The sequence below is a fragment of the Motacilla alba genome, chromosome 4 (genome assembly GCF_015832195.1).
Source record: "Motacilla alba alba isolate MOTALB_02 chromosome 4, Motacilla_alba_V1.0_pri, whole genome shotgun sequence".
NCBI lineage: Eukaryota > Metazoa > Chordata > Aves > Passeriformes > Motacillidae > Motacilla > Motacilla alba.
In genome coordinates, this window is record NC_052019.1 from 14126571 (window position 1) to 14198659 (window position 72089).

The 72089-nt window shown below is 39.1% G+C and overlaps 1 protein-coding gene across 1 annotated transcript; it reads right to left on the reverse strand.

Moving 5' to 3' along the window:
- Positions 1 to 2018: 2018 nt before the first annotated feature.
- BOD1L1 (biorientation of chromosomes in cell division 1 like 1) lies at positions 2019 to 38921 on the reverse strand. Its single transcript, XM_038135313.1, has 25 exons — positions 38694 to 38921; positions 38163 to 38287; positions 36731 to 36921; positions 34954 to 35547; positions 34338 to 34484; positions 32832 to 33001; positions 31822 to 31945; positions 31325 to 31469; positions 30591 to 30666; positions 23578 to 29701; positions 21440 to 21501; positions 19948 to 20017; positions 17409 to 17452; positions 16418 to 16505; positions 15253 to 15332; positions 14602 to 14686; positions 13553 to 13626; positions 12210 to 12285; positions 12095 to 12129; positions 10237 to 10282; positions 7372 to 7406; positions 7182 to 7266; positions 6582 to 6735; positions 4762 to 4905; positions 2019 to 3612 (listed from the first exon to the last, which is right to left on the reverse strand). The coding sequence occupies exons 1-25, from the start codon at positions 38886 to 38888 to the stop codon at positions 3504 to 3506; spliced, it is 9078 nt and encodes a 3025-aa protein (XP_037991241.1). The 5' UTR covers positions 38889 to 38921; the 3' UTR covers positions 2019 to 3503.
- Positions 38922 to 72089: the final 33168 nt, after the last annotated feature.

The window sequence follows — 72089 nt, forward strand, 5'->3', positions numbered from 1 at the left end:
GATGGAACTGGAAGAACAAACAGCCGCTAAAACATAAAAGCCAGCCAAGTGGTTTAGAAATTGATTGGGATTGAATTTGAGCCATGTTATTGCACCAAATGGCCCTGAGCAAATCTCTCCACAGAACACTTCAGGACATTCTGTTTCATCACAGTACACACAATGCATACAGGATAGGATTTTTCTCCTGACCTCTCTAAATTTGCATGGGCTAGGAAAGTGTCACTGCTTTATACATATGTCAAGATTCAAGCTCGAGTACAAACCGCACTTCTGAAGAGGGTGTGTGTGACTGCAGCAAAAGATAGTCTTCCTCCCTCCCCCCCTCTCCCACTTTGCAGCTGTCTTTGATAGGCCATATATATGATTTAGTCCCAAGATGAAAACCAGGTGAGAATTGCAGGAGGAACTGTCACATAAGGAGATAAAATTCTAAAGTTGCTCCAGAGGTACTTGTATTATAATTGTGGATTCTACAAAGTCAAAGAGTGTAAACACTTCTAGCTCTTCCTGCTCATATATAAACCCTTTAAAACTGCTTGTCCTACATTGGCAATACTTAGAGCCTGTATCAGCAATAAATCCAGTCATAATCATCCACATAACCAGCGTCAGACTTCTTGTGCCTGACTCTTCTCTCTACTACTCGGCCTTACTGTGACTCCTGCTGCATGCACCAAGGAAAAGAGATTCTTCTTCCCCTCCCTGTCCTGTGCTCAGAAGGGCTCTGGGAGACAGAAGGTACAAAAAATTGGAAGTTGTGAACATTCAATCATAGAACCACAAAGGTTGGAAGAGATCTCCAAGACCATTGAGCCCAACCCTTGATCAAATGCCGCCATGTGAACTCAACCATAGCACGGTGCCATGTCCAGTCACTCCTGAACAGCTCCAGGGACCTGACTCCACACCTCCCTGGGCACCCTGTTCCAAGGCTTAACTACCCTTTCAGTGAAGAAACTCTTCCTTATGGCAACCTGAACCTCTCAAGTTTTGCTTAACTACAGCAGACCAGTACTGTTCCTGTAAAGTGCAACAGTAGTTTAGATGACACTTAGAAAAAACTAAGCAAAAAAATATTGGGAAAAAATTCCCAAGAGGGATTGACAGTGATGTGGCCTAGTATAAATGTCTATTTTGTTGACAAGAAAGAAGGTGGCAGCAAGTGAAATACTCATTAGCTGAAAGTCTATGGAATTGGCAGTTTTTACCCTCTCTTTAAGGGGTTGTCCTGCAGAAAGATAATTCCTTTAATGTTTTCATATTACAGAATAACTTAATCATTGATCAAAGATACATTCCATACACGAGATGTTCCCAGATGTTATTCCTAATGTTATCCATCACTAGGGGAAAGGACAGTAGGCCACCTCTTAGGAGCTTAGCTTTGAGAGACTGCCACTGCTCTTCAGAGCTCTGTATTTCCACTGAGATATCAGACATGAGCCAGTTTAAAGGATCTGACACAAGTCAGAGCTTTGTCAATCACTATAATCCCTCAGCAGAGCTCTGCCTGTGAAAGAGGCAAATATGAACTGTCCTGGAGCAGGACAGGTACAACCAGCAGAGAGAATAAGTGACAATAATGTACAGTGCAGTGGTGAGGCTTCCTTAGGAACCTCCTGAGCAACCTCACTACGGAATTCAGGTGTAAGGAAACAAGTGGAACAGGTGCAGGGAAGGACTCCAAATCCCACCTAAAGTCTGGAAAGCACCCATGGAAAAACAAGCAGTTCAGCCTGTTTAGTCTTACAGAACAAAGGCTGACACAAAATATATAACTTTGGTCCATGCACACTGCAGGGGGCAAAGGGAAAAAAATTGAAAAAAGGAAAGATTCAACTTATCCTACAACTGTGCATAAACATCAGTATTAGTAACATACAGGAATATATCAATCAGTATGCTAGCAAGGTATGTATTACTATGGCAGCAGAGTTAAGGCAGAAAGTAAAAGGAATTAATTTTCAGAGCTAAGATATTTTCTTCTTTCAGATTAATTTACTTAAAAAAGTATTATGTGAGCACTTTTATAGAGTCCTAAGGCAGGCAAACAGACTTTCCCTACTGTTTACATATCTAAAATATAAGCACCTGTGAACATTTTTTAAAGACACTAACCAGGTAAAGTTTATGGAGACATGACTCCAACCAGACACATTTGTAAAGACAAGTTCCCCAGTAAAACAATTAAAGGAAAATAAAATATGGCAACTCAGATTTTTGGCAAACATTTTATATTTTTTATACAAAAATCTCAGTAAGAAACCTAGCAGAATATCTGACCGAAACATCTGCCTTACAACAAGTTCAAAAAAAAAAAAAAAACCTCACAAAAAAAAGAGAAATAAAGAAAAAAAAAGTAAAATTCCAACCCCCAAAATATATTTTTAATTATAAACCAGAATATCAACAAAACACTTAAAATAATCTCAGATTGTTTGGCAATTCATCACATCATAACAAGAGACACATTTGATCATAAGAAAAGTTTAACTTTATATACAACTTCACTTGAACATTTGCTCTTACCAGAGTTAATATACATTAAAAAAAGATTCTGGCAATAATACCAGCTTCTATTTTTAATACCTGTGTATAAAATGTAACATAAAATGCTGAAGCTCTATAGTTAGAAGAAGTGACATTTGATTTCAATGGGTCCCTCTTTGTTGAAAAAGAGAAATACTGAAAGAACACATGTTTAGTTGCAAAATAAAACTTTCATTTCAGGGTGGTATTGGTTGACTGTGAATAAATCTAACCTAGTACTATTTATTTCTTGAAGTTGGTAGTAAATTTCCAAGTGAAAATATAATCTAGTAAGATTACATTTTAAATGCTGTACTTTGCCACAAATGTGAACAGAAAGGAGCCAAGTCCCTTTCACTATGCTAAACTACTTTAATGCATGCGAGAAAAATATTTTACCAACTGTCTGAGCATATTTTAGAGAACTTCAGATTTTAGACAGCTCCAGGGGAGCGGAGGGGAAGTTTCCTACTGACATCTGCATAGAATGTAAAATATATAATTAAAAAACCCTAAGATATATACTAAAGTTTACAGACCAATGCTTTCCATATAATAAATAAAATGTCCATCATTGATCAGATTCATACACAGAGTAAAATACAACCTATTTTTACAAGTTTATGTACAAAGTATTAGTAGGCACATGGGTGCCTTATGGGCTGGAAGCATCTGCATTAGCATGTCACATTGGGAAACTCCAACTTTCCAAGTCAGTGATAAAATATATAACTACTTTGTTTTTCATTCAGATACAAAGTAAACTTATTTTTCATCTGAAATAAATGTACATAATATTCTGTATAAACAATAGTTTATAAAGCTGTTTAAAATGTAACTTAAAAGTACTGCATTGTTTAACTTAGAGCTCTGAAACAAGCACGTGCAAATCCCTTTGCTTTAAAAAAAATAGAAGCACAGATGTTTGTTTTCCTCTTGACTCTTCCAAGAACAGTACTGGCTGGTAAAGATTATCGTTTTGCTTTCTTCAATGGCATCTCCTCTGCTTTCTGCTGGCCTTTTCTCCGTACCACTGTTGGGCTGTCCTCCCTTTTACGCTTGGCAGACTGCACCTTTAACCTGAAAAGCATATTAATAATTATTTCCACAATGAAGAGTGGTCAGGCACAATTCTACTCAGAGGGCTGAACTAAATTGTCCATCTCTGATGAACTGTCCATCTCTGATATATTATATAAAAGCTTTCTACTAAAACTCACTTCTTAATAAGATATGGGGTACTAATTCTGTATGTTGTAAGGTGCTCCACATGTACAATTTGGGGCTAGAATTCTACTTCTTCCTTCTCTGTCTCTGAAAAGATTTATGGATTTAAAACAGAACATAATGGACTTCATTACCCTGTCCCCTGTCTCACAAAGAATAGCAGCAACAGTGTCTCATGAGAGCCCAGCAGACACAAGAGGGAGTAAAGGGCAGACACCACATACCCTTACCCTGTGCATTCACACACCCTTCCATATGCTCACCATATTTCAGCTGCAACTAACTGTAAATGGGCTTAAACTCTTGGCCATTCTTAACCACACAAAATAATGGAGCTGAGGTGTACTGTGACAGCCATCAGTGCACAATGCACAAGTTCTCCACGTTCAGCCTGAAGACACGTTTCAGAAAGGATGACAGCTACACAAGTTTGGCATACAACACACTTTACAGGTAAACTACACGATGCAGAGCAACTGTGCATCACGTTTGTTACTTATTCCCTTGGGATTCCGCATTATGATCTCAGCTTTACAAATTACAAAGTATACCAGGAAAGGAGGGAAAGGGAAATATATTCAAAACTTGGTATCAGGTCTCTCAGAGTTTTTCCTATTTTTATCAGCTGATCTTAGATCTTTGAAGCATTAGAATCATGTCATCATATTTAGTTTTAACCTGAACTACCAATGCTCTTACCCCCCACCCAGGAAAGAATCACAGCTGAAGTTAAAATACTACATAAACAGCATTTTCAGATTCTCCCAAGAGGTTTCCAAGGATATAAGAAAAAAATCTAGTCTTCCAAATGTCAAATAAAGGAAGAAAAAGAAAAAAATGTAAACAAAAGAAAATCCTTTAAAAGCTTTTATAATTCACATGAGAACAGAACAAAACTAGTCTGCTGTTCAGATTTTGAAGCGGTATGTTACATATAAGGAAAGGATCACTGTAGTGGCTTCCAGAACAAATCCTCAAAGTAGATTCAACTTTAATACTTACTGTGTCAATGGAGGAGATTTATTAATTTTTGTATCACTTGGAGATCTTTTTTTAGCTGCTAGTTTCTGTCGTTTTCTAGGAGAAACTGAACTTGGACTGCTGCCTTTAGAGGTTGCACGTGTGGTTGGCTTGCTGGACTGTTTTCTGTAATACAAAAGAATGATGAATTTATATATAACAAAATACTTTTACCAAGTAAATTTCTTCTTGCATTCCAAGTGCAGATAATCAAGACTGCACAGTATTTGCAACAAATAAATCAAAGTTTCCAAAAGAAACAGTGAAAAAACTATATTTGCCTGCTTCAAGACCCACTGCGAAGCCAAGCTTGGTATTTTTATATCAAATGTAGAATCAAAAGATTGCTTTACTGACAATATTTGTTATTTACAAAGAAAACCAAAGCCAAACCAATAAATTCCCAATCTTGCAATAATTTTTGTACCTAAGTGTCTATGTTTAAAAGAACGTCCTATAGTGTGAATTCACTCATGTAAGCTTTGGTATCCACAGGTTCAGAAACCTGAAAAACTGGTTATTGGTGATTAATTTCCTAGTTTAGAAAAGAGGTGATTTAAGTCAGAGAAATCCAGCAATGCTGAATATGAAGAAGCATCCTCTTCCACAGACTTATTCCCAGATGCTATTTATAAAATACAGACTGCACACAGCACCTTAAGGTAGAAATGCTTTGTTGCAATCAGAGCCAGAAAGGTAGCACTGGAAATCTGAGACACAACCCCAAATTTATAAAAAAAAGTAGATGTTTCCACAAGCAAGCAGAATAAACCCACAAAAACCTAAACCTTTATTACAATTTTAGAGTTAACAATTGTGTGAGACTAAAGGAAGTCCCTAGGCCTTTACCAAAATAAAACTGTTGTTTACTAAGTGGTAGTGGTAAACCTTCAGAGTTTTTATGTAAATGAAGAATCACATAATTACTTTCAGATTCAGTTCTGAAATTATCAGTTCAAGAGCACTGTGGCAACTGTGCTTCAAGTACTGCCCAAAGGCTAATATGTTTTATATGCAATATAACATAATATCCTTAAGAGGGAAGTAGATATCGAAAGTAGATATTGAAAGTAATCCCACCACCAACATAAAAATGCCTGTACTCCAATTCTCTTCTGAAAGACAGCAACGCACATCAAAACTTCCCAAAGCTGCTGTGTTTCATTGTTTCCACAAAAAGATCAAGAGGATGAGCTCTGCTAGAATTCAGTATGCCTGCAAAAAGGCAGATGAAGAACAGCTTCCTGTAAACAGAACTCTTGCTACCCACACCTGTCTTTCACAGCAAGATTGCTTTCCAAGCTTGCAGATCACCATACTAGAAATAAAATTCTCCAGTACTGCAGATTCACATATTCAACTTGGACAGTGTACTTAAAGAAACAGACAGGGATAATTTTATTTTCACCTTGTTCCAACACCAAATACCAAATGGTGAATTGTACAATCAACTCCCATGTCCCATTTTACCCATCAGAACTAAGTGGCCTTAGACTTAAATTCTGAGCCACCACTAGGACGAAGAGTGCCAATAGGATAAATTCTTACCTTGTTACATATTCAAATATGCCTTTTGTGACCCTAACAATTTCCCTTAACCTTACCTATTGTCTCTTCATTCCTTAGGGAGTGGTACTAGAATTAGAAGGAAAATTATTTGGGAAGCTCTTAACAATTTAAAACAAACAAACAAACAGAAAAAGGCAAAAAGAGGAAGTCACAAGCTCTTCCCTGCAACAAACCCTGCAACAACCAAAAACAAGGTAGAAAAAAGCTTGTTATTGGAGTGTCCACACAGTTACCTTTGAGCCTCTAATCTTGTGGCTGATCTAGTTGTGGCCCCAGAATGTGTGTCCTCATCTTCCTCACCATCCTCTTCCTCACCTTCCTCTTGCTCTTTTAGCTCATCTTCAGAAGATGTCAATTTCCGACGTTTCTTCTCTGGCTCCATTGTTTCTGTCCATTTAAAATTTCACACATATGCTATAATTTTCCAAAAGGCCTCCAAAAGGATATGAACACTTAATTTAGAAAAGGTATTCTAGTCACAAGTCCCATTTTCAGTAAGTAGTTTTCCATTTCCTTCATATTTCAACATTTTTAATTCACACTTGTTTGACTTAATCTTGCTAACACATTCACCACAGTTTACTTACACAGCTCATAGCCAGAATTCATAGAAAATTCATGAGGCTTTATAAAAGCATCTGGGATGTAGCAATTCTGACATGAGATTACAGCAATTTACACATATTTACATAATATTTACACTAGCTGTAATTCAATGATTTTTCCTCAAGAAAGGAAAATTGAATAAAGCTTATCTTGTTGCTATTAGTAAACAAAGGCACAGCAGTATTTTCTTATTCTGTTAGGAGCAGCACAGCTTCTCATGCTTTTACCCGTTTCCTCTGATTGAACCAGAGAACGCCTGGGCTTTCTTCCCCTTTTACGCACAACCATTTCTGCTTTCTCAGCTTCATCTTCCTGAAAAAACAAAATGGAACCATGTAAGTCAAGAACTATTTACTTAACACAAAAGACAGACATTTTTCATTACATACTGCTTGTAAATTTACAAATCACACTTACATTTGTCGTTTCTTTCTTATTAGATATGTCTGTACCTAAAAAGAAAGGAAAGAACAAAAACTTGATCCTGAACTTCAAATCTTTTACCAATTAATTTAAAAGGGAATTCTTTCATACTCTCTCAACTTTGTGTAAACATCACAGTTGCCCTAAAAACATTTCAAGTCTCTTTCTAATTTAGAAAATAGCTTTCTTGTACTTTGTTACATACAGAGACTGGGACAATTATTAAATTTTTAAGTACTAAGGCTTTATAAGACTGACTATATTTATTGCTTTGTTGCATATGCTGTTTTGTTTTAATGGAAAAGCAGAAGATACTTACCCCCTTTAACTACTGTCAACCAATCAGAGAATCACAGAAAAATTTGGCTTAGAAGGGGCCTCTAGAGGTCACCTAGTCTAATCTCCTGTCCCAAGCATGGCTAAATGAATTGATCTGATTTTGCACAAGATCTTGTTCAGTCCAGTTTTGAAAGTCTCCAAGAACACTGTTCCTTCAGGTGATCTGTTCTAGTACTTAACTGCATTCGTACCAAGATGAAGCTCAAAAAGACACTATTTAAAAACTTTCTAGTATGCGAATTACATGACTTCCTCTGATGAAATACTTCTTACTTCCAACTCAGTAAGTTTTACAGGCTAGCCTATACATGTTAAAACAGATTTTTAACCCTACATCCCATGTCTCAGCTTGGCTTCTCTCCATGGTTACTACTTCTACCCTAACTCTGTGATGAGAGAGATTATTTCACAAAGCTTTTGAACTCTGTCAAATGGAATTATCTCCAACACTGCAAGGATAAAAACCCTTAGCAACAGAAAAGAGAAACCTAAATAAAAGCAAAGTTTTATATATTTTTCCCCTGCCATAAAATTGCTGTCTAATTTCTGAAAGCTAAATAACAGAGGACACAAAGTGTAAACTCCTCACCAATTAGACGGAGAAAACAAACAAAAGAATGACAATGCAAAGGATCTAAAATAGATCTCAAAGAGCAGAAACATATTCTAAAATTCACAAGCTTTTTGGCACTCCTTCGTAAGGTTATGGGGAAAAACTTTTATACACATGCAAATGAAGTAAAACAGAAATATAATCAAGTCTTCCAAAAAAAAGTGAAATAAAACAAAAGACTGTCCACTGCATTAAGCTCTACACAAAACATAAGCACCTACATAATACAATCAGCATGTATTGGTTCTATTGAGTTCAAAAGAGATACTTCATAATTCTGGTTCACTTTGGCAAATCTGTAGCAAAGGGGTTTTTGACTGAAGAATAATCCCATCTAGGTCCATGACATGCCTTTAACAGCTAACCCTCTGTAAGATACAAAAATGTAGCATTTTGCCTAAAGATAAGTATAAAAATAGTAAAAATTGTACTTATTTTAGAGCAGCAACTGTTGATTAGTGCTAAGTAATTAGTTTCAAGTTCAGTGTTAGTGTTATGGGAGGATGATACCTTCAGAAAACCTGTGTCTCTTAATTGCATGTGCTGTAGTGACCAAAAATAAAACTCTGCATCCCACTCCATATGTGGGTCTGTTCCTACTGCAAATCCTTATGCAGAACACCAGAAAGTACCAGAGTAAGTGAACTGCACAGAGGGATTCAACTTGACTTCCTTTTCATCACCAGGGGTTCTCAACTCCTTTATGCCCATGAATGCTGATACAGGAGGAAAAAATTAACAGTACATTCCCCTTTATATACTCCTCTGAACATTGCTGTGATAGCAACAGCCTTTTACCCAGAAAACAGAAATGTTACACAACACACTCAAACTTTAAGTACACAGTCAGGTGTTTGTGCTTTTGAATAAAAAGCAAAGCAGAACACACTTTTATTTCATTCTCACATTTTTGTCTGTTGTCTTTGCAGTTCACAGAAGTCAAGTACCACACAACAAGCTAACCCTCCAGAGACAATTCTGAAGCATATGGATTAAAGCTGACATTTTAACAAATGTGGAGAAAATAGGAAACAGCCCATATGTTCAGTGCAGCCAGATTAGTATATCTGTAGAAACCTAAGCTTTTGGAAACTCCAGAAGATTTGTTTTGAAGATTTGGTTTCTCAAATTTTCTGCCTGTTTGCATTTGTTTACAAACAAAAAAAATTAACCTACTTTTCAGTTCACCTGCTTCCTAAAATGGCTTTTTAAAGTTTCTTTATGAATGGCCATAATTAAAAAGACACATTTAAACAACCAGTGCAGTTCAGACTCTATACACAAGAAAGATTAGAAAAGAGAAACAGAAAAGTATTTCACTTGATTATATTTTAGTTTGAAGCACTTGAATGACATTTTTGAGTCAAGCTAAGCAACCATGTTCCAAAGATCTTACAGCAGTGGTGAAAAGGGAAAGAAATATCCCCTCAAGATACCGCTAAGATCTTTAGATACAAATCCACAGATAAAACAATTATGTGACTAAAATTTGAAATGCAATGTAGTAAGTGTGATTGGTAGTTGCTGTATGAAAGAAAACATGCAGAAATGGAAAATAATCACTAAGAGCCAGTCTGATGGGGCACCTACCTTCCTCTGAAGCTCTGCCATGCACTTAGCCTACTCAATTGTTTGGTACATTCTGCAATGCATTATTCAGCACTGAGCAATGCTGCTTCATCTTATAAATTAAGTTCTTATCAAGCTGCTCTTTTTTGGAACAGAAAACTACGTAGCAATTAGGGACAAGTCTTCATCTCTTTCGTCAGATGCTTTCGTTCATGAATAACACTGACTGCCAGAGATGATGGCAGGATGAAGAAGGACCCACATGATTTTTGTGAAAACCCTCTTCCATTTCTTCCATCTTTTCGTTTTACATATTGAGGCAAGTATAATTTGCTTACCTGTTTGAGGTGTTTTCCCTCTATTTGCAAAGGTAGAAGACTGCAGCTGAAATTAAAAAAAAGTGTTTTTTTAAATTTAAATAAAATGAGGAAAATTCAGCATTGCATCACATTATCACAGAAACTTGCTCACATTCAATGTAGAATGAATCTGTAAATCTAGAAAACAGGAACACTAACAAGCACACAAAGTTTGTACTGTAGTTTAGGAGTAGGATGCATTTTTCCATTTTGAAAAATAACTGAAACAAATCAGCCCATAAACAAATCACAGCACTTTCAGTAACCTGACACTAAAGTCATTGCAATAAAAGACACAAAAGATAAAAGCAGTTTCAGTCACATTTCCAATAATTTAATTATCAACAAAGAAGTTAGTACATTCACTTTAGAAAAAGTCACTAGAAATTGTTTATTTACTCAGAATGCAGAAAAAGCTATATATAATTACACAATGTCCTATGATGACTGCCCAAAAACTTCAGTGCTTTCACCACTGAATGACCACACCAGGATGCCTATAGTTCCTCTAAAGTAGCAATGTGTTCCCAAAGCAGCCCTGGGGAAACTGCCATGCCCTCCTGTTTCAGGTGGAGGGCAGGTATCACTCCTCCCTGAGCCAGCCTGCAGCTCACACCAACCCCTCACTCACCACTAGGAAGTACAAGACCTTTAAACACTTGAACCAGAACAAGATGATTCTGTTCCAGTACTGAGGGGCCATGGTACATCTATTTCTGAGGGTGATTTAAAAAATGCCCCAAAAACCAACCAAACAAAAACCAGCCCACAACACCAAAACTGAAAAATCAAATACCAAAATCCACACCAGTTCAAATTACATTTAATTAAATTAATATTGAAAAAAAAATCCATCAGGAAAGACTAGGAATCCTGAAACAGAATTCCAGCCAACCTGTAAGAAGGGACAGGACTCAAAGGGCTCCCTGAAATATGAGGACAGAAGAAGCAGAGACAATAATTCCTTTTATCCATAAACTAGGTAAATTCCCAAGATTTCCAACAGCCATGCCACCTGGTGCGTCACCAGGCAAGCAGGAAGAAAACCAGTGTTTCAACACAACTTCATTTTTAAAATCCACCCTTTTCTATGCAATAATGTTGATTCTGAAAGAGAGGCATTCCCTAGACAGAAGCCTTTAACCAGAATAAATCCAACTGGCTGTGCTCCACAAACATGCCTGACCCATCACTGCCCTGTGCTGCAATCCAACTGGATTGCAGAAACAATACCAACAGACCACCTTCTTAGCTGTGAATATCCTTCACAGGGGTTAGGAAATAAAACTACCCCTGAGCTTTAGAAGACAGACGTGTTTCATGAGCTCCTAGGTTCTCACCAGTATGTCTCTATCGCTTGCATGAGGTGTAATACAACTGCTTTACATAATATTTTATTTTACAGCTATGAAAAGATCCTATGTGCTATTATTATGATCTATTCAGTAGAGGGGGAAAAAACCTCTCATTTTTGAAATAAAGTCACCCTTGCTCTTCAGGCCAAAATTACTCACAGCACGAACTAAAAGTCACATATGCACACCACCAAAAATTCACCCTGCACACAGGTATATATTGCTAGCTAGGATAACACTTGTATTAAGTGAACTAAGTGTGAAGCTGATAGGTAATTTGCTATGTTCTGACTTAACACTATATTTTGCTTAAAATGTTCAGCTATATTAAGAGATACTATCAATAAGTTTTGTTTGCTTAGACTGAACTCAAATATCAAGTTTTCCACAAGATGTTTCTGAAATGCTGTTAACTCTTAAACAGATAAATGGCTCTTGAAATACTGTGTTTAAATGCACCCAAACAAAATAAAGGCACTTACATTCCCAGTGCTCATATCAGCTTTTGACTCCCCACCTGAGGGAAGAAATATGAGTTCAGAACTTGAATGTCACTATTATCCTTGTTTTCCCACACAGGTATTATGAGCTACTTACCACCAGGTTGTACTGCTTCAAGAGGGTATTTACGAGGCCGTCCCCTTTTACGTTTCACTACTACAGGCTGATTTTCCTATTAAAAATAAAGGACAAAAATATTTTACTCACTGTCACTGACCACTGGCACCTGAGCAATACAATACAAAGACTGCTAACTGAATTCATAATGTGACAGTGGCAGTAGTAGTACTTTTCAGTTAAAAAATAGATAAGGAAAGTTTAATTGCAAGAGACACTGCCTGCTACGAAATCAACTAATATAGGTGAAAAGAAACAAGACAACTCTTAGTTATACAAAATTCTCAGTGGTTTGACTCAGGCACAAAGCATGTCTGAGAATGGAGTGCCTTCTGCTCCCCTAGCCACAAAATCTCTATCACTTGGTCTCACAAATGCTGCTGGCTTACCCCCTACAAGAACTCCAGAATTTACATCCCATGAGCCCCTTTTCCTAGTGCCATATAGCACAGGCTACATGCTGTATGTTGAGCAAGTGCTTTAAACAGTTCATATTCTAATTACCCCAATACACAGATTACTGATATTCTTTATACAAACAGGACCTTTAGCAAAAAAGGGCCCCTTCCTTTGAAGTTTTAAGCTTTGAAAGAGAACTTTTAAGTAAAAAAGTCAGATGCTCAGATTGCAAAATCCCCAATAAGACTCTCTTATATTCAAGGAAAGCTTAAATGCCTCATTCAGCATTTACTGAAGTTTAGCAGTATCTCCCCCAGAATGGTTCTTAGAGACTCAAGCCTTGAGTGAACAAATATAAAAATGTATTCCTTAAATTTCCTTCTACTTCCACATTTAAGGCAAAAACCCCCAAACGATGAAAGCCAACACCTTTCTGAGATCAGTGTCTATTTCTAGAGGCCAGCATAAATTTTAATCTCGAGGGATCAGACATTTGTTTATAACCCATACTGTAGAATATCTCAAATACATGCCTAGGAGATAACAAAGACTTTAAAAAATGTTGACAGACAATATTTTTTAAAAGCAAGTTGTATTTGTTAATGACTAAACTGTCAACATCAATTACATAGTTTTCAGAAAACATGATTTCTATACAATGTAATTCTATATAATTGCTTTCTAGACATTTTGTAAGCACCATTAAGCCTAGGAAGGGACTTAGTCCTACTTCCATAATGAGATATTAATGTCTTATGGTCTGCGAGTTTGTACTTTGTGACAGAGTTACATAAATCCTTAGTACTTTTAGAAGACAATTTTAATAGGGCTGTCAACAAAATACAAGGTAGTTATGTACCACAAAGACAGAGTACTGTGAACCTGCACTATCTCAGTGAGTTAACATGAGTAAGACCACTCACCTCTGGAGAATTTTCATTTGATTCTGGACTGTGCTTTTTCTTTTCAGACATGTCCTGTTCAAAGTTAAATTCATCTTCACACATACAAAAGAAAAGAAAACAAACAAATTGTATACCTTTGTTTTATTAGGCAAAAGAAATAATAAAAGCCACAACCTCCACACTGAAAACGTTATTTCATTCTTTAGCCCAAAATTCCTAAAAACACCCATCAGAAATCAACACTGTTTGCCTTGTAGCAACAATGTATTGGTCTGCCAAAATGCTCCCACTAACACCAGAGGAGTTAGGGAGGGTCTTCTATTTTAAGGTAAGAACAAAAGCTCACACTTGTGACACACTATAAAATGGCAGGACAAATACAAGCCTCTATTCCATTTTCTCACATGTTCCATAAAACAGGCAGCTGAGGATACAAGCACATTGCAGAACAGATTTAGACTTGTCAACTTGCTCGCATGAAAAACAAAACTATTAATAGGTCAAACTAAAATCAGGCAACATTCTCAGACTGTTCCCACAAAGGCAGACTGAAGTAACATCAAAGCCACATTAATTATGTGGACACGCCATCTTTTATTATTTATTTTAGTGCAATTAAATAAATTACAACAGTGCAACTTGCACTCTTTTCTGGTTGTTTACAGAAAGAAACAAAACTAATTTGATGGTTATGTCATGGATTTTTATGGAGGACACCCCTTGCTTGCAGTCAGAGGTAGATGTTCTTATCACACAATGCTGATTGTTCTATTTTCCCCACCTACCTGTTTATTTCCCATTAGCTTTTCTACCCAAGATACAAACTGAAGCAATAATGGAGCGAATGGGTGGTAACAGCTAAAACATCAAAACTTTTCTCATTGTTAAAGAAACTGAGATTAATGCATTATTTGGTAGCAGTAACAGAGCAGAAATCAACCAGAGAGTATATGCAAGTGTATTTGCTGGGATCAAGCTCCCACTTTCTCTCAAAAATCATTCAAATGAAAAGAAATGAACATTCAATATGGGTTCAGAAAATGTGCCATAATGGGCAGTTTAATTACCTTTTTCTTCCGCAGTACTTCTAGGAGGTGTTTGTGTTACATCAATTTCTTTGGACACTTCTGCTGCATCACCTGAAATAACTTCCTGCATTATTTTGAAACAAGAGAGGAAAGATGCTTTACTACACATTAAAAATCATTGCCAGTTACACTAAAAGAACACCCCACCCTGATACTGCAGTAGTTATTTTACTCATCAAGGTTTTGTACTGTCTCTTAAAAACTTTAAAACTCTTAAAAACTCCTAAAAAGAACATCTATCTTGTCCTAATTCCTGTTTTGATTTAGCAGAACCCAGGTAAAGTGCAATATACCCTCCCGAAGAGCTCAGATCTGTATGCCCATGTAGACACTGAACTGACTGGAGAGCTGGCATCCAACAATATTCCATCAGATCCCAAGCTCCCAACTGTTGTGCAACTCAGTCCTCTCAGTCTTCCACACCTCAAAGAGTCAACACAGACCCCTGACTTTTTTTTTAACTGTCATCCCCACTGAAAAGTACCATCTGCTAGTCAGTTCTTCTGTACTCAAGACAATGCAAAAGTAGCCTAATTACACAAACAACTCTTAAAATAAACTGCTAAAGAAATTATGATTAAAATTTTCATCTTATTTACAACTGCAGAACATACAAGTTCTTGAAAATACCTTGACGTTACCAGGTTTCCTTTTGGAACACTGACTTTGTTCATCATCTTTTAGCACATCCTGAGCAATCTGCTGGTTGTCTGCAAAAGCAAGTGACAATTGAAGTGTTAAAAAAGTGCCTTTTGCATCTGTCATATTTTCATGTCACTTTTATACCAGCTCACTGGTATAAAACCAGAATCTCTTTATACTGAGATTCAAAAGTCTGAAAAGCAGCCTCTTACTACCAAAAAGATGAACAGAAAGTTATTCTAACCACTCTTTGAAAAGGGAAGACCACACAGTAACAGAAAAGAATTACATGTTTCTTGTATGTTACAAGTGTGGTTTATTTTGTTAGCTTGTTTGTTTTTAAAGATAAGCTCAAAATTGAAATTTGCTAAGTAACACATCAAGAAATAGAACACCAACCTCAATTTCAACTCATCCAGAGACAGGGAAAGCAATTAACGCCATGTGGGACACTAATGAATGCATGACTTTTGATCACTCACTTGATCAGATCACAATTCTTAGAAGAAGAATAAAAGTTCTTATGAAAAAATGCTATTATTAATGATACTAAATTTTTCTAAATTGTTCTGATGCTGAAAAGACATAAAAAGTTGAATCCAGAGCTCAAAGAGATGTTACACTGTCAGTCTTGTAATTACTATATCAACAAAATGCCAAACTTATTTTAATGCTAACTGCATCTAAATTTAATTTAGAAATGTTTATGCCCTTCAACAGACTATATTCCTTTTCACTTTTTGCTCCAGACAAATAAAAGGCTACACTAAAATTTATTTTTTTCTACCTAAGAAAATGAAGCATGCATCCCCACAAAGTTTAGATTTTCCTGATGATCAGCTTCCTAATATTTTATTTTTGAAGGATAACATTAGTAATTATTTTACAAAGTAAACAAAAAATGTTTCCTCACCTATGATTTAAAAAACAACTATAATGCTCTTTGCAGTAATTAAATTTGTTGCAATATTTTTACCAAATATATTAACTGAAATATCAGAAACTGTTTCAGGAATATAAATTGCTTTGGAGTTTGGAATTTCCCCAATTCTATTCTTTTCTCAAAAATACCATTTTATGGCCTGGACACAGTAGAACATGGTTTTGCCACAGAAAAGCTTTGCACAAATTCCTGTACTTCTGTATCACTTACATTTTTTTTCATCGATTGTTTCTGGAGATTTACATTGAATTCCTCTAGATCTATGTTCTTCAGTTATCTGGGTAGCCAAGTTTTCCACCTAGACACAAAACACAAAGAAAGACAACTTATTTTTTTCCATGAAGTTTATAAACACAGAAGGGAGAAACTTCTCCCTACTTGCTACTTCCAAGCACAACATACATTAAAATGGAAAGCAGCCATTACAAAGGAATTTATTCCTAGAACTCAAGTAACACTCCTACGATAGTACAGTACGATCAAAAAAACTTCAAAACTGCCGTATTTTCCGAATTTTTGACTGATATTTTCACTTTAGAAAGTCTCAGAATTAAGCACCCTACTACATGTTTTAAAAGTACTTTATCACAGTAAATCACACAGGATATTTCTGGATTTAAAGAGCATTCTCCTACATGCAGGAACAACAGAATTATCTCATCAGCATCAGAAATGTGGCCAACCAGCATTTCAATACAGTAAAAATTTACTGCCCCAGTTTAATTAACCATAAACACAATTTCAGCCTGCTACCTGTATTAAATGCCTTTTTTTTTTTGCTCCTAAAGATACACTTTACATTTGCAAGTTTTCCAGTTATCCCTCTTATAAATTCTTGTGAAAGACAGCAGACTGCATTAAAATAGGTTTCTAATTGTGATCAAAACCTCCAAAAATAATCCCCCCCCCCTTTTTTTTTCCCACTAATCTCATGGAGATCAGTCAAACTTCTCTTTTCTGCCAGTTAACAGTCTTGAAATAGTTATAGACTATGGAATAACAATGCAAGATTTATTTACTGGTAGATTTGAAAGAATAATTAGACATCAACCTACACAGCTGCACAGTCTCAATAAACATAGTCTCTGCATATACAAAAATAATATTTTCCTTTAGAGAATATTTAATGTAAATAGAAGTAAATTCAAGTATGAGAAAAGCAGCACAGATTTAAAGAATAAATTAAAAAACCAGTACTTACATGAGAAGTTTCTCTTTCTAAAGGAATATTCCTCTGCAGCATATCTATTAAAAATAATTTTAACACAATTTTAACTTAAGCAAACGCAAAAGTATCACAGTATCCTCTACTTCACCTCCCTGAAAGGATTCCAAAGAACCTGAAACTACATAAAACTTACTTTCAATGTCAGAAGTAAGAGACATCCAATCTTCTCTTTAACAATATACCCACAAAACAAAACAATAATATGAATTCCTCAGCACAGGATAACTGAGATTCACTTTATGGCTGAAATACAGGCAATGAAGGGAACCGTCACCTTTCAAATTTATGGCAACGTTGACATTTCAAATATAGTTGTAGCATTTGAATCAGAATTTCATCCATCACAATCTTAGATTCTGGATCATGGGATGAAGTGGAATGTGATTAAGCTACATTATACTTCCAGAGAACTAAAGTTTGCATAATTGTACTTCTGAGACCTGTAGCTGATAGAATGCACATAAGGAAATTGTCCAGTTGCTAAACTCCACTATACTCTGATGAAGTACAGCCTCAGCCTTCCATATCACAAAAATAGGGAGAATAATTATGAGAGTTGATGAGCGGTCGGGAGTTTTGAAAGAATTCTGTAACTTTCAATACACAAAGAGAATTATAAAGAAGCTGCTCTATCAAGTGTTCTTAAAATCTGATTCATAAAAGTATCAAATTAATACCTTTATCAAAAAAAGCTGCTAAAACATTCCAAGCAACTTTCCCTTCAGCTAGAGCAAAAACATAAACCTAAAATCAAATAAACCCACTTTTTCTTCGGCATAGAGTTTAATGTATTTTGTAGCTTGTTTCTTGTATCTCCATGTTTTAGCAACGATTCTTCCACAGCTATACTGCTGAACTGAGCATCTTTCAATTTTTAAAGCAGTGTCAAATTAAGAGCTAGTTCCTACCCACTCAAACAGCAATGATTTGTTTACATTCCAAAGAATCTTGGACTACTAAACTACTGTGTCTGCTGTTCATACTCATGACAGGACACACATTTGTCTTTTAAACAACTTCCTTTTACGTATGTTGAGCTGTATGTATATATGCATGCATATATACATATAAGAGATTATTGTGGGGGAGAAAAAAACTCTCTACCAAGATCTACAAAGCATCGGTCTTCAGTATGTCATATCCAACATGATTTACACAACAAATGGACTTTTGTTAAACATTTTACAAGAAACAAGATTATCTCAGCTAGTGCAATCTGCACATTTAAAATTTTAAGTACTGTCTGTCTGGGTGACCGAGTGATGGGAAGTGGTAGAGTTTTAAAGGCACTTCAAAGAAACCTCACAGTACAAAATAACCTGTTCAGATTTTACATCTGCTGTTCTGAAGTCTACATTCTTCTGACCAGTTCTCAGGGTTTACATTTGCTTTCTTGTGAGCAGAGCATGTCTCTTATCACTCAGCTGCATATATACCACTCTATAACCAGGTATATGAATCTGACCTACCCTGAGAATAAAAAAAGAATTCCGAAGTTTTATACCAATGCTCACACCTTACTGCTGTTTTTGTTTTCTATTTGATATGTCTAAAAATTTAGAAGTGAGCTTAACAGTATGTCCCTTCATAGCATGTAGGCCTTCAGCTGCAACTTTCTGTTAGAGGAAATGCCTCTTTAACCTCCCTGGACAATATAAGCAGCAGTAACTGGTACCTCTTGGGATTCATTTTAGTTTTGCTTGCTATTCCAATAATTGAGGATTAGCTCTCATCTGGTAGTGCTGTAAACATCTTTGTAACACATCTGGAGCACAAAATCCATCAAAATAGGCACAAAGCAGTCGTTTGTTTCAGCTTTAACAGGAAAGTCAAACAATCACAATGCATAATTTGGGTTTGGGAAGAATGGATTCCTTTTCAGTTTTGGTCCTACTGAAGATTAGTTTCAGTATGTGGAAATCACTGAGCACAGATCCAAGTTGACTAATTGAGGTTTCTAACATAGACGATTACCTACTTATACCTGCTCTTCAAATTTGAGTGAATGGCCACAACTATGTTAATCTTCTGGAGAGTAAGAAGAAAAAAAAAACAACAGAAATTTTCTGTAAAGTCTCTGTGACTTGTCCTATAGTACTTACTATTTTCATATCCTCACACAGCCTGTCACAGCACTCTAAAACCAGGATGTTCTAAACCTATAGGGAACAAAGCCATTCCTTGGGAAAGTTTCTCTATCTTTCCTGGACAAATGTTTTTCTTTATTTATTGATTTTAAGTAGAATATTAGCAGTCGACTTTTTTTTTTTTTTTAAATCTCAAATTTTAAAATCCTTTCCTACTTTCATCATATCATCTTGGAAGAAAAGTCTGACCCTCCTTTCCCACAAACCAAATTCAAGGCCCCCTGAACTCCTAGACAAGAGTTAAAGATTTATGAAGGCTTTCTTCAATTCCTTTATATGCCATATATAACAAATCTGCAATCCTCCCATCATAAGTATTAGTCCCTTCAGCATGAAACCAAACTGTTATCAAGCATAAAAATCACCTTTTTGCAATTCTTTAGTCTGAAGATCCACACATTCTTCTTCACTTCTTGCACTTTCAGGCTGTTGTGACTAAGCATAAAATCAAAATAAACAAATATTGCAGATATTCAGAACAAGTATGTCTCACTCCACTCCGGCATGTCATGATGAACATTGTCTTATCACGAGCTATAAAAGTCTTCAAAAGCTTTCTTATTACTATTAAGACATCAGTACATATATTAAGAAGGAACAGTCAGAGCTAAGTTCAACAGTACAGTATTGAGATTTGACCTTAGAGTTAACAATAGTACCAGAGATTAGCTTAAAAAAGCAGATCTCGGGAATTCAAGGTGCAACACCTACTCTGAGTTGCAAATAAAAGCAACAGCCTAGAAAGCCTGTTCATCTGTACGAGGAAAAAAAGGATCTGCTATGCATAACAAGGTACAATGATCTCCCTTCAACCTGTGTTTCAGGCAGATTTTTTAATGTTTGCTTTTTTTAAAGAAAAAAAAAAAGGAAGTTGGAGATCAGCTCAAACTTAACATAGCACAAATAATGGTATATGGAGTTAAGTGTATTAAGTCTGATCTGAACACTGTAAACTCAGCTACACTTCTACATTATGGCTATACTGACTCTAGAACCATGTTATGCTGGTAAACAGTGCAGCTGTTTGCAGGTGGAATTATCAATAATTCCCACCAGACTGAAGCTGACTTCCACTCTCCTGAAGTCCACCCTTTCACAGATGCTTGAATCTCTGAAGCATGTTCTCCCTCAAAAACTTATTCTCAGAGCCTGGCAGGCTCCGAGTGCCCTCCTGCATCTGAATGCCCTCCCGCATCTGAAAGAGGAATTAAACCATGTGAAACCCTGCCTACGATGGAACACAGCCCAGACACACAGAGCCAGGTTTGGTCTTACACAAGCTATAGGTGACCATGAGCCCAAACACCCCGGATTACCCAGGGTGCCCCACTCTTCTGTGACAGCAGATAAGGGGCTGTAGTTATCAGAACACAGCAGCAGCAAGTGCCGCTCACACACACGCATGTGTGACTCTGAAGACTGGCCAGGAAGTGCTGCAACACAATGAACAGCAGTGTAGGTTTGTTTACTGGTTCAAAGGAATAAACCAACATTTGCCAGCTCCAAGAGCTGGGGTGTGGGTGACTATTTTGCAGGCACTATCAAGCAACATGCACACAGTATAACCTATTTTAAAAAAAACAAGCTTCAATGTCTCAATCACGGAAGGAGTATGGCTGAAGGAGGGAATTATTCCTAACACAGAATAACATGGACAGCCCATAATTTAAAAGCCAGTTGCACAGAAAACTACAGCTGAATAATCTGAAAAATTACTCTTTCGTAAGTTCTCAAGTTTAAATTTTTAAATCTCCATTTTTGCTGCACAAAAATCAAAAGGTCCAGGAAGAAACCCTAGCAAGATGTATGAATAAGCAAGAAACAGTGCACTAAAAATGTTCAAAATAATATAAATACCTTGTCAGTTCTCAAGGTACTTTCTAGTTCTTCTGTCAACTTTGGTAAGGCTGCATTATTGCCTAATAAAATACAAATATGTTAAAATTATCAGAATACATTATGCATTTATCTCATTCTACAGTAGAATGATTATTTCCGAGTACTACCTCATGAATATGGCACATAAATTTAAACCCTTCCCTTGGATAACAGAAACAATAGCCAGTCTGTTTACAGCAAACCATCTCCATAAAACCCACACCTGGCATCTGCAAGAACACAAGTACTGCTATGTTGTCCTTAAATACAAAAGGGTTGGAAAATATGGGGTATTAGTATGTACCACAGCTTACTTATGAATTCTGACTTTGGCTTTTTTTTTCTTGCTTATTTATGAATTCTAACTTTGTTTTTTACTTCTTGTTTTTCCTTCAAAAAGAAATCAGCAACAGATTTCTTAGATCAAATTCCAAACAGCAATCTACCTCTGTATTAATAAATGCAGAGCTAAGAGCTAATACTAAGGACATATTTTGCTTTAAGTGACAATTAGGTCTAAATCTGTCAGCTCTAGAACCATTACCACTGAAAATGCTCAATTTCTAAAGAGACTGAAAACTCAGTAGCTCCTGTTGGCATCAACAGAGTTTCAGAAAATCAAAAACTCCCTTCCCATTTCATACCCCAGGGGAACAACTGCATGCTTATAACATCTTAAAAACAGTCACATGAGTTTTACAGCTCTTTTGGAAACCTATTTCAGAACCCTGTTTAGACAGCTTTTCCTAAACAAAAAGAAATAGTTACAACATGATAATTCACCAACGATGCATGCAAAGTGATTAAATTATGGTTGCAGTCCACAGAATACAAACCATTATCATTTATAAAAGCTACATCAATGGACAACAAGGAGTGAGGCAAGCACCAAGAGAGGAATACTTTACTGTGCAGTATTTTACACTTTCATGGCTCATTTGCCTCTTGTATAAACAGCAAATAACATTTTTCAAGCTTACTAAACCAGCATCTTTCCTAGAAAAATTCCTAAAATCCCAAAATCTGCAGAGACCGCTCTCTTAACCCAAATGTCAATAAAACTGGAGAATAAAGCCAGCTTTTAATAAACTGGACCTAAATACACATTATATATATAGATTTTGTAAAATTATAGCAAAGACAGACATGAGAAGGAAAAGATTTAAAAAATAGTACTTGACCAGCATCATTCCACTTCCTGTGGCATAAACAGATTTTTCTACAGTTTAATTTCTCCAAAATTTATAATGAAGCCACAACCTTGACTTCACTGCAGCATCTACACAATTCATTAATGTTCAAAAAAACTGGTACTTCAGCTACTTGGGAGGGTTAAAGAGATGCAAGGTTAAAAATAGTAGGATGTTCATTACACTGTGTTTTAGGAACCAGTAACCATGCAGATTCACTTTAAATGTTAGCATAGAAAAATAGATCTGGATATAGAGTATGATATCCTTAATGCCATATCCTATCATTTTCTATTTCAAATAGACATCTATTGCTCACTTAAAATACTTATTTAGGATAACTGGCTGATTCCTTTGTAACACAAAGAAGAACCATTACAAGTGTATTCCTAAGACAAAATTAAATGCAATATAGTGAATCTGAACATGCCCACAACCCAGAGAAAATCTACAGTTATGATTAAGAACGGCCAATCTCAACCTTCAAAATTATTATGAAGTTACCTTTCTTAAATGATGAACATATGTCAAAATGAAATGCATCCTCTTTTTTCCAAAAAAACTTTTTGAATTTCGTAACACATTAATACAAAAACCCATGTGTACTTCCACAATAACAAATAACTCCTTGCAAATAACTGTATATATTGGCTGACAACTTTAAGTCAATGTATTTTAGTAATTTCTTGCACTCTAATATTTGTTTTCCAGCACAACTCAGGTAATTGTGCTCAGTTGGTCTTGTTTGCCCAGAATCATGTACTTATTTATTTGTCACCAATTCTTAAGTGTATTAACAGCCATTCTGCAACTAACGAAGAAGTGAGGTATATTTGAACAGTACAAGTTATTCCTAACTATTATGGTAAAATGCATCTGTTCATGACAACTTATGAACTGAAGAATTAAAAAAAAAAAAATCCTCACCTGAATTAAAGGTTGCATTACTTTTCTGAAAAGTAACTTCAGTGCCAGTATCACCTGTTTTGACCAAGCTGGTTTTGTCATCACTGTCATATAGCTTTTCTACATGCAACGAAGTGAGGTCCCTTTTCTTCCCTAGTTCTGCTTCTGTTGTTACTTCACCATGGTTGGTGTTTACAGTCACTTCATTTGCAGAAGCTAAGGAAAGAGCCTGTGTCTTAGGCAGGGAAGTCCTTATTTCAGGTAAGTCACTTTCTACAAGTACATTTGAATTTAATTTATATTTTACATTCTTTACAGCTTCACTCTCTTTTGCTGCTTCTGAAATTGTACTGGAGAGTTCCGATGTAACGTCCTCATGCAAAACATCTTCTGCTTGCTCTTCGTCCTCCCCTGCCTCTGGGGAAGGACTCTCAGCAGCCTCCGTACTAATCTCCACGCAAAGGGCCTCATCGACACTCATGATGTTCACTGCATTTTCATCTGTTTCTGTGATTTCACTGTCTACTGTGGCCTGAGATGCTGCTGATTCTGTCCTCACCCCACTCTCATGTGTCTCGCTCTCTCTACCAATAACAAGCAAAGAATTCTCGCTTTTTTCTGGACCTGTGGTTGAAAGGATGCATTCAATCTGGTTAGCAGTATTAAAAATTTCTTCACTTTTGTCTTTCACTTCTGTGCTCTCAGCAGGAAGCTGACTTTCTTCTATGACTGTGAAGGTGAAGAGACTATCACATTCTTCCATTGTGCTCAGAGTGATCAGTGCCCCCTCCTCCTTATCTTCTATATTTGAAGCAGTGTGTTGATCTTCATTGTCAGTTGCAACTCTCAGCACAGGAGCTCCACATTCGCCTACAAAAATCACAGAACCTTTGCTTTTGCCATCTGCATTGAAAGCGGTTAGTCCAAACTGTTCATCTGCAGTTGCAGTGGTCTCCACCACCCTACATTCCTCTGATGCATTTGGAGATAGAACGGCACCTTCATCTCCTGCTACGATGAGCTGACTTTCAGCTTGTGGTGCTGCACTGATCAAGACTATCTCACACTCTTCTGTCATGCTTGTAGTGATCATAGCAGTTTCGTATCTTCCTTCTGTTTCTGAAGCAGTGAGTTTGTTTTCATCTTGCACAGCTACACTAGACATAGGAGCTTCAAAACATTCTGCTGTACTTGTAGAGATCATTAATGTTTCATTCTTTGACTCTGTGTCTGAGATATGTTGAATCACCTCTTCTGTGACTTCACCTGACATTAGGATTACTTGTTCTTCCACAACACTTGTGGAAATCATAGCACACTCATCCTTTTCTTCCTTCCCACTAGCAGTTGGGTGACTTCCATCATCACCATTATCATCTCCTCCCGTGCTGGATTCACTAGGCATGGGAACCTCATAAACCTCCATATCAACAGAAACCATAGTATTCTCATTTATTTCTTCTGTTTTCACAGAGGGGAGCTGACCATCATATTCAATAGCTGCACTTGACATAGGAGCCTCAAATTCCTCCACAATACTGGTGGAAATCATAGCGCACTCATCTTTCTCCTGCTTACTGCTGGAAGTATTCACACACTCTTTAAACTCTGTAGCTGTGCTGGACATAGGCACTGTGTCTTCAGCATCTATTAAGATGACAGAGTTTTCCCCGCTTTCATTTACTCTTGCAACAGCAAGTGGACCTTCTTCAGCATCTGTGGCTGAATGTAAAGGAGCATCTTCCACTGTGCTGGTAGAGATGACATCACCTTTTACCTTTACTTCTCTGTCAGCAGGAGTAAGAGAAGTCTCATCCTTCTTTGGAACTGCACTACTTACAGAGGCATCAAGTCCTCTGCTGTCAAAGAAAGTCATGGCATTCTCATGTTTGTCTTCAGCAGCAAACTGTGCCTTATCTTGCACAGCCATAGCACTAGTCATGGGACCCTCACATTCCCCAGCATCTGAGGGAAGCAGGGTACCTTCATGCTTTCCTGTCTGTGCAGCTAAGGCACCCTCATCTGCAGCACTTACACTGATCACGCTGCTTTCAACAATGCCTTTATCACTTCTGCAGTCTGTGCCACAATTAGCTTCTTTCTCTGCACTTGTCATGCTGTCAACAGTAAGCTTATCTGTGCCAGCCACTCCTGACTCAGCCTCCATTTGTTCAGCAACTATGCAGATAATGGAACTTTCACCTTCTTCTGCACCTATACAAATTAGTGCACTTTCACTTTCCACTGCTGTACAAGTAGAAGCATGCTCATTTTCTTCATTTCCTCTTCCTGTACTGGTCACAATGTCCTCACCTTCTTCATCCTCTTCTTTTGAGCCTGTACTAGTCACAAAACCTTCATCATCACACAGACCGACACTGACTGTAGTGATACTGGCTTCTTCCTTTGCCCTTGTACTGTCCATTAGACTTTCACATTTTTCAGTTTCCAAACAAACTACAAATCCCTCGTTGCTGTCTTCTAGCCCTGGGCAGACTGCTGAAATTTCTGCATCATCTTCTGGGGTTATGCCTGTGCTGGTCACTGCACTTTCACCATTTACAGTATCCTCAGATTTGTCACCACTAGTTCCAGCTGTGGCACTGTTGTCTGTGACCACTGCAACACATGCACCAGTTATAGTGTTTTCTCCTTGGGTATCTGTACCAGTCACAGAGCAGATGAAGAAGTTATGACCTCTTTCTTCTGCACCTGTGCAAGTCACAGTACCTTCATGGTCTTTTACTTGGCCAGCTGTCACATTGCCCCTAAATTCACCTGAATTATCACCACTGCTTGACCCTTCACCTGTTTCTGTCCCTGCACTAGTTACAGCTCCATCGCTCTCCATTTCACCTAAGCAGGACACAGAACTTTCAAATTTGCCTGTATCTACACAAGCTGAGGTCTTTTGCTTTGCTTCGGAGCCTGCACTAGTCACAGCATCATCTTTTTCTTCCGTCCCAGCACTATTTACACTGTCTTCAATTTCTACTCCACTTGGCTTCACTGAATCCTTACCCCCTTCTTCTGCATCAACCATGGTACAGTCACCATTTTCTTCTCCTTCTGTACTTGTTAGGAAGCTTTCACTTTCTGCTAATCCTTCAGTGACAACACTGCCACCACCTTCTTCTGCTGCTGCAACAGTACAGTCACCAATATCTGCTTCTGTGACAAAACTGCAGCCCTCACTGCGTTTTACCCATATGCCTGTTGTGAAACCTTCATCAGCTTCTATGCTTGTGCAGATTACCGTCACCTCACTTTCTTCAGAGCAAGTGGTTGTAGCATCACTGTCCTTTTCAGAATGTGATGCACCCTCAGCTCCTTCTCCTCCTGTACTAGTTGCCATTGCCGTGCTCTCAGTGATCTTTTCTGTGCTAGTTCCTATCACACTGGCAGGAGTTTTCTGTAGGCTGCTACACAACAAACTAAGTTTACTACTTCCTGCACTGGAACCTACAGCATTGCTTTCATTTTTGTCTTCCATGCCAACCACATTAGTCCCTTCTTGCCCATCAGCTGTAACAGAGCCTTTGAAACTTTCCTCAGGAACTCCTTCAGGCACTAAAACAGAGGAAGACTGGATCATATCGTCAGTGTTATGCACCTTGTTCTTTTCCATACTATTCATCTTTGTGCTTCTTTCTCCCTTTGTGGAAGGGTCTGTGTTCAAGCACTCTCTTCCTTTTCTTCTTGGGGCAAGTTCTTTTGTTGTTACATCTCCATGATTTTTAGTTATGCAAGACATCAAGCTCTCCTCTTTTCTTTTTAACTTCCTATTTTGAGAGCCTTCTGACTTTGCTGCTTCATTGTAATCTTCTCGCCTACATAACCCAGCTGTACTGTCTTCCACTGCCTGTTCATCAGGCTGGGACACCTCATTAACTTTTTCTGCACTTTTTGCCACGATGGTGTTGTCACCATCATCTTTCATGACAGAACTCAGCACTGCATGATCTTGCTCCATGTATACAACCTGTGCTGTATCATTCTTCAAAAGGAAAGCATGTTTCAATAAGGAAGTCCCATCTGAATTGTGACATTCTTTAGACATGGTACCTGAAGAATCTGTAGAATCTGACATATCCATATCCATGGACTTTGCATCAGCAGCATCTTCTCTTGAAGAATTAATTGCTAAAGGAACATCATCTGAATTAGAATTTATCACAGTTTTTAAATTCTTTGGTCTTCTGCTATCTTTTGAAGCCTGATCCTTACTGGATGCATTCTTTAAGGTTCTACCACTTGTTTCATATACAATACTTGTTTTATAAGCCCCTTGTTTACTGGAACCTTGAGTCATGGAAGCTTTTTTGGACAAAGGGTCTAAGGCACCAACTTGTTTATTAGAAGTATCTTCTTGTTCAACAGTTTTTTCAGCTGCAGGCAGAAACTGTGATTCACAAGCTTCAGGATCTGCCAAGCTGTGTTTTAACTCCTTATTTGAAATAGAACGAGATCCTTTTTGTTTTACTGCACACTTGGCATCTGTGGCTTGGAGAGAGTTGTGAATGTTTTTTCCATCAACATTAGATGCTTCCTGTGCTTTTGTTTTTTTCAAATCAAGTTCATTCAGCTCTTCCTCATGACCAGCATGCAAGTCATCATTATTCATAGTTGCTTTTTGAGGAGCTGGAACCTGGCTGCTTTCAGTTGTGCTAGCTGATTGCTTTCCCTCCTTAAGTAAATCTTGGTTTGATATACTGCCTTTCCTATTTTCACAGGATACCTTCTTGCTTTGTTTTTTATCCACTGCCATTGTGACATTAGATAATCTTTCATGCCCACTATCCATTTCTTTAGTATCTTTAGCTTCCAATTTGATGCTCTCCTCCTTCTTCTTTATTTCCTTGTTGCTGTGCTTTAAGTTCCTGCTTTTATGACCTTCAGCAGAGAACCTTCTTTCTAGTTTGGAATTACTTAAATCTTTATCACCTCTGTATTTCTCTTTTACAGCCCCTTTTTCTCCAGAATGTAACTTAACTCTGTGACTAAAGTCTTTTTGTGATCCCTGAGTTGACTGTGGGCCACTTGCAAGCTGAAACTCAGCACCACTCTCCTCCAAACCTTTATCTTCATTCCTGGATTTGTGCTGTTTATCTGAATCATTGTCTTCTATGCTCTTATCTTTGTCTAGCTTCTGTCCAGGGTCTTGTTTTGTTAATGCCTGTAATTCTGTTTCAGATGCTTTGAACTGTTTACTATGACTCTTTGACTTGGACTTTAACAAAATCTTGTCTTCTGCAAGGCTCTTAGATCTTCGTCTATCTTTATGAACACCATCTTCAAGTTTTACATTACTATCAGAGTTAGTTGATTCTATTTCATGTTTATCTTCCGAGTAGCTTTCGCTCCTTCTGTGTGATGCTGAACCAGGTTGCTTTGAGGCACTTAGGGAATCCTTCTGTGGCTTAGAATCACTCAAGGACCTTTTGGTCTTGCATTCTGCTCTTGGTTTGTCTGTTGAGAGATGTCTGTCTTTTTTGTTTTCCTTCCGCAGCAATTCTTCAGCTTTTAAGGTTGATTCAGAAGGGTTTTTTCCATCTTTCCCTGACACTGATACTTTCCGTTCACTTCGGTGTTTACTTTTTCTTTCACATTTGTCATCTGAGGAAACCTTTATTTGTTGATTATGTTTCTGGCCACCATCCTCTCCTTTCAAACTTCGCTCAAATGAATGAAGTTCAACATCTTCACCTGACTTGTGAATACCATCTCCTTTATATTTGTGCTTTAAAGGAAGTTTATCTTCTAAAGTAGTTCTTTCCTTTTCATTTTTATCTCTGTAAGACTTGGATTCTTTTTTGGCAGAATTTCTCATATGTTGAATTTCTGTGTCAGTATCTTTTTTGGGGTGTTTTTCATTCTTAGATATGGATTTTTGCTTCTGTGGTTCTTCAGTATTGACTTCTGCTTTATCCAGATGTTTTTTTGGATCCTTTGTTTCGCTGTCCTGCTGAGCTCCTTCAGCCTGAAGAGAAGTGGAGGTTTTTCTTTTATGTTCTTTTTCTGCTTTAGAATCACTTTTGCTTTCCTCAGCTGAATGTCCCCATTCTGAAAGCCTTCTAAGTTGTTTACATATTTCATTTTTTCCATGATTGTGCTTCAATTCTTTGGAAGAATTTTTTTCACAGGTCTACAAAAAAGATTTTTTAATATATATAAGTACACATGACACAGTTCCCTCACTTATGTGCCCAAACAGAACTGGCGAGAATAAATTCTTGAAAAAAACCTTAATACGCTAGGGAATCCACTTAACATCATAATAAAAATGAATCTAAAATACAGTCAGCCAGGAAATGAAAACTGCCATTTTCATTTCAGCTATCTGCTATAGTGGAAAAATCTAAAGCAGAAGAAGTTATCCTTAAGCTGTCTGAACTTTATTATTTTTTCTTTGTAAGGTAGTTTTTCTAAAATGACTTAAAAAGGTTTTTGAATAGACAATCACAATTTCAAGTACTCTGTAAGCTACCTTAAATAGGTATTATGCTGTTTGGTAAAACAAAACTGTAACTAAAAATCTGAAACTAAACAACACACTAAAGCCTAAAAAATATACATCTAGACTTCTACTTGAACTTCCACTCCCACCTTTTTTAATTTAAACAATGTTATTTATAAAATTCTCACCATAAAAATTTTCTTTCATTTTGTGGTGGAGCAGAGTCAGTTTTCCTTTAACTTTCCAGTGAAAAGTTAAAACAGATCAAGCTCAAGTCTTTGCACGTAAAAGACACTGCTCTTTTTAAAAAGCCAGCATGATTCACAGATTCGGGCTTAAACTGCACCTACAACATGCATCAGCAGCACTGAATACACAGACCACATTTTAGTGGCTACTGGAATTCAGAAAACATTACTACAGTGATGTCAGATCACTACTACAACTGAAGAAACAGGCAGGGAAAAACTTAGGAGCGAGAACAAATGCAATTATATGCAGTTTGGTGTGGACATATGAAAGAGTACTATCAGAATTAAAAGGAAAATTGTAAGATTTATACTTAAGAGACACCTACCTCATTTGTCTTTTGCATTTCTTTAGAATCTTCTTCAGATGGCTCATTTTTCTTTCTGCAGCTATCTTCAGCATGCCTGAAACAGGTATTTGGACAATTAAACAAAGAACAATTGGTACCAGCCTAACACTACTTGGCAAATTTTCTGCATTCAAAGCTGAATGCAAGAGAGAAATGCCCACTAAAAATACAGAAATAGAGCATGATCACCGAACTTCTGACTAACCAATAGACCCAGGCTTTTTTCTCTTGTAAAATCATATCTATCAGCTTCAAAAACACCCTGAATACCAGTGCTTTTAAGCGGTATTAGTATGACATTAGTACTGTTGTTGTCCCTGTAAGATGGGTAAAAGTTCTCCTTGCCCCATATCTACCTATGTAGACACTTATGTACAAAGGTACATATCTACATGAAACATCTATCTAAAGATGAAGCCAACTTGACTTGCCTATTAGATGCACAAACACGTAAAGGCTCTCCATTCTCATGCCTTTACTACCATTTTGTGAAAAGCCACAAAGACTGCTACTGCAGTCTGGGCTGCAATATATTTAATCAGCTGTAATTTTTCTGCCAAAATTTCATGCTTATTAGTAACAATATTATGCAAATATTTTAAGAAAAACTGTTTAAATGGATAAGGCTAAGTACAAAGTTGAAAAGAACCTTTCCAATCTGCAAAAATTATTATTCAAAACATTAAGTCCTTTTGAGCAAATACATAGAATACCTTGAATCTCTTTTTCTTTTTCTGCTCAGGGCCACTTTTTTTTCCAAAAATTTCTGTTCTTTAAGCACATCCTTAATACTGGTACCAGTTGTTTTTGACTCTAGACTTTTTGATGAAGGTTCTTCTAATTGCAAGCCACTTTTTCCTAAAATAATACATAAATGGTGAAATACATACACATCATTATATTAGTGTTTCAGCTATAAACATGACAGAAAGCAGTACAGAGAGTACTAAGGCATAGCAGAGAACAGCAGTTAGGTGTTATTTAAGCTTAAGCAGTGTAATGGATATATGAAAAAGTGAAGAAGAAATTCTGTATTAATTCTTTGCATTATAATTTTTTTCTGTTACATCACTGTTGAGATGTTGGGTTATTAAGGGAAGGAAATGACTATAGCCCTGTAAGACCATTATTCAAAGCTGAATGTCTTTTTTTTACAGAGGGTAAATGAGAGCAGGGTGGTGTGGGCTACTCACAGCTTTTCTTCTCATACCTTTAGCATTCTGATTTCCAGTTTTTAGAGATTTTGTCTTTTCTGCAGCCTTCTGTTTACGTTTTTCTTCAAGTCTCTCTCTGTTAATTCGTCTTCTGAGGAGTCTCTCTTCTTTTTCTTTGGCCTAGAGATACAAAACCAAGGAAAACAATTCATCATTAGGTCAAAGAGCATTCTTTGACTACAAATATAAGTCTAAACCCCATAGAAAACAGAACACTTTATGTTTTAGTTTTCCTTAAGCTACATACACCTTCAAAATCAGATAAAAGTTAATGGAATCCTCTAATATTTTTGTGAAGTTAAATTAGCTGAGTTCCAGAATTTCCTTGCTGCTCAACACTGCAGACTGAAGCTATGCAACCTTCTCAAAGAACGTATGTTTTACCTGTATCTACAAACAATATATACATATTTATTATAAGTATAAATATATGTCTCTGGCCAACAGAGATAATCTAGAATAACTGCTGCTCCCTTTTCTCTGTGCTGGCCCTTCTGCTACAGAACAGAGTGCACACGCTTCAATCTCTGTTTCCATTCTCAGCGGCTGCAGACTTGCTACAAACTACTGATTTCATGGCCAGCAAGGACTACATTTGTGAAGAGCTGGGGTAATGAAGTAGCCTGCAGTAGCCTTCACAAGCCTAATCTACCAAAAAACCCCGCTGAAGGCAGGCTGCAGGTAGTTATGGGCTACTTTTTCATCCAAACTGTCATGGTATTTTGGGGAGAGGTGAAGGAGATAGAAAACTGTCATTTGCTTTCACTGCCAGAAGCCTTCAAAGTATAACCAGCAGAGCAAAGTGCTGTGCTGGAAAGCAGATCATGCCACATTGATGGAAACCTGAAGAAAGGGCAACTGTAGTACAAGGGTTAAAAAAAAAAACTTGGAAGGGAGAAGAAACTGAAGACTCCCCCACGCACAAACCACCACCAAAGAGCAGTGGAATTTCTGCTCTAAGAAATTTTGGGGCCAGAAAGTGAGCAGTAGCAAAAGCCTCACTCACAATGGACTGCCGGCGCTGCTCTACGGTTCGCTCATCATCGGAGTCACTGAAGTATTTGGAGTACAGGAAGGGCTTGCGGACGTAAGCATGGCGAACAGGTTTGGCTTTCCCTTCACCCAGCTCGTTTGCATGCAGCTTCGTCTTAGTTTGACTGCTTTTCTCCTCTTCATCTACAGAAAGGTTGGTGAGTGTAGAGATATATTGATAAATTATGGCAGCGCTTTCAACAGAACTTTTGAGAAGGCAAAGCTACTCAAAATGTATCCATTTTTTACTCTAAAACCATAAACCATTTTCTCTAAAACCATAAACAGTTAAATTAAATCCTTTTAGTATCAAAATATCACTAGATTATGAAAAAAATCAACACTGCATTGAGGTATTTGTGTACATCATTCAGCCAAAAAATTGCATGACACAAGACCAGTTTATAAACCAGGACACAACAACTGGGCTTACCCTTCTTCCCTCTAATCCCACTGCCCCTTTACACATAGTATTTAGTAGCTAGCTATGCATGAGAAGTCAATATAATTTCTGCTATGTATTGAATTCTAGTTCTCCCCACACCAAAAGTATCAGTACAGTATCTGAGTGCACAAAAACTAGTTGGCTTACTGAAATACATACACAAAACACACTCTTGGTTACACACATCTAAGTATTAATTAAGTACAAATAAATAAACCTATTCCAGTTTTATCAGTATTACTAGAAATAGTGCAATACTGTACAAATTATTTATATTCATTAAATGTACTTAAGGTTTGCTTTCATTTCATGAATATTTAGTCATAACTGAACACAATCTGTCATGTTTCAAAGTAAGACCAAAGCCAGAGAATACACAAGTGATTCAGTGCTTCTAAATTATATTTTTAGAGCAGAAAAGGTAAGCTGTGAGCATACTAGAGAGAACTCATTCAGGTACTAAGGCACTCTCCATTATAAAGTGGAAAATTTTATTTCTACAGAAATCAATCTGAAGTCTGTACTACATAGGCGAACACAAAAAGACAACACAGTCGGTGTAACGACTTTGTGTTTCTGAACTTTTAAAGCTAGATTAATTCCTGTTCTTCCTACTGTGGCCAAGCTCCTGAATCCTAAAGGTCTAAACACAATCTGATCTACAAAGTCAGCTACAACCACTACCCTGGGATCACAAAGCACTCCAGTGTAATTCCAAGTTCATGGCAGATGGGAGGGGAAGAAAGCCCACAGAACAGTGACATTAACCAGTAAGTGCTTTTGTCACCTATGCAACACTGTAGCATAAAAAAGATTTACAATGTTAAGAATACAATATATTATATGAATAAAAATATTCAAAAAGTAAATCCACTACTCGTCTTTTGCAACTGCACAAACATTATCCAGTTCACATTCAAAGCCTTTTTCATAGGTAGGTACAATATTGCAAACCCTCAAATGTACAACATGGTACACACAACAAAACCATTACATACTCCTTATTGACAGTTAACAGTGTAATTATTTTACCACCTGATGTGATCTCCCCCTCTTCAGTACTGTCAGAAATTACAGGCTCCTCTTCACTCTCCTCTTCAAAAGAAGAAAGGTCACTGGTATGGACAGAGCTGACCGTGATGTCACTGAGTACATCCATATCTGAATCTATCAACATATTTTCTTGCAAAGAAAAAAGTAAAAACAAAGAGCTGTAAGGCAGCACACTGAGTCTGTTAAACTTTTCCTACCAAAACATCAATTTTGTCACTGAAAACACAACTATGTTAAGAATTAGAAGTAAGGAAACAAAATTATAACACTGTAATGAAATAACCAGGCTAACTCCAGTTTATTCAGAACAAAAATCCCTCTGAGGTAGAACTATAAACTTTAAATGAGGACTGAAATTGTTGAGAGAACTTGCCAGATTAAGATGACCAATCACACAACCGAGAAATCAAAGTCCTCTGACTCCTAATTCAGGTACCTCAGTTAAGAGAGATGGATCAAATCCAATTGTCATTAGCAGACCAGTTTGCCAGAACTAGCAGAAAACTTACATTCCAAATATACTGATTCAACTCCTGAATTAACTTGAAAACCTCACTCCTTATCCAGATTTAGAGGAAAAGCACTGCCCACACCATACCTTCTTTAGTGCTTTCAGTTGTTTTATGTTTATTGCTATTTTTTTCTGGAACTAAGTGTTTCACTGGTTCTGACTCTTTTGCTTGCTTTTCTTCTTTTGACTTTGTAGTATCATCGCTTTTCTTTGAATGATCGTATTTCTTGTCAAGCTTTTCCTTCTTTTCTTTTCTTCTTTCACTGCTGTCTGGTTTCTTGTCTGATTTATCCAATAACTTGCTCTTTACATCTTCACTTTCCTGTGGAATATCTTTACTTGTAAACGTATTAGTATCCCTTGCTGAATTTTTTGTTTCTTCACTTTGGCAGGGAAGCTCATTTAAATCTTGACTCTTTGCAAGTGTTTCGGCCCCTTCTCCAGAAAGGTCGTAAGTTTTCTCTTTGTCTGGCAAGTCCTCTGCATTTCTCTCTTTATCAGTGCTACCATCCAAACTCTGCTGAGATGAGAGTTTTTTTGCAACTTTGTCATTGTTCTTGGGATTGGAGGTCTCTGTTGAAGCCCTGGCAGCACTTGCTTCTTGATTAAGAGAAGTTATTGTTTCCAAAATGGACATTGCATCACTAGCTACATTAGCACTTGGAGTTGTAGCAGAGACACCTTGAATAGTAAAAAAGAACAGAGTTTTACTTCACCCCAGTTTCCATAGTTCTGTTCTGATAGAAGGTTAAGCATGTGAAAAGAAACAGAATAAGCACTCTCTACAAAATACATATACCTAACCAAAATATTTAACTAATTTTGCCTTGAGAGATTTTGGCTAAAAAAAAAGAACCGAACAAAAATCTCCAAGATGTTGCGTTCCTGCAGCAAGCACCGTATGATTACTAGAGATCAATTTTGCTCTGTGACACACCACTGTTCCTGAGCTCTGCCTAGAAAAAGTGAGGACTGTCGATGGGAAGGACATCTGAACACAGCCCTTGTTCAACTTTACCAACATTCTAAGTAGGACAATGACTCTGGCTAAAATACTATGTATGTAATATATATTCTACAAATATATATATATATATATATATACACTGCAAGAGAAAGTTGGTAGCTCACACCTCTAATAGCTCCATAAATGTCATGGAAAATTGACTCAGCATATTGACTACATAAAAAACAGGACTATCAGAAATATCTTATCACTTTTCTATAATTTAAGAACCAGCTCTGAAGATGGACGACTAAGCATTAACTAGACTAGACCTGAGAACTGCAGCTGGCTTGTTAACCCATTTTAAAGGAAGTGGGCCTCACAGGAAAAAGGCTTGGATTTAAATAAAGGTTACAAATAGATGGATGGCCGTGGAGTCTCTTAGAATAGGAAAGAATGGACAATTACCTGCAGGAGTGTTTAGTAGTTGATACAGGTAATATTAGGACCTTAGCCATCCAAATTTTATGACACACAGCAACTGCACAGGTAACTGTCTCTTAAATAATTCTTTTGTCTCTACTGCCAGACAAAAAAGTTATCTAATTCTTCTCTTATAGTTCTATGTCTTATCTGATCCTCTAATACTGAGACCAACTTTTCTTCCCACAATAAACTGATCCCTCATAATCTCAAGCAGAAGTGAAAGAGTGTCATGGTCCTAACAGCGCTGACATCTCTTGTGTTTTCTACCTTTACACACAGAGTAAGAGACAAGTGTTCTGGCATGCTGCCTGGAGCTCAGCTTGCTAATACTGATACTAACAATGTTATGGTAGCAGAAAACCTAGTCACTGATTTTGCTCTCTTAAACCCCATTCTTTTGTTAACAGACTGCTCAGAGAAACAGCAGAATACCTTGTACTGTAACAGAAGCATCTGCTTTCTCCTCACTTGGAGACGTACTGGGGCCTGCCTCCTCTTTGTGATTCAATGTGGCCAAAAATTCATGGACAGCTTTTTCCACCTGAGGTCTGAAAGTGTGGTTGATCTTTGGGTCCACAACCTGAGAAATAATTCTGTCAATTCCCGATTCCAACATTCCAGACCTGGAACAAAGTTACAAAAATTAGTATGAAAAATAAATTTTTAAGAACATATTAATGAAATATGATCATTTAGATGCACTCCAATGAAGCTCTAACATTTTCTGAGCGTTCCCACAGCTATTTAGCCTGTGCCTTACCTGTAAGAAAAAATGTGCTAAAGAAACAAAACAATCCAAGCACATGGAAGTAATACAACAAGTTGTTAACATCATTGGTGGCTACACTTAAAAGTGTTATCTAACAGCAAAAGTCATATTTTGGAAAAAAATTTAGAGAAACCTTGTATTGCCAATTACCACAGCAAAAAAGAGATGAATTATAGATGGCATGAGGCATAAATAACTACTAAACCACTCATCGCTACCCTAAGTTACTTTCTGCCCAGTATAAGGTGGCAAGTTCTGCAGTTTTATAGAACATATTTAATCTTCAGTAAAATAAAACAGAAAAGAAAACCCACAGCTATAAAGTTTATCTCTTTAGACCCCCGTAGTCTTCTGTAGGACATATGATACCTCTTGTCGTCACTGCTTCTTTAACAAGAAAGAACGGTTGCTCCCCTCCCTACAAACCAAACAGTCCTCAGTACAAGTTACCGATGGTACCACCACAGCACAAGCACAAGTTTGTTCCCAAATCCATGGTTTGACCCAATTTAATGGCCAAACTCGTGGTACTTTGAAGAAATTTCCTAATGCTTCTTGTGAATTTAAAGTTTGAGAAGAAAGACTGGAGGAACCTTCATGAAATAACGTAATACAGGCTAAACTGTCTGACATAATTTTAACATAACATCAGTTCTTAAAATCTCTTCTCTGTCCAGCTAGATTTAAATCCATTTTTCTGTTTTGTGACTTCAGCTTTATACTTTGCAGAGTTTAGTCTGTGGAATGTTTCTCCTTAGCTCTAAAATTATAATTGCAATTTTATTAACACCTCCCTTAAAAGAAAAAGTAAAGGCAGCCTTTAGCTAGGGGGTTACATCCCAAGTCAAAATCGAGGTTTCCCCTCTGCATAAACTTGGATCAGATCAGAGAACATCTGCAGACTCATTCTGACTAATACTGATGGCAAGTTACTACCCCCAGTAGTATTACATTTTAAACACTGTGAGGGGAAAACAACCCAACTTCTTCAGAGGTTTCTCTGAAGAAAGCAACCCACTATACATGGACCCAGACTCTTTGCCACCAATCACAGTACACGGACATGTTCAGAGAAATCCCAGAGCTGTCACTTACTTGAGAACCTGCTGTCTAATGTTATTTCTCAGCTGGTTCTTGTTGAGATGAGGACTCCAGGTATGAGTTGCCAAATGGTTGGAAACAAAGTTGTCAACGCGCTGTCTCAAATTCTGGTAGGCAGGCTAGAAAGCAACAGAAGAGATGCTGCTGGACTGGAAGGATCGCGTAAGTGGCTGGTTATCCTCCAGGATACAGGGAGGATACAGGGATACAGCAGGGGAGCCCCGTCGGACCCCCCGGCGCTGTGCAGGCGCAGCCGCTGCCCTGCGGCGGTGGCAGCGCGTTAAACGCTGCCCCGCCGGACCCCGCGCGAACCAGGTGTGCATGACCGTGCGCGCACGGCCGGCCAGCCCGCGCTCCCCGCCCAACACGGGGCTGCGGCTCCGGCCCCCGGCCGCGAGCGGAGCCGGAGCCCCGCGCGGGCCAGCGGCCGCTCCGCACGGCCGAGCGCGCTGCCCCGGGCCGGGCCCGTCCCCGACCGGGTCCCGCTGGGACCCCCCCCGAGCCTCCGGTCCCGCCCGCCCGCACCTTGGTGTCCACGTCGGCCAAGCAGTCGCGGCGGAACTGGTCGAAGAGCCCCTGGCTCTTGAGGTGGTTAACGATCATGGAGACCAGCTCGGGCTCGGCCGCGCCGCCCCCCGCGCCGGCCCCGGCCCCCGGCAGCGGCGGCGGCTGCTGAGGGGGCGGCGGCGGGGGCGGCGGGGGCTGGGGGTTGGTGGCCATGGGGGCGGCGGGGCGGCGGCTGCTGCCGGCGGTGCCGGCCGGGCCCCGGGACGGGGCTGCTCAGCGAGCAGCGGCGGCGCTGACCCCGGAAGCGGAAGGGGACGGCGGGAGGAAGCGGCGCGGGGGGAGGCGGAGGCGCCGCCGCCGAGAGCGGCGCCATCGGCGCGGAACGAGCACTGGCGGGGCCGCGCGCAGCCGCCGCGGGCCCTGCACGGAGGCGGAGGGGGCGGAGCCGCTCGCGGCCCCCGGGCCGGTGCGACCCCGATCCGCCGGGCTGAGGGGGGAGAGGAGCGGCCGCGGCGCCGCTCGGCCTCCGCCCGCCGCGCCCACGGCCCCCCGCGTGGCGCGGCCGCCGCTGGGCGCTGCGGGCACCGCGGGCGCGCCCCTCTCCCCAGCCGCCCCGCGCCGCTGCTGCACTCCCGGCGGCGACCCGCGGCCCCGCCCTGCGGCCCGCCCCTTCCTGCGCCCGCCGCCATCGCGGTGCGGGCGGCGCCGCGCGCTTCCTCCCTCAGGGGCGGGGCGGGGCCGGCGCGGGGCGGGGCCGCGCGGGGTCACCGGCCGACCGGGACCGGGACCGAGACCGGCACCGAGACCGGCACCGCGCCGCCTGGGACGTCTCGGGGCTGTTCCGGGATACTGGGGCGCTGCCTTCCCTCCCGCCCCGTTCGGCCTCAGGGGCCGCTGTCGCAGCATCCCTGATTTTGCTCTCGGAGAAGGCGGCTGGAAGATGATAGTTAAAATACTTGAATATAAGCTTGCCACCTTTACATATCAGTGTATTCCATGTGCTCTTGTACAAGAAATGTTTTCAACCCATTTCTTGTTTCCTGGTTACCTTCTTAGCCATTGTTTTTCATGTGTCAGTGTTGCAGTCGTATCTGTCCAATGTGCTGAGGCAAGGAAGATTCAGATTAGATATTAGAAAACATATTTTTCACTGTTTGGGTGGTCAGGCATTGCAATGGGTTGCTCAGCAAAGTAGTGGAGCCACCATCCCTGGAATTGTTTGAGGCATCTGGACCTGGTGCTGTGTGATACAATTTAACCTGTAGCACCTGCTATATATGGTTACCAACTGGTTATGACTAAAGTTGCTTTTGCATTCTCTGTCCTAAAGGACAGTCTAACTTGTAAATATTTTTGACATATACCTAATAGAAGAAGTCTCAGTAAGTTTGCTAATGTCTTTTAAATAAAGTAGACAGCAGATGTAGTTCCAGATGCAGTTCCTAAACTTCAAGGAATATTTAAATTGCTGAGGAAATACTAAGATACGAGACAAACAGAAATGAGATGTATATGATATTGTGGGAACAAATTGTTACATGGCTGCAGGCTGGACAACTACATGGAAGTACAAGTCACAAAATTCAGGGAAGGTGCTTGTGGCTCAGAATGTGCCTGCTCTGTGGGCTACTGGGGACTGGGAAGGTATTTTTTTTCTCTTTCTAGCTCTAGTCTTGCTTTTTGTCCCTAAATATGAGAATGACTCTAGGGCTGGGCAGACCCATTTCGACCACTGCTGTCACGTCAGCAAACCATGCAACTTGTGATTTCAGATTAACATGTTTTTGTCTCACATTTTGTCTCATTTTTGTCTAACTGGGGGCACAAATGGCATGATTTTCACCTGAAGCAGAAAGAGGAATAAAATACTATGATGAATTTGGAAATACTGTTACTTGTAGTAGCGTAAATAAAAATAAAGCACTGTCAATAGCTCACTCTTTCTTTTTTAGACTATGTTGCAGAAATCTTATTCTATGGATGCCTACCACAAGCATCAAATTCAGAGTGGCCAGCATGCCCAACTGACTCTATGAGAGTTCACAGGCTTAAACTCTCTTGAGGTCACTTCATACCGTAATTGATAAAAGTGGTAACTGAACTTGACAGGTTAGTTGATGTTTTCTGGTTTCTGTTTTTCAGTGAAATACTTTGTGTAGTTTTTTCCTCAAAAACTTTGTTCATGCTGTGTATGCTGATAATGAATCTAAATTTATGAAGTATCTGAAATCCAGGTGACAGCTGGATTAAGAAAGTAAAAAAAGAAGGTAAAAGTCCTTCATTTTGCATGGGAGTCAAGGATTAATCTGAACAAATTTAGTAGTGATGGGAGATGCCCTTCCTCTGTGATGAACTCCGTTGCAAAATTCTGTGCTCTGCAAAGATAAAGTACTGCTGTCAGTACTGAGCATACAAAGGTGATGTTCCTCTTTAACCACTGCAGTCTTTTACAGACAAGGGTACACAGAAAGGGGAGCTCTTTAGTAACATTTTGAGTTTTGTAGTAAAAATCAAAGACTTTTCAGCAGGAATAACTGAAATGCCTGAGCAGATTCTTGGATAGTAAAAGCTCTAAAGGTGCCCAATACCAACAAGAGATCTGTCCTGGATGAATTGCTCACTTCTTCCTCTACATATGTGATAACATGTCTGTGCCTTGCACCATCTGTGTTACCATCCATCTCTGAGGTTTATTATCTTTTAGTGTGTAGCTTATTGCTATGTTGTTTATTATGGCACGATAAACCCCAGAACTGTGGATGTTGAATTGATTTGTTGTATGAATGTGCATTGCCTGATGCATATTTCATTTTTGTTTCTCCCTGTGCATAAACAGTATACTTTTATGGTTGTCTGTAGTTAGAGAATGCCTCAGATTTTCTGGTGCTTACTGTTACGGGATTTTTCTAAAAAGAGGCAAAATTATGCCTAGGAGCAGCACTAGTAATCACAATCTAGTCCACTGTGTTTTGGAGCAGCAGAGAAATGGTGCCAGCATTGCTGAGGTTTTATGCTTCATCAATAACAGCATATGTGGCTTCAGCTAAGCTGCAGCATGAAATGCTGTAGTTGCAAGACCGAAATGTAGCCAAGGCACGGACTGTGCCTTCAGCTGTGCTGTGACAGGAGTGATGTCCATATCCTTACATGGGAATAGCTGCAGTAGATAAAATGTTATTGGACTGCCATAAATGGACGAAATGATTCTGTCATCCTTTTTTTTTTGGTATGTAAATGGGAGCATTTAGATAAACTGTTGTTTAATAGTGCATGCTTGAAGTGCTCTTTCTGGCTTTGTAACCGTGTTTCCTTCCAGGTATCAGTCATGTTTTTATTTGTTTGAACAGGTATATATATCTTTCAGTTGGCTGGCAAGTAGGCCCTGTGTAAAATGTCAAGCTTGTGGCTTAAGTGAAGCTTGTGGCTTAAGTGAATTATCTGTAGAACAGCAAATGCATTTTGCTTCAATGGGAGGCTGCCTGTCCTAAGTGTTTTCCACAGGCAAGCCTTTGGCAAGTGCAGAAATAAAAACAACCTGTTTCAACGTGATGAAAGGAAATCTTTTATTTGGAATAGGCTGTCATGACCTTGCACTGACACCTCTAAAACTTTTTGGTCACTTCTAAAGAGATTCCGTGAGCAAATGGAATTTGCTAAACTAAAACTACCATGAGACTCTGGTTCTCCCAGCAGGGAGAGCAGGATAATTGTTGTCAGTGATGCTTAAGTTCAGCTGAGATGGACGTTTGGTGGCTCCTCAAATTGGCAAGTTAAATAGATAGACTGAAGTGCTTTGTAAAAATACTAAAGTTTTCTGTTCAGTAGCTAATATGACTGGTTGTATTTGCTGGGAAGATTGTCTGATTAAAGTTTGAGAAAAAGTTGAGAAGTCTTCTAAGTCACATTTCATCAACCTGCATTTTTTAATACTTTTTATTGATATACAGAGACATTAACTCATTTTATTTTATGCAGCTTAACATGGTAGAAGCATTTAAAGTTACAGATCTGCGTATAACTTTATCTGGAAAGTTAGGATTATTTTTTCCAATTTCAGAACTTCAGTGTGACGCCAAACTCACACATAATGCTTTTTAAAGTACATTATTTTGAAGGCACAGCTATGCCTCTTCTCCATTTTTCTTATTTTATGTCTCTGTCAATGCCAAGAAATTGAGTTTCTGGATGCCCAAGTTTTGTGAGATGAATAGAGCCTGTTTAGAGGGTGACATTTGAGAGCAAAAAAAGATTACTGTCACAAATAACTTTAATACACAGCATTACATGATTTTTTTTGTGGGTGGTTTTTTGTTTGGCTTTTGTTTTTTGGTTTTTCGTTGTTGTTGTAGTAACCAAGAAAGGAATCTTCAAGGGCAGAGGGAGTCTTGACCTGCCTGTGAGAGGAAAGCCCATCTGTGTGGCCATGGCTGTGACTGGTGATACAAGGTTTGTGCTGTTCACTTTCATGGCAATGAGAGAAGGAACAGGCACACTATAGCTTTCTTACCTCTTCACAAGCAAACAATGACTAATGGGTGTAATATTGTTTGGATTGTTATTGGCATCTAGGGAGTCGGACATCTAATTCCTGCTAATGTGATTGATGATCTCAGCATATATTTTTTCCTTTTTTTTCTTGCCTTTTTTTTTCTTTTTTGAAATGTAGGTTCCTGCATGCTGGAGAAATACCACTTTATTTCTCCATTCTGGTGAAAAAAATGTTAGAAGGAGTTACTGTGCTCCTTTTAATAAACTTTGGTGTTTGTTTTTGAATGGAAAATACATGTTTTTGCTATTTGTGTACAGAAAGACAGAGAAAATTTAATGGAAGCTTGTTCTCCAAAGAGCACAAGAGATTGTACATTCTTTCTACACTCTTTCACTTTTGCCTAAATGCAATTTTAATGGTAAGGTAAAATGGTACAGCTTAAACATGAAAGCAGAGTGAGTGGATACACAAAAGCATGACACATTTATATCAACATTCTTTGCTGACTACAGCAAGGTGAAATCAAGGTGGAGGCAGTGCTTAAATGGAATGCATGAAGCTTAAAGTAGAGCTGATGGACTGAATTTTGCTTTAATTTATACCTGGTGTAGTTCCATTGAAGTCAGCAGGGAGATGGATCAAAGCAGGACTTTGCTACTAAATAATAGGGTGCTCAAAATTGCTCATGCCATCGTTTCTGCAACCGTGGTTGTAATCCTCAAGTAAAAATGAGAGTTATTGTAGCTAGTGCAAAAATAGTCTTTTCTGTGGAAAAATTTTAAAGTGTTACTTAAGAAAATAACAAAAATAAAAGATAATAATTTGGGCTTTTGTCTTTTTCTCTTGTGTTGGGGGTGCCAAAGGTCTGGAGGAATAGGAATGGTGAGTCACATATCAAGAGCATTCTTTTAGGAGAGGTGGGGTGGAGACAGGGAAAGGGGTGGGTCATTTTGTTGCTGTTGACCTACCTCCCATGCTTGGTTCCTGCGCTGCTGAGCACTAAGAGAACGCTGTCTGAAGTCACTGGAAAGCTGGGGTGTGTAGAAGGGGCTGGTGTGAAGGTGCCGTAGGTGAAACCCCTCCCTGCTGGGTCTGGCTGCACATTGAGGCAGCGGCTCAGGCACAGTCAAGGCGCGCCCATCGCCAGTCTGCTGCAGATCCCACTGGATACCCCAGCACAGGCCTGGCATCCTTGCTTGTCTCTCTGTCACGGGGGCAGAGAGGAAGGAATGTGTTGCCCACCTGAGGCTGACACCACTGTAAATCCAGGTGGAGTGTCTGAATGGGACTTGAGATTTACTGCCTACCCAGAGGAGGACCCCCAAGCTATTGCACTTCAAGGACAGCCCTTGGGACTTGTTCTGAAGAATGTGGAAAACGTGAGGAAAAAAACCTTCAGTGAAACAGCAGAAATAATAATGCTTGCTCAAAATCTTTCCTCCTCACCTATTGATTTGCACAAAGATGATATGAATTTAATGTCTTTAAGATTTGTGCTTTTTTGCCAGGTTTCATTAAAATTGGCCAACCGTTTCAAAAGTTATGGGGCAGGGGTTGGAGAAAGACTGACAAATAGTGAAATAATTATTTCCTGGGGAAAAAAAATAATTGAAGCCTGGATCGACTATGATATATTGTGTGTGGAGATAACCAGCTCTGAATCTATTCAGAGACCAGCTGCTTTCTGAATAGGAACTGATATAGGAGTCAGAAAAGGGGAAACAATCCCAGACTCACGCTGGGGAGTGTGAGAAATGCAAGGTTTCCTATTTAATTTGTTTAACCAGAGGAGAATGGAAAGTCAAGAAAAAGTATTAACAGTATTACCAATGCTAAGCCCCAACATTCACGCATCCCAATTTTGATTGTACAGTAGGAAGAGAGCATTTTTAATATTTATTCTCCTGAATGTCTTGGGATTTTAGCTTTTATTTGCTCTTAGCAAGGTTTTAAACCTTCCTGAAATGGAGAAGTGTCATGTTCGCTCCAGCAATGGGATTAGTAAAAACACATTTTTGCTCAGTAAAAAGGAGCTAGCAAGGCTGTAAAGGAAGAAGACAACTTTGCAAGAGCCTTTTTTTCCTGTTTTATGGATATGCTGGCTGGAAGGGAGATGGGTGGCTGAAACAGCTCTGCTCTCACAGACCTGCTGGATCCAGCCAGCTTGGCTGTAGCCCCTTCTGAGAGGAGAGGGCAGGACTGCTCTGTGTGCAGCCTTTTCTGTGCCTTGGGTATCACAAACAGTTCCTTTATAGATTTTGTCCTGTCATCTTTATCGCTGTGTGTTAGTGATCATCACCTGACTGGCTTTGTTAATGTCATAGAGCTTGTTTAGTAAAAGGAATTCTTCAGAGAGCAGTGTTGCACTTCAGTAGATTTATTTTGGAGTTAGAAATGTAGGTGCTTTGGTAGAGGGAAGGAAATGTTTCTGCATGCTGCAGGGGGACAAGGTGGTTTTTGGCTCACTGAAAACATGTGTGCCAGGTTCAGAGGCTGCTAGCTGAGTTGCCTAACCTGAGAAATGAGGACAACTCTCCCTGGACCTCAGACTGCTCTGCTACCCTCAGGTGATACACGCAGTGGGATTTTTTGCAGTGTTTATCACTGATAACAAAATATTCTAGTCCTGCCATGCAGCTGGCATCAAAGTAAATTATCTAAGTGGTGACAGTTTTCTCATTCTGGGTGTAGAGAATAGATGAAAATTTGTTTATTTGACTCTCCATAAGTCTGAATTCCTTTCTCAGGCCTGTTTGATTTCTCTTGTGAGAAAACAGTCTGAAATTTTCCAGAGTTTTGATTGTATTTACTTCTGTCCATTAATGAAAAAAGCACTAACTTCCAATTCTTCCTTCACGGAGACAGAATGAGCAATTGCCCACATTAGACAAGAATACCTTAGTCTTCCTTTTTTGATTTCTGAAGTAAAAAGGAGCAAAAACATGAAGCTGTGTAGCCATTGAGAAAGCTAAAGAGGAAAGGAGCTTCTTAGAACTGCTGCCTCCAAATCAGTCTGTTAGATTGTCCCAAAATTTGCCTATTCATATGAATAGAGCAACTCTCTATATCCTGGTTTTGTGCCTCTCCTGGTATGAGCTTGGAAGGTACTTTTATCAACTTTGTTTACTGAGTAATTTTTATTATCAGTTTTATTTAAGAACTGATACAAATATCTCCCTGGAAAAATTTGGATTATATTTAATTTATTTTATTTAATTTATTTTATTTTATTATTTTATTTTATTTTATTTTATTTTATTTCTAATTAAATGTCCTTCTGTACATTCTTGCTTTAGCCAAAATTGTGATTTACCTCTTGTTGAAGAGTCTGAAGAGACAAGATTATTAAAAATATGATCACTCCCCATAAACTAAAATCCTATGCAGCATAACAGAACTTTCTTTACAAGCCTGCAATAAAGTATCTTGAAAGAGAAAGGGAGTCAGGAGAAAGGTACATGAACTTTCAGAACTCAATAAAAGCTGGTAATAGTGAAAGTTTGTGAAATCTACCATTCCTGAAAAAACATCTGTAGCACTAGATTATGCCTTGACTTTTCCTGACACAATTCCATTAGTTGTGGTGGTAGAGTACTGCATGTAAATCAGAGTGGGATTTTACCTTTGTGTAGCAGAGGAGGGAAGGACAGATTTGCCATATGCCAAATTTCTCACTTTGCCTGAGGGAAGGATTAAAATAACTTATTAGACAAGTAATCCAAAACTCTGGGACAGGTCAAAGTGTTTCTACATTCTCCTGGGATTGTATATTATAGATTACTCCTCTGCTGTTAAACCAGGCAGAGTGAATAGGGAAGGGAGGGCCTCCAATATCTGTGTCCTCTATAAAGCTAATCTCAAGATTCTCATCCCTTCACAAAATAGCAAAGAGAGCCTGCTGTCTAAGAATTTCATTTAACCAACCTTCCTTCCTTCCTTCCTTCCTTCCTTCCTTCCTTCCTTCCTTCCTTCCTTCCTTCCTTCCTTCCTTCCTTCCTTCCTTCCTTCCTTCCTTCCTTCCTTCCTTCCTTCCTTCCTTCCTTCCTTCCTTCCTTCCTTCCTTCCTTCCTTCCTTCCTTCCTTCCTTCCTTCCTTCCTTCCTTCCTTCCTTCCTTCCTTCCTCCCTTCCTTCCTCCCTCCCTCCCTCCCTCCCTCCCTCCCTCCATCTCCCTTTTTCTCTCTCTCCCCCACACCCTATATTTTTCAACTCCTGTTTAACTGCAGCTGGAATTTGCCTCTCACAGTTACATTCTGTTGAGATACTGCTCTGTGTGTACTTGCAATGCTATTTAAGATGTCTATTTGCACTAGCATATGAGCAAGCTACGAAAATGCAAATAGCGTATTAAATGAACGGGGATTTTGCTAATTTAAAAATATTAATTTTATGCAGTTTTGGGTCCTTTTGCTCCTGGGCAGACAAAGGAACCTCAAGTTATGGATACCAAAATTATTCCATTTATTCATCTAGGCTTATTCTATTCTTCATAGGAACTCCCCAAAGACACATTTGTATAAACAGAAGCATCCTAATTAAAATTGCCAGGGAGTCATGATCTATTTAAAGTCTCAAAGCACAATTTTACTTTTAGCCTTCATTTTGTGAGAGTGTAAAAGAGCTAAGTTTCTCTTGGAGGTTTAAACATAATGAGGTGAAAAGTTTCTTTAAGTATTTGCTATTTGGCTGCATGCTGCTCTTATCTCCGCTAACATGCACCTGATTTTCTTTTCTATCTTGCCTTTGTTCATTTGTAAATCTCCAGCGGTCTTTTATGTTTTTTAAAGGACTGCAAAACTCATTAAAACTTTCCAATTGTTTATTTCCTTGTGCTTTCTCATTTAACCCTCTTTTCACGGTTCCTGCAGTTTGACTTAAAGTAACAAACTTTAGACAGTTCAGGCATACTACTGTCTCTACCAAAAGTATTTGCAGGTGTATTTATTGCCAATATTTATTTCTTCTGCTGATGTACAGGCTTAGTTCTGTTGATTTTTTTTAAATCTAGTGTCTTTATTTCCCAAACAAGGACCATATAATTCCCTTTCTTCCAGTGGGTAGCAATGGTCTCCACATTTTTTTTTTTTGCAGGATGACAGTTCTCTTAGTTTTTTTTCTCCTTGTGTCTTCTCCAAGATGCTGTGTCAAAGTCTTCCATTGAGAACACCTGTGTAACTCAATAGCTACATATTGTCTTGAGTGAAAGAAGCTCTCCAACATTTATACAAAGGGGCACATTCCCTCCAATATCCAGAAAACTTAAATTTGTTGTTGAGGAAAGTGTTCCCATGTTCTCTGTATGAAGAGATGGGCAGTAATCCACTGAGCTCCTCCAACTTTCCTCAGGCCTAAATTCATCTTTACAACAAATCACTTTCTTTGTGCGTTGGTGTGTGAGTTATACATTTTGGCGAGAGTCTGAAGCAGGCAGAATTCTTATGCCCTCATCAGCAACACATATAATAGCCAGTTTGGGATTTGTGTGCCACTTGCTGCAAAATGGCAACTGTGAGACAAACTGCAACAGCTTCTTTAGTGGGTGATAATCTTTTGGTTAGGAAGGAAGGCAGGAGGGTGCAAGAGAGTAGTTGACTGAATGGCCAATAGATACCTATACTAAATAATGTATTTGCAAAGTAAGTAACTTGCATAGAAGTCATGAATGCAAGTTAGCAATGAGAGACCAGCAGGTTCAGTATATATATGCTTGTGCCTGCAGCACAGAAAAACTCTTTTCACTTTGAGCATTATTGCAGCAACATTTTTTTTCACAATAATAAATTATTTTCTGACAATTTGGGAGCTCCTGGTTTTGCTTAGCATAGAGTTTTGAATAAACTAGACTAGACTAGAATAGGATACTGCAGTTGGAAGGGACCAACAAAAAACCTCTTCTCCAACTGTCTTAGCAGTTCAGAGCTGAACAAAAGTTTTTAAACATTTTGTTAAGGGCACTGTCCAAAGGCCATTTAAACCCTGACAGGCTTCTGGCATTGACCACCACTCTGGGAAGCCTGTTCCAGTGTTCAGTCATCCTCTTGGTAAAGAGATGCTGGCTGATGTCCAGTCTGAACCTCCCCTGGCCCAGCTTTGAACCATTCCCACATGTCCTATCACTGGATACCAGGGAGAAGAGATTGGCATCTCCTTCTCCATCTCCCCTCCTCAGGAAGCTGCAGAGAGCAATGAGGTCACCCTTCAGCCTCCTTTTCTCCAAACTAGACAAGCCCTGAGTCTTCAACCACTTCTCACAGGACATTCCTTCCAGGCCTTTCACCAGCTTTGTTACCCTCCTGTGGATGCATTCAGAGACATGAACACCCTTCTTGAATTGTGGGGCCCAGCAGAGCCCTCAGAGCTCAGGTGAGGCCACCCCAGGGCTGAGCACAGCACAGTGACCTGTTTTGCCTGGCTGTTGTGCTGGGTTTGATGCACCCCAGGGTGGGGTTTGCCTCGGGGCTGCCAGGGCCACTGCTGGCTCACACTGAGGTGCTGTTGGCCAGCAGCACCCCTAGACCCTTCCTGCAGGGCAGCTCTCCAGCTGCTCCTGAGTTGGGGGAGAAAGGGAAGGACTCCTTAGGACAGTGGGAGTTCAGCATGGCTCCTGCACCGGGGTTTAATGCAGAGCTTGGGTGCTGATGACATGGTGGGAGTCCACTCAAGGTCTTTTGGGGCAATATGAAAGTACTCTCTCTCCAGGTGTGCCTTAACTTTCTTTGTATGGTTTGGCTCTGTTTTCAGAGCCAAATGAGGCCCAGTCCAGTGGCCAGTGGCCTCTTGCTGTTGCCCCTGAGCACATCATGCTGTGTTTTCAGGTTGGAAAAATGTGACATTTTGCTTTCAATTCAACCCTGAATGAAAAAATCCTAAATCAGGGTGGGGTGGGGGGGAAGGGAAAATAAAAAAGAAAAGAGAATACCAAAATGTATATTTAAGGGTTTTTATTTTTACATATTTCTAGTAGTGTGTACAATGCATGTCTTGTTGGAATAAACTGTTTTGTTTCAGCAAGAAAACAAAGCAAGTATTTCCTTGAGTATTTGTTCTCTCCTGACAGTATGGAAAGGAATTAGTACAACACAATGCTGCCTGGTCTCCCTGTTAAAGTATGAAGCACTGCTCTGATGTAGCTTTATCCATCAGTGATTAGCTTTAGTATTTAAGAGCTCTGGTTTGAAGCGTGCATTTGTGGTTGACACATTTGTAAGGTCCCCGTACATAATTTCGACCGAGCCTGGGTGTCTCTGCGAGTCCCCGGCGCTGCCCTGGGTTCGGCCAGGAGGTGGCAATCTCTACTTTCGGTGCGAACTTTCGGAAAGTTGTGCCCCCCCAGCCCCAGCTCTGCTCAGAGCTGCCTCTGCTCTGCTGTTATGGCTGGCGGCGGGGCGAGATCTCATTCCAAATCTCTCTTAACATTTGAGCGCTTACTTAGTCATCAAAGTATTTCTAAAAGCAGAACTTAGAAAGCCTGTTGCTTTATAAGTCGTAGTTGTTCCTTTCCCATTCCCAACTCCCACAATTCAAAACTCAGTCATATAAATTGAGTTGTGTGTATCATCTTTTACTGTGAACCACAGACATTAATTAATATGTCAGTACTCAGACCTCATAAACTTCATGTTCAAACATCCAGACCAAATGTTACTTATTAATATTTTAAAATAATCTTGTAAACAGGTAACGGAATGAGAAAACAAGAAGCAGGTATTTTCCATGCCTGTTGTTAAGTGTTTGCCTCACTTATTAGGTCCAAGCAATGTAATGTCCTTTCCTTGAGGAACAATTGGCCAGTAAATGTACCCAAGGTCAGCAAGTCCTTGAGCTCTCTGCTGTGTGAGTGCAGTGTTGCAAAGAGCTCTGAGGTTCTTTCAGTACTGACATTCCCTCACCCTGCCCCATTCCGAGACCTCTTTTGCATACCAAAATGTTACAGAGTCATAGTTTCATATGAAAACGATTGAATACTGATTTTTTTTTTAACTTTGTGGAATATTGGAATTTCTCTTTGAAATTCAAATTTCTCTTGGAAATGAGGAGAGACGTGTAAGTCTTTTCACAACAGGTATTTTGATCTTAGCCTTTCTGTCTGAGATACATAAGCAAGATAAAATACTGTGATTGCTTGTCTATTGGCACTGTCAAGAAAAAATAGGTTTTTCATTGTTTAACTGCCATTTGATCTGGACTATTAATACCTAAAATTTGCTATTTAAATACAGTCTGTATTCTGGCATCTTGAGGATATTTGATGAGAATTATTAGAAAATTATGTTACAGTTAAGTTAAATAATTATGCTTAGGACAGGCAGTCCACCTGAACAAATGAACCTGCACAGAGTTGCTCTGTCTGGTGGTCGAAAGCAGAGTATGAAACATTATTTTTGTTCAGTTAAAGACTGAGGTGAGAGCTTTATGCAGTTTGTAGTTACAGCAGCAGATAAGGAAAAAGTGCAGTTCGTGACATTTTCTAGTGTAATTTTTCAAAGAGAGTTGCTTTTTTTAAGAGCCTCACCTGCTTTGTTTATGACCTGTCTCATTGCTCCACCTACAGTTGTGCTGCTTGTGATGAGTAATGAGCGTCTGCTGGCAGCCTGGGAAGCACTGCTGGCTTTCAGCACAGGCAGGCACCTCAGCTTTTTTTCCCATGCAGGAGCAGGGTCACCCATGTTTAGTGATAAATAAGAGCATCCTATTGGCCCTTGGCAGCCTGCAAATGCACTGGGTATTGTGTTGTCCTTGAGTTCTCCTAGCTGTGCTGGGAGCTGCCTTGCAATTTTGGTATTGTTCCTTAGGTAGTTGTTTCAGGTGCTTGGATGCCATGGTGACAAATCCTGTCAAGACAGATAAGTAGGAAGGGTTGCTGACTTAAAACCAGCGGGGTATTCAGCCTTGGCATAACTGCTGTTCTGAGGCACCACTTGAACAACAGGTATTTTAAATACACATTTTGTCTAGAGTGGTTCTACAGTCTCTGTCCTCGGAGGTTTTCAAGACCCAAGTAGCAAAATCCCTTGTCTGATCTCACAGCTGACCCAGCTTTGACAAGGAGGTTGGTCTGGAGCCTGCTGGAGGTCCCTTCAGCCTGAGTTGTTGTGATCATGCACATGGATCTCTGCAATGCCTCAAGCTTTAAACCTGGCCAAGCCCTGCTGTGCCTCTGTGAGTCCTGGCCCTAAGATGTCTGCAAGTGCCAGTCATTTCCAAGTTGGGCTTCAGACAACACTTAACCTTCAGTTGTTCTCTGAGCTGTTATCCCATATTACAGTTGGGAAAACCATGAAATAGGTGACCCTGGCTAAAGCCCCAGGGAGACCTCCATGAGGGCTGAGATTGGGATTTGGTAATGCAGCTGGAGGAGGAACCATTTTTCCACTCCAAATTAATTTATTGTTTTGCACTAGGCTGAAATCTGGACATTTCAAAGACAAGATAGAGAAAGGATTTTTTTTTTCTTTTATTCAGATCCAAAAATGACCAAAAACTGAAAGGTGCACTGGTAGGACATATAATAGACAAGGTTACCATTTCTGGGCCAATGAAACACCATGGATTTTTTGACCTATAGATATTCTGGATTTGCCTAGTCTTTTTCTAGTCGTTACCAGAAGCTTTTATGCTTTCTGCAAACTTACTTGGCTTTCTCCATCCTCCCCCCTCAAAAAAATTATCTATCTATCTATCTATCTATCTATCTATCTATCTATCTATCTATCTAATCTATCCATCCATATTGCATTTTCCCCTTGCTGTTAATGTGGCTTTTTATCAGAACATACCTTTTGTTCAATTCGATAACCTCATCTAGCTGGGAAACACCAACTCCTAATTGTGAGCTGATAGTATTAGACAACACAGTCTCTTTTGCAAATGACATTGTTTGAACTGAGTGCCCAATGCAGGTAGAAATCACAGTTCACTTGAAGTAGGAACTCTGGTTATCAGTGAATGAAATCCAGACTCCATGGAGTCTAGCCGAATTTGCATTCAGTTGAGTTAACAATCCTTAAACTCGAGTCTTGTTCTATTTGTAGTTGCTTACAGACATTTAGTGCTGTAATCATTTCCTCTGAGAGTAAAAGACAAAACATCCCTCTTCTTATTGGAGTAATTTGCCTGTAATGCAAAGCAGAACTATTCCAAAACAACTGGCTTTGACTTTTCTTTTATTTTTTTCTTCTTAATTTTGTATTTTCCTTTTAAACGTTATCCTCAGTACAAGAAATTGTCTTCAAAAAAGTTAATCATCATCATCACCATCATCCTTTTATTGTCTTTTTTGGCCAGCAATTTGTTCAGACACATATTCTGTCTAAGCAGTAGATCGGATTCAAAATCTAAGTCACAACAGGGTTTCATTTTGAGACAGTGTCAGGCTCCACAAAGATGTTTCAGAGAGTTGTGAGCGCCAACTAAACATGCAGTAAATGGCCACAGGTTTTTCTCTGGTGTTGGGACCTAATAAAGGCAAGTGAGGTATAATAGAAGAGGTTCACAAAGAATAGATTGTGCTGGACTTCTCTCATGTCAGCCCTTGATAAAAGCAAACTCTTGGTGTGGTCTTGAAGTGAGAGCTGCTGGAGTAGAGGCTACCTGAAGGAACTGGAAGGCAGAGACCATGGCAACAGTCATCAGTACTGGAGAAAGAAGTACCAGAGAGATAATCAAATATTGTTTATAGGGCCATTCCTGTTTCTTCCCTTCATTAATGAAACATAGGGAACCATGCGGGTTGGCTGGAGCTGGGCTAGAAAGATCTAGGCATACTACTTGAATGGATCATGAATCCAGTTTTCTAACATGATTAATCTGTAAAAAACTCCAGATTTTTGTATTAAAAGTGGTGTTTCTGGGTAAGATGGAGTCCTGGAGAAGAATTAAATCCTGAAAAGGAGTATGATTGTTCTGTGTAGCCACATGGTCATAATAGTTCTGTGACTGGTTCAAAACACTGCTGCAGATTCCTCTTAGAAGTAATGCCATTGAGAACGCAAGCCCCATGTTTTTGCAGAAAGCTTAATGGAGCCTGTGAAAAGGAGACAGAGTTGCTCCATGACTTACTAACTGTTCTTTTTTTAGAGCATATTCAGGAAACTTTGCAAGATGAGCCTTGCAGAGTTTCATGAAAATTTCTATCCCACTGGAGAAGAGCAGCTTGGATAAGCATGAGGTTCATTAACTTTTGGGTGACCTTTTCATAGCCGATACATGGCTGTTGCAGATGCAGGTAATGAAATGCTGATAATTTTGCAGAAAACATTCCATAAATGTGGCTAGAGGCAGCAATATGAAATCTGAAGAAATAGGTTTCCTGCTTCTAAATTGGAGTTAAAAATGAAGCTGAATTCAAAGACAAATAAAATTGTGCAAGATTATTAATATGATTTAAAGAGAACCAGTGTTGTTGGAGGTTTTATTTTGTTCTTAGCATGGAGACATGGTATTTTCATTAAATGGGTGAATAATAAACGGATTAACCTGTCAGGGAGGAAAATGGCATACTATGCTTAAATTCTGCAGCTATTTTGGGGAAGTTGACAAATGTGTGAATGGAGATTAGGCTGCTTTTCTTTTAACTCTTTCTTTTCCCTCCAGAAAATGCATGTAGCTGCAAGTAGAAAAGACCAGGCAGGTGCCTGCAGAAGGGTAGGTTAACTGTGAATGTATGTATTTTCTTTTAGTGGGAGCATTTGCTTTTAAATAGGAGGTTGTGTATTGAGTAACCAGGGATTCCAGGACCACAGGAACAGAGCATTCTGTGCTATGGCACATCTGATTGTGTCCTCCTTGGGAAAATGTGCTCAGGGCTGATCTTTTGGGGCTCACCTAAAATATTATCAGTGCACCTCAAGGATTACTTTTGTCAAAAATTTAAAAATCCAAAGGAATGTCTCTTAGTTTGTGTGATCAGAAAATGAGCACAAATGGACCAGAAATCATTAAAATACACCAAATCTGCTGCAAACGGTATTTTTAAATGAGAGGGGTTATTACAAGTTGAAGAAATGAGACCTCCAGCCCACTTTTTGGTGGTGGTGGGACTGGGAGAGGGCTGAGAAATTCCTGTCTGACTTATGAACATTTTTGTATACAGATTCTCAGGAGTTCAAGCAAAGAAATACCTTTGTCATCTTCTGGTCCTGCAACAAGATGTTTTGAAGAGCTGTCCTCCATCACTGAAATTCCATTAAAGGCATCATAAGTACCTGTGAAGACTTAGTGGGTTTCAGGTTTTAGAATTCAGAGGCCTGCTCTAACATTTGATGAAGAGATTCACAGGTCCTTGGGGAATAGATCTTTCTCTCTAAATTCCACAGAATTATCATAATGAAAGCTTAGTACTTCCACTGCTGTAAAATGAAATACCTACAGCCTGGCTATAATCAAATTGCTGTAATCAAAATATTGATATTTCTGCTTTTTAAAGTTCATCTATTATATATAGCTGATATCTCAGTTCTAAAATATAGACAATAATCAGATGTGGGACTGAGCCCACCCTGACCTCTGGACAGAATTGGGTTGAAGCTCTGTGGATCAGCCTCCTCAGCAGATGTTTTCAAGCATGAAAACAATGCTTTTAAGATGGGAAGGAGAGGAAAGGGGATTATGGAAATCCCAGTGAGCTGTCCTAGCTTTCACATTAGTTATTTGCTTTACTTTTCTAGAGTGTTTTTGAGGAGAAAATGGCTAAGAAGCATTGCAGGTGTCATCTTTTGTGACCAGAGCATTATCTGTAACTTGAATTAATTTAAGAATGAGTTATATAGTGATAATTGGCCTTTTATAACATTTTATCTGACTTGCTACTCTCCTAGGAGCATTTTGGGTTGAATTGGTTGCAAAGAGTTAGTAGACTTACAGAGGGGGATCTTGAAGCTTCTTCTATCTCCTTCACAAGCATTTTTCTTATCTTGAAGAAGAAAATAAATTTTATAAATTCCTAATTCAGAGTTCTAAGCTGTCATCTCAGAATATTGGAAACAAACTGAACTACATCCAGTGCCTGTGTAAATGTGCTCAGACAGTTTAGGTTATTAGAATTTTTTTTTGTGAAGTACAGCAAGGGCAAGTCTATATACATGAATTCAACAAGCCTGAGCCTCTCTGCCCTCACAGGTGGGCCACGTGGCAGTGTTAGTAGCTTGTCCATTGGTTGCAGCGCTTTAAGCTTTGTCAGGATGCTCTGAATATCAGAGTTATTTTATGTTCACACAACTCACAGCTTTGTGAGTGAATTTTGGGGGCTGGAAGGTAACCATGGGCCAACCATTTACTTTGGGCTGTGTTTGTACTGTGTGAGCCCAACCTCAGCTTGGGCTCTGGACATTGGTCTAGGACCAGTATTGAAGCACTGGTATTACATCCTCAGCTGGGAAGGGACAGGTACCCATCGCACGTCTGATGCAGATGTAGCTTTTAATATGGTAGAAAACCAGATCTATACTGATTGTTGGTGCATATTTGTAGATTTGAAATTTGTTGTTTGCATTTTGTTTCTTTTTCCTTCTTTACAACAACAAAAAAATTATAGCCAAGGAGAGTATTTGATGAAACTAAGCTGAATTCTGACTGTACCGAGTTATTTGCCAGATTAGATCTCAGGGCTAGGATATTGTCTCTAGTGCAACAATAGGGACATGTTCAACTTTTTCTTATTGCCTTGATTGTTTTATAAAATAATTCCTAGTTACTACCAGGATGAAATTCTTTAGGAATACTCCTTGTTAAACACCTTCCTTTAAAGTCAGGAAAAAGGTGCATAGATGTTAATATGATGAGTGCTATAAGAATATTTTATAAATGTTTTGTGATGACAAATCAAATGTCATTTGTGCATGGTGGCAGATACTTCTTTTTTTTTAGGATATACCTGGATTTGATTATAGACCCCTTAATATGCCAGAGCAGGGAAATGGAATTGAACTGGAGGTATAGATGAGTAAATAGAGAATAGAAACTCATCCAATAATGTGATGTCCTACTGGACAGTGGGTGACTAAAGCAGTAGGTGACTGTAAAAAATACAAATCCTTTTTAGAGAAGGATTGTGGACCTCTGTCATGTGTAAAGGGCTATATGTATATTTTACAGTATTTGATTTAGCAAAGAATGGAGGAAATTTTCTTTTCACCATCCATTACTCATTTTAGGAACTGAGAGAATAAAGTTCATTTTCCTTTTGGAAGTTGCTTCTTCACAGCTGAAAATCCACCCTATGGCTCCCTCTTTGTTTCTCTTGCCCTCTGATTCTTATGCTCCAGATTGCAGTCTAGTTGCCTGGCTGAAACTGGAATTAGTCTTCTAACCACAAATAATGTCAGAGAGAATGAGGTTTCACAGTGTAGTAAACTTACACAGGCAGTGCCAGATGGCTTTTACAGTCCAGTTTGGCCCATGAGCGTTTGCTCGTCTGAGTGCATGTGTGCATTTAAAAAAACAAAACCAAAATCTAGTAGCTGCTGGTAACTGGACCATCTGGTAGCTGTTCCATCCAGTATAATGTAATTTACTTTTTTGCTTTTCAGGCAGGTCTGTTTTTAAATGGCTTATTTTAATCACCAGAAAGCACATATGTGCCAGTCAGTCGTCTAGTAGTTCCCAGCACTCTTCCCTCTATGCAGCCTCCTTCTGTCAGCTGGGGTTTTCCCCAAGATGCCACTCACACTGATATCAACTTTGTCTTTTCCCCTAGGCATCTTCCAGCTTTGCATATGCAGTACAGTTGGTTTTTTTTTCCAGCAGAAAGCAGTTTTTTGTCTCTATCATTTTTAATTTGTAAGGACAAAGTCTATTCTTCCTAAATAATCATATCTTGTTCAGTATTACCATTGTTAACTCGTTCTCTCTTAGGATGAGGTCTGATCTCACCTGACCCCAATGAATGCTTAAAAAATTTAAACTGTGAAACCCAAGCTCCTTATAGCCTTTCCCCTGTGTAGCTGAACTGGTTACAGAGCTGTGCAAGTCCCCAAAGCAGGTGCAAGGAAAATCATGCTTAACTGCCTTTATCAGTGGGGAGAAACATTTCAGTGAGTGGATCAGGAGAGAGGCGTAAATGGCCAGTGGCTAGATAGGCTGTTCTGGGTCACCCCGGAGCAAGCTGAGCACCTTCAGAAGGTGCTATTATTTAACTATTTATGCCCTTATTTAGTGGATTGAATGGGATCCAGACAGCAGCTAAACTCAGTGTGCTTTCCTACTTGAACTGTTTTCTCTAGCTTCGTCACATTTCCTATGTGCATTTAGTGTCCATGAGATAGTGTTATTACACACTTCGTTGTGGTGGGAAAAGCTTCCAAAATGGGGATTCTGCTATTAATAATTATGTTAGTTTCTCCCAAATATATGTAGGGAAAAGGACTCAAATTAGCTACCTGCTGTATCTGTGCAGATGCTTTAGCCCTTTCTCATCTTTTAAAAGCATGACAGATTTCAGATTCTGCTAACCTTTTAAAAAACCACAGCTGTAGGAAACTTTGTTAATGTGGCACAGGGTAATCTATGCTATCATTTCCTTTCTGTCTTGCTGTAATTTGTATTAGTGAAGTACAGTGAAGGGCTTTTAAAGAGGGCTGTACCTTTGGTGCACCCTCACCCTGCAGCATCCCCGCAGTCTCGGCACTGGGCTGTGTGATGCAGAGGTTGTAATGCGCAGTGTTGCTCCTGAGATTCAACAACTCTGCATTACAGCTCACCCATAGGCTTGTGGGAACTACATCTGCCACCCCAGTATATCTTCCTTACACTAAACGTGATTTCTAACCGTGAGTGGGGTGGACGGTGAGTTGGAGTAGAAAAACAAGAATATAGAATCCTTCATTTTTAGGCAATCTCAGTAGGACAGCAGGTAATAATAATCTGAATTTGCTACTCTGCCAATATTTTCTCTGTTATAATTTATGTAGTTTCATTTTTATATATTAAATTAATTCTTTAGCTTAGTCGAGTGGTGAAACTGTGTACCATTTTGACATTTGTTCACATGAAATGCATTTCATAATATGCATTTTTAATTTGTGCTTCCTCTGAAAAGCTAGCATAACTGTGTATTCTGTCATTGCAAGCAAAAGTAAAATACATGGTTGCAGTTCCACGTTTTATTTAAAACTGTATAATATTATAGCTTTTCGTGTGAAGATAATGTTCCTGTTGAATGAATTAATGATTAGATAATCATGACTTGAAAAACATATTCTAAGATAGAGGTGTATGAAGTCAATGTTATAAAGAGGATCTCAGCAATCTTCACTGTCATTAAAGAGCCATGGCATTACTATAAAATAGGAATGCTTTGTTTTCCTACTCTTCACAGCATTGTCCAAGACAGTCAGCTGTGATCAAGAAATTGGATTGGCAAGGTATTTTATCTATTACAATGTACTGCTGTTGAGGCTGAAAATTATAGCTGATTGATTTACAGACAGGATTCATAGATATTTTCATTTGTGAAAAACAGTATATCAGTAACTCCAAGAAAAATACACATGGACTGGTGCATTTACTGGCATCTGGAAGAAATCTATGGACACAGGTCCATTGCTTTGTACAGGTGCAAGCTCTTGTCTAGCAACTGCATAAGTGCCTCCCTTTCATCAGAAGTTTGTTCCAGTGTTGGAAGAGAATTCCAGTGGTGTGAGAAGTCACCAGTTTAAAAATGTGCTTCTACTGGTTATGTGGTATTCATGAGCAAACTACCAATGGTGTATGGCCTTAATGTATGATCAATAACAAGACATAAAACCAAATTTTCAATATCCACTTTAATAGGGAGAACTGAAAGGGAAAAAGTGAAGTTTTGACTGCCTCTTCTCACAAAACATGCAGAAAAAAAAATGAGAAACGAGTCCATTACAGATCTTAAACACTTTCTTACATAAACTTTCAGCTCTCAAATGAAATAAAAGGTCTTAAAATAATAATCACATCTATATTTGTTCATCAAATACAACTTTTCCAGAATTTGAAAAAGAAAACAGTATTTGGCAGATTTATCTGTGCTTCCTTGCTGCTGTTTGTTTCATGGCATACAGGAACCCCAGAATAAAAGAAGCACTGTGTAGCAGGATGTTATCTCTGATAAATATATAGGAAGTGTGGAGAGGGTTGGCACTCTGACCATTCCAGCACATTGCAGAAAACAACATGAACCCACACAACATAATATCTTTTCTCTTCCCCAAACCAACCTGCAGAAGTCCAAATAAAATTCAAGGCTTTGGACCTCATGCTTCAGACCTCTGATGGCTGGGGTTCAGTGTACACAGAGCTAACAAAAGCTTTGTGATAAGGACTGTGCACAAGGCTTCTATGTCACCAGTGAAACAGAACTTCCTACAGATAAAGGTGATGTTGTCTGTGTTGAGAATGGAGGTTTCTTGGCAGCCTGTCTAAGATTAGACCAAACACTCATAGCAGATGAGGACAATCCCAGACCTACTGTCTTCCTCCTCAAGTGCAGGTCTTTGTACTTTTGTCTAAGAGGCATGATCAGATGTACAGATGATGTATCAACTCCTACCAAAACCAAACACTGAACACATACACATGTATGTGTATGTGGCATTTCAGGGGGTGTGTGACTACTGTCTGTCATGTCACCCAGCACCTCAGCTAGAACAGTTGGAACAACACTGGCCCAGCACAGCTGTAAATAAGACTAGAGGGACATAGCAAAGAATGCTGTCAGTAATAAACAACATAAGAGAAATTGCTAAGGGTAGGAGACAGTAAAGAATTGGCTGTGCTTAAAAAAAGAAAATAAGAGAGTGATGCAGTCTAGAAAAGAATACAGAGCGAACAAGGCAGAAAACTCAGCTCCATTTCTCAGTGAGTTGTTTCTCTTCCCACAACAGAGCAAACAATACTTTTGAAGAATACTTATTGAGTATAATAAGGACAGGCCCAACAGAATGCTCAGAAATACTAGTATGACTGGGGTATAAAAATAAATAAGTGTGGTAGGTTAATAAAAACTGAACAGTGTGAGACATCAGTGGATGTGACACCCAAAACTGCCTCTTTCAGTAATGACACTCACGAGGTAAATTTTGTTTTATTTTGCATAATGGAATGTTGCTGGTGGCAGCATCTGTGCTTTCTCCTGTATGCATAGCAGATGCCTTTTCTTCTCAAACCTCCTATCTCTCAGATACTTCATGCAGAATCCTGTTTTCCCACTGAGCTCCCATGTTTGTTCCAGGTGTTCAGACTTGGCTTTCTTCCCTCAATACTGCACACCCATGCCTCTCTGCTCTTTTGTTTCTTCCAGCCTGGCTCCCACTCTGCAACTCCAGTGCTTCTGCTTCCCCTCACCCAGGCTCTGCAACACCCCTTTCCCCCCCATTCCCTCCTTCCCAAGCTGGGATCTCCCTGCTTTCCCTGAGCCTCCTCCTTGGGGTGTGAACCCCTGCAGATAGTGCAGAAACCCAGGGCACTGCTTGTGTCAGATACAAGGGAAAAGCAATAAACTGCTGAAGAATGAGGTAGAAAGTAGCACATATTACTGGTCCCCAGAGCTGCCCCCATGCTGGCTCTTTGCACCACCGTGGGATAGTAGTGATTTTAAATTATTTTGTATTTCCAGAGGAGTTTTTTATCATAACACAGATGACTAACCTGTTGTTAGCCACCTCATAGAAGAGCTTTCATATTCAGATGATAAAAATACTGGAACAATTTATGACATTTCTGTAATGAGGTATCATTCTCTTTCACGTCCTAAGGCATTTTGAAAGAGGCAGACTATCAGTTATCTTCTGAGAAAATCCCACAGATAGTAGTTCAGGAATTTGTGTAATCATTTTACATAGTCTTCTGAGATTTTTTTCTGCTGAATCCCTCTTTGCAGCTGCATGAGGACCATGCTTTGCCTAGTTGTCTCCTTTCTGTTGTTCTTTTTAATCAACAGAAAGAAATTTAAAAAAAAAAGGCTAGCCCAAAAGAAATGTAAAAGGAAAATTCCTTTATCCCTTTTTGTGTAAACAATACCACACATTAGAAATTTCTTAGTTAGAATTATGCAAGAAACGGTTGATCTACTCCAGCAGACACATCCCTATTTCATCTATTCTGTGTCTGGTTAGAACAAGAGGAGCTGAAATCAAGCATTTCATCCAGTGAATTACGAAGAATGTCGGTTCTGAGCCAGCAAGCTATAAAAATGAGCAAAATGATATAAGAACCTATTAGAGGTAGCAAGAGATAATGATGATAATGATGATAATGTACTGTTTCTGCCACTTCATTCTGCATTAGAGACTATTGTTGAGAATGATCTGCCTCACCAGGTTCCTGTCTGTCCTGCTCCTCGCCTGGCTGCAGAGACTTGCCCAGCTCAGTGTACTGTTCACTGGCCAGACACAGTAAATCAGAACCACTCCACTGAACCCACAGCAGCATGTGCTGCAGGTAAATGGTACAAAACTATATTTTTTTTCATGCAGCATCTGCTAGACAAAAGTTCCAAGAGATGAACTGATACTAGGGCCAGTCCAGGTGCTGGCCTATGCCACTATTTCCTGGTTGCATCCCCAGAAGAGAAAATGTTATCTTAAAACTGCAATGGCAGCAGATAAACCTATTTTGTTTATTTTCTTAAGCCCTAGAACCAATTGTATTCCTATCTGATTGTTTCAAAGTCAGTATTTTCTAAGGGGCCCACTTCCATAGCAGCTGGGCTTCTCTATTTCTCCTGGGCAAGGCTGTGTGTGTATGTGCCATGTAGCATGCACACGATGGCTATTGCTAATAAGGGAGGTTTTACACCTGTGTGTCGAGCACAGTAACCCTGTGATGCAGGTATGTGTGCAGAATGTCCAGCAGAGACAGTGGGTACAAGCAACAAAGCCAAAAAGTGTTGAGCTCTCTGTGCAGACATGCAGACACTGTAGAGTCAATCCACACAGAAGAAATTTGCATTTATTCAGTATTTCCACTTAGCTACAACTGCCACATCTGACAGAATTTCCTAGATACTTTGGATACTTTGTCAAAATTATTATTTTCCTTTCTTCTTCTTTCTTTTTTTTTCTTTTTTTTCCCAAGGCAAGTGGCACTTCTATTCATTAATAGCTAGGCATCTCCATACAGCTCCCCCAAGGAGTCACCAGCCCCCCCAAATAAGCAAGAAAAGGGCAGAAATAAAGGAGAAAGTCTCCCACTGCTGCCCAATTTTCCTTGAAAGGAAAACATTGGTAGTAACTGAAAAACTCATTCTGTTGACTAACCTGGTATGAAATTCCTATAGGTTCTGTTAGGTAAAAGTCTGCTAGGAAAGTGTGTTGGTTGACACTGACATGGAGGTTATCTGAGATCAAGAACTCACAGTACCTATGAAATTGGCTGGATTACAGAATTCCACAAATACTTCAGCTCTCTAAGATGCCATGAAAGTCCTAACTTGTTTTACTAAGGTAAATTTGGATCACAGAAGACAGATCACCAGGAGAACTTTTTTTTAATTTGCTTGCAATATACTGTTTTTCAGCCTATATTTTAATGTTTCTTTTATGTCAGACATCCATTAGTTTTATCTTATATGCTTCTAAAGCAAAGCAGGTTATTTAAATACCTGTTTTGCAACAATATAGCTATTCCAGTAGCATTTTCTTTAGCAAGAAATTCTAAGTGAAAATAATGCTTTTTGATGGTGCACGTCTCCTCTCTCCTCTACTCTGTGTTAAGCAGGTAGCTCCATGCCTAAGCTCATAAATCCTGCAGAAACTTGAGACTATTAAAAAGAGACCTGTGACAACCAGAGAAGTTCACTTGGTTAGTAGCCTAGTCTGCCTCTGGTACACCTATATGCTCAGTAAAAACATAATTTGCAAAATACTATTCCTTTTGTGCAGGCTCCCCAAAGCATCAGGGTATCCCAGTGTTGAAGCCTTAGTCATGGCAAACAAAGTGCTGCTGAGAGGTATCTCAACTCTGTAATGTTAAATGCTACCATGTTATACCATGGTACGTAGTTGAAGGCAGCTTGTACTTACTTCTAGTTTGAGCATAATTTAATCTCATTGTTCTGAAAAGTAACCCCAGTTAAAACCTTATCTTTAGAAGAGAGTAAAACAGAATGGGAAAAGAGCTTCTTTTACTTGCTGACCTGGCTAATTCTAGTTGAAGAGAAAAGAGAAAAATTTGACCAAATATAACCAGATTTTTAAAATGTATTTCTCTAATTTAATTGAAATTTCAAAGAATATTTATTTTTGACACAGTTATTTCAAATCCAGCACCATATGTGTACAAAATCTACTGTAATATATTAAATTAAAGACAAAATGTAATTAGCATTAAAATGTATTTGACATTGGTATCCAGTCTGAAAGACAGTGAGAAAGAATATGTTCATGTTTCATTCTGGTGTTATTTGTTTCATAAGGGCCATTAAAAGTATCATTAAGGTATGTATCATTAAATTCTGGATTTATGCCTCCTAATTGTCTGGCTAAAAGGGTTCTCACCTAAGCTATGAATGCAGGCTGTGTTTATATTACACTATGTAGTACTTCAATACACTGTGTTCTCACCCTCAGATGTCTACTCCAGCTGCAATCCATCTACATCTGAAGGTAAATCCAGATTTCTTCCTGCCCCCCTGCATGTCCTGGCTGTTTCTGCAGGAAAACCTCAGCCTGTGTTCAGGAAGGGAGAGCCCCAGGATTTCTCTGGGCTGATGACAAAGTGACCTGGACTCCAGGACACCATGGATTGCACTGTGCTGCTGAACAGACATATCCCAAATCCCTAGGAGAGACTCCTCCAGACAGTGAACTGTGACCTAAGGTGTGTGTCCAAGAAGCATGGGATAAATTGTTCCTTGCAAGTGTCTCTCCTTGTGTTAGCAACATCTCCTTGAATAGGCATCTCCTTTAACTTTAGGGCAGTTAAAATTAGAGAAGGTGGAGCCCACCCTGACTGACTGTGTTTGTTCAGTGGCCCACTGAGAGCATGAAAGAAACAAGTGTGAAATATGTGACTCTGCTGAGGTTTTATTTTTATTGCCAGTGACTTACCTCTGGGTATCCAGGGGCTGGATGGTCCTGCTCTGAGAAATGGGCTGTGTAAGTGTCAGGGATTTGAGTGCATTTCTCTTGACAGCCCCTGTGAATGATCCAAAGGGTGTGCTCTCTGCTGTGTTTGGGATACATATTGCCAGGATGGTTCCCCTTGTGGGGCTGAACCACGGAGACAGACAAGAGACCTTACTGTGCCAGTCCTGCTGGGAATTAGGCATGAGCTCAGTGCTGAGCTCTTCATTTCTGTGCATAGCTTTTCACCTAGAAGCAAAATAGAGCATGCCCTGGGGACTTTACTATTTGTTTGCAGCTGAAATGCCTCAGGACTAGATAAAAGCTTTGAAAAATCTGTATTTTGGATGTGTACAGTTCTCAGGGGCTGAAGCCCTCTGGTGCTTTCTGGGAAGTTCCTGCAAGTGCAGTTATTCTCAGTCTCTTGTGTTTCTGCTCCATCCCTGCGTAGTACCTGGCATTATTATCTTCTCTCAGATCAGACCTGCAGAAACTTGTTGGAGTCCTTATAATAACCTCTTTATATCTTTTTGTCACCTGAAAATGAGTACTGACACTGCCTTTCACTGCCTGCAATCTGAAGCAATAAATCAACTGCACTGTCACACACACACAAATCCTCTTGGTTTTGACACTGTCAGGCTTTTAATTCAACACAGACTAGATATTATTTCTGGTTTAAGAGCAAGTACAGCAATTAGATGCTTGCCACACTGCTAATAATTTAACTTAAAAATATCAATCACTGTTACTGCAGATAAATGTTACCCAGTATGACCAATGCATGAATGACAACCTTTTAGGGTGGAGAGAAGCTACAAGATAGAAAATAGTATGTTTTATCACAGGAGAGGCCAGATACTAAAGGATGTGCAGACACACATCAGTGTCTAAAACTACTGTTGGTTACAGAGGATGATCTGATAAAACATGGATATTAAAAATGCCCTCAGTTGCTGTCCTGCTGGGTAAAGGCATTTCAAAAATCTAATCACTGTACTTGTGATGTGTCGGGACTTCTGGTACTCCTTTTCACTGTACTATTCTGCTAGTGCTTGGGAAAGGTGGCAAGAAAAAGCCATGGTGTCTTCAGCTGTTCTGGACCAAATCCTGCAGCAGTGAGAGCTGGTGCTGCTTCCCTCAGTGTGGCACTGAGCAGCTGCAGTGTTTCCAACACGTAATATCCCACTGAAGGGAGGCAATGACTGAGGCAGAGTGCAGCCTGTGTATATGTGTTTTCTTTGTTCAGTTGAGTCACAGACTGGATGTGGCAGTGTTGCTGGTAGGGGCTGGAGACTTTCATGCATCCATTTCTATCAAACATCTATGGAAAAAGATTAATATATTTAGCTGCTATTCAGTTTGGTGTTTGTTTTTTTTTTTCCTAAGAAATGAATCCTTTCAATATGATTTCTGATAGAATCCCATTGCCTAATTTCCCATGTTTGGAGTGACCTTTTCCTCTGCTTCTTTCCAAATGAAATTACTGCAAATTCATTATTCGTAGACTCAAGGCACAAAGACCCATTTGTAGAAAGTCAGGAGGTTACTTTCTTTGAAAATCTTTTGAAATCCTCAGTCTTAGCTTATATATAACAATATTTCATGATAGTGTCAGCAACTTTGTTCTAGCAGAGTACAGTGTGGGCTAACTTAGGAAGGTTGAGAAGCTAACTATTATGGGTGTGTATTTGTGACTAAGCTGATAACTTTCTTTTGCCATGGTTAGTTCTTGATTAAAGTTTCTGGAAGCTGCACAGACTAGATAATCAACAAATATGCAAATCCTTGGCCATAAAAAATTCTAGCTTGCTGGTGTGTACACAGGTTTTGCAGTGACCCCCTTTTTCTGGTGAACATAATTCTAGAGCTTAATTACTTTGTATCTGTGAAGAAAATTCAAATAGTGATTTCAAACAATGAATTATTATAGCTTTCATCTGGATATAAATGTGTTAATATTCTTTAGGTTCATTGGTATTCTCAGAGAGTAATATTCTTCAGGTTCAAACAAATATATTCAAAGCTGCTTGTTTCCTACAGCACACTGATTGGAAAAGGAAATATCACTGGTTTCAGGATTTTGCTGAGAAGTTTGGTTCACATGAACAGCCACAGTCTTTGCATGAAGAATAGGCCAGCTTGCCTTCTTTTAATTTGTTTTCATCTCTTAGAAAATACTGGACATGTGACTCAGACTAGTGTTTCCAGTCTTCTAATAAGATAACATATGTCCATGCAGATATGTCTGAAGTTTGTGTGAAGCTTTTCTTGGAGAGTTTTGATGCAAGAGTGCAAGAAATTCCTCCAGATTTTTGTCCAGCACTGGAAGAAAATGTGTCTTTATTCCCTTTTGCACTTGCAAAGTTAGGACAGTTTCATATTTGATTGGGTTTTTTTTCACTTTCCACGAAGAAAAAAGCTAACTTAGATTGTCCACGATGTATGTGAGAGATCTAACCCTGAACTAGAGGAAGAAGTGGCACCATTGCATGGACACTTCAGAAGTCCACTACAGTGAATTTTCTGTCTAGCAAGTCTGAATCAAGTTTGGGGACGTTTGAAAATAAATAAAACCAGTTGATCTTAAATTCAGTACCAGCTTGATATTTTTCACTTAGATCTGTTACATCGTGGTTATTTGACCCTGGCTGGATGCTGGATGGGCACCAAAGCCACTCTGTCATTGCCCTCCTCAAGTGAACAGGAGAGAGAATATATAGTGAAACGTTCAGAAGTTGAGATAAGGGCAGGGAGTGATCATTCACCAGTTACCATCACCTCCATGGGGCACAGCTGCCTCACCACGGGCTGCAGCAGGGGAACCTCTGCTCTGGCACCTGGAGTACCTCCTGCCTCTCCTGTTGCACTGACCTTGGTGTCTGCTGTTCCTCTAACATATTCTCACTCCTCTCTTCTCTGGCTGCCATTACTTCTGCAGAATAACTTTATTTCCTTCTTAAAAATGTTATCCCAGAGGTGCTATCCCCATCTCTGACTGGCTGGGCCTTGGCCAGTGGTGGGTCCATCTTAGAGCCAGCTGGCATCGGTTCTATTGGACATGGGGAAGTCTTACAGCAGCTTCACAGAGATTCCACCCCCCTTCCATTACCATAAACTTGCCCCACAAACCCAATGCATACATACATATAAGTGAAGGTAACAGGATATTTGCAATTTGTAACAAAACCACACAATTTTTTTTTGTTGCTTAACATGGTGAGACTGTGATAACTGTCACTCTTCTTATTTCTAACATAAACAAAAGCAGTAATATTATAATACAAAAATAATTAAAACTGTTTCTTGTGTGCCAAAGAAGTGACTGCTCATTTTTAATAAGCCATCTGTTTCATTTAGAAATTGCCTGTTTATAATTTCCTTTAGTCAGCAAAATACGGGCTTCTTCCAGTAATCTTGAGAAAACCTCACAGGATCCAACTAATAAACTGTATTCTCTTTTCACTGTGAAAAAGAAAGAAACAACATAGATTTTAAAAGAAATTACAGTGTGAGGCACAATATTTGTGGCCAGGTGAAGGAAGCCATTGGGAATTGGAGGGAGGTGGGTGTGGGAAGGTCAGCACCTGTCCAGCCTCATGGACAAAGCTCACCAGCACCATGCTGGTGGGAAGCATGGTGGGGAAAATAGGAGGAGGGAATTGAACTAGTTACAGTGATGGTTTGTATCTCCCAAGATACTTCAAGAGGAGTTCCAGGGCACGAAGAGCTCACAGAATGAGGTTCAAAACAATACAACACCCAGTACTGAAACTGCTGCAAAAATTTCTTGTTCTCATGGCATTTTGGAGAGCAGGGGAGACAGAGCAGAAGATGGTATTTGAGTGGTTAACAGCTGATTTTCCATGAGAGTTTTACTGGACAAAGGACACTGATGGTGTGTTTGGGAGGCTCCTAGTCAATGAAGTTTGCAGCACAAATAAGAGAGCATACAAGAGAGGAATGTGATGTAAAGGGGAGGACCACAAGGACTGGGAAGCAAAGAAGGGCTGCAAATATGTTCAGTTCTTGTCAAAGGGAAGTTGAGAGATGGGCTTCAAAGGAGGGTGCTTAAGGCATAACAAAGATGCTACACGATTCTTCACCAAGGCTCATGCTGAGGATTTTCCAGTCTTGCTGAGAAAGGCATAGCAAGATGGCTGCTAACTGAAGTTAGAAAAAATGAATTCTGAAAGAAGATGTGGTTTTTTAGAAGGGAGAAAATGAATAATTTATGAGGGAATGTCGTAAATTTGGCATGCCTTCATGTGTTTATGGCAAAAGTAAAGTACGTCTTTTAGGAGAATATTTAATCAAGCACTCAAAAGAAGTTATACAACTTGTTTGTGCAATGGATTTTGCTGTGTGGTTATGATTATTTTTCTTTGGTTTTGGAGCCAATGAATATATGAAGTTCCCCATTTATTTTCTTTCACAGAAAGAGAATAAAAACCCCTGCATTGTCCCAGCATATTCATTGCTACTGCTGTTCTGCATTAAGAAATGCCTATAACAAAATCTCATTATTTAGAGTTTCTGACAGTTGCCTGCAGTGGTCAGACTTTATTCAACTTTCAGTACAGATTTGCCTGAAAATATTTAGTTTGGGACTGGTTGGGGGTGGCAATTGTTTGCTCTTGAAAGTTAATAGTATTCTTTATGGTTCTGTGCATGCTTTCTGCATGCTCACAGTCTGCCATTTTGGGGGCAGAGAGGGTGCCCTCGTGCCTCAAGCCCTCTGCTGTGCATCTCCTCCTGTGAGCACCCCTGAATGCACCTGAAGTGTTGCTCTGGTGCTCTGCTTCACCCGTGTTCTCCTACTGTTGGTAGCACAAAGGGTGCTGGCATGGGCCAGTCCAGGCACTGCTCTTACAGGGTCACGGAGGAGCCCTGACCTGCAGGGCATGGCCGCTCAGCCACTCCCTCACTGGGCTTCTGAGGTTTGGCTCTTCGGGCCACAACGAAGTGACAAGATATTCATAACATTTTATAAGGTGCAGTGGTTGCATAACAGAATATGTAATTCCAGTCCTCCCATAAAACTACCCAAGACGCAGCAAAACTTATGGAAAGTAGATTAATCTGTTAACTTTTATGGGTTTGGGAAGTAATTTCAATAAAATCCTTTTGGTTTCTTTAGTATACTAGAATTTTCCCTAAAGAAATTGGTATTTTATTGTGATGTTTGTCTTGGACTTTCAAGAATTGCAGTTTTATTGTACCAAATTACTTTTGTTATTAAAGAGGTCAGAAAGCAACCTGATTAAGATGTTAGAATTTTTGACTGTACTATCCAAACAATTCGAGTTGGTTAGCAGAAATATTTGGATACAAATTTTACTGGCAGCCAGCAGACTTGTAATTGGGTTAAAAATAAGCAGGGAATTATTAAAAAAAAAAAGAAGAACTAAACAATTTACTCATGCCTCTGTACATTTTGTGCCATAATATAGTCTGATTTGAAGTTTTTTTTTTTCTTTTTCTTTTTTCAAGATGTCTTGATAAAACTCATATGGTAGGTGACACCTTGTTCTGCAGTGGGATAAGTGGGAAATCAAGTTCAACATTATCTTACTGCAATACTTCTTGAAGTCAGGCAGTACCAAAAGTAGGATTTTGAATTTTATCTTAATTTAGAGGTATGCTGTAACAAATACATTAATTTAAATACTTTCCACAATGCAGTTGATTTCTTTCTTGCATGTGAATCTTAATAAATCATGCCTGCCAATGTAGTCCATTAAATAAGATGCATAATGTGGCCAATTTAATGTTCTCCTAGGAACAGGGTGGAATTTTGGCCCTATGGAAGTCAGTGGGAGTTGTGCCACTGGCTGCAGCAGGTCCAGTCTTTTCACAGCACATTCATTCACTCATTTCTGAATGTGCGTGTCTAGTGTGCTGATTTTCAGCCTTAATGTTTGGTTTTGCACTTACATTGGAAAAGAACATTTTAAATCCTATCAGGAAAAAAGCCAATGCATGTTCTTAAACCTTTGGTATTATTTCCTTTGGAAGAACTAGACAGAGAATAATATGTATTTTTTTCTTTATCTGATGGCAATATGCTGTACTGAAATGAAAAGCATTTCTACCTGACTTCAATTTTATGTTTTCATACGTATGTGTGTGTTTGTGAGTGTGTGTATCCTACTGACGTTATTTCCTATTGACTTAAGATACAGTTAAATATGGGAGACAGGCACAATAGGACTTTCTTTGTAAACCTTTGTCCATTAGCAATTGAAGGCTGGTAAGAAAATCTCTCCCTTCTAGAGTTCCTTTTTGATATCTGGAAATTCACAGCAGATGGCCCCAGTTCTCTCATTTGCACCATTCTGGCTTCACTGATTTAGGTCGTATAAATCCTGATTATCCAGCTATGAAAGTGGGATCAGGACCAGCATTTTGGCAACTGGCTCTGACTATAAAAAGAACTCAGTACAAAGGAACAGTTTGTGGCTCTAATAAAACCTGAAGGATTTTTGCTGTTTACTTCACTGGAATGTGGACGTCACCAAAATGTGGTGTTCTAAGTCACCTCCATTAATATTCTGGTAATGAACGATGGATGAGATATCCCAGGGAAACAAAAAATGAACAAAGACATCACTTGCCAGTTATAGGGCAACCCGATGTAATTAGTATTTGCAACCTTTGCAAAAGTGGGTTTTGTTCATGTGATTTTTCAGTTCTGTGAGGAGGGAGCAGTGAAATCTATGCCCAACGTACCATAGGTAAAGACCTGATTTGACAAAATAGAACAGCTGATTTAATTTTCATTTTGTCTGAGAGATATTTAGCATCTTTGCTAAGCTGTAATATGGCACTATGCTGAAATCTCTATAAATGCATAACTTTCCTGAACTGCAAATTTAGTTACACTGAATTTGCTA

Bases quoted from the DNA above. Each gene is read 5' to 3' on its own strand.
- BOD1L1 (XM_038135313.1), bottom strand. From the start codon at position 38,888: ATGGCCACCAACCCCCAGCCCCCGCCGCCCCCGCCGCCGCCCCCTCAG. The intron at 33,002-34,337 runs GTGGTAAAATAA...ACCTTTCTGTAG, and splicing joins AGAGGGGGAGATCACATCAG to ATGAAGAGGAGAAAAGCAGT. The intron at 13,627-14,601 runs GTAATTAAACTG...GTATGTGTGAAG, and splicing joins AAGTACTGCGGAAGAAAAAG to ATGAATTTAACTTTGAACAG.